This window comes from Colossoma macropomum, unplaced genomic scaffold (assembly GCF_904425465.1).
Source record: "Colossoma macropomum unplaced genomic scaffold, Colossoma_macropomum, whole genome shotgun sequence".
NCBI classification, from domain to species: domain Eukaryota; kingdom Metazoa; phylum Chordata; class Actinopteri; order Characiformes; family Serrasalmidae; genus Colossoma; species Colossoma macropomum.
The window spans coordinates 8,261,808-8,333,896 of NW_023494805.1; the positions used below are offsets into that span (position 1 = coordinate 8,261,808).

At 38.5% G+C, this 72,089-nt stretch overlaps 3 protein-coding genes across 3 annotated transcripts in view; all 3 read left to right on the forward strand.

Annotated features, from left to right (window-relative positions):
- Positions 1-23,164: 23,164 nt before the first annotated feature.
- foxq1a (forkhead box Q1a) lies at positions 23,165-25,558 on the forward strand. Its single transcript, XM_036597520.1, has one exon. It carries the CDS (start codon positions 24,144-24,146, stop codon positions 25,014-25,016), a length of 873 nt encoding a protein of 290 aa, XP_036453413.1. The 5' UTR covers positions 23,165-24,143; the 3' UTR covers positions 25,017-25,558.
- A 6,758-nt stretch (positions 25,559-32,316) lies between these two features.
- foxf2a (forkhead box F2a) lies at positions 32,317-36,349 on the forward strand. The gene is made up of 2 exons (XM_036597519.1): positions 32,317-33,346; positions 35,485-36,349. Exons 1-2 carry the CDS (start codon positions 32,392-32,394, stop codon positions 35,661-35,663), a joined length of 1,134 nt encoding a protein of 377 aa, XP_036453412.1. The 5' UTR covers positions 32,317-32,391; the 3' UTR covers positions 35,664-36,349.
- Positions 36,350-71,236: 34,887 nt separating this feature from the next.
- foxc1a (forkhead box C1a) overlaps positions 71,237-72,089 on the forward strand; it is a 2,484-nt gene continuing 1,631 nt past the window's right edge. The window contains exon 1 of the mRNA XM_036597701.1: positions 71,237-72,089. This exon is cut by the window's right edge and continues 1,631 nt beyond it. Coding sequence (XP_036453594.1) covers positions 71,544-72,089 — 546 coding nt within the window. The 5' untranslated portion in view covers positions 71,237-71,543.

Below are 72,089 nucleotides of genomic sequence, written 5' to 3' on the forward strand. Positions count from 1 at the left end.
TTTGATTGAGCTAATTCTTTATTATCATAGATTCTGACAGCATAAGGCTTAAGTCAGGCTATGTGTTGAGTGACTTTGGACTAATAAAGGCTAAATCTTTGCTTTACATCAAACCCACACGCACCCTTATCTAGCAAGGCAACCATCACCTGGATTTTAGAGCACAATGCACTGAACTCCATGCATCTCTTCACCTGTAGGTAACCTTGCTCTAACGTTATTTTAATTGATGGTCTTAATGCATTCTTCTCCCATCTGTTTTGGCAGGCTGTATACTATATCCCCAAGGTGAGGAGACCTCAAAACCAAAATAGAAACCTTCAGCACGCCAGAACCTGCTCCTTCCACCAACTGTGCTTTCTAGCGCTCATATCAAAGGGCATGAAGGAACTCGAACTTTTGTTTACTGACATCTACAGATTCAGTGTCGGGTATTAAAAAGCCACTGTTGCGCTGTCATGAAAAGGTAAAACTGTGAAGTGCAACACGGAAGAAAAGTAGTTGTGTTTGGCAGATTATTGAGGGATAATTGGCGGCTTGCTGGCGTTTAGACTTGTGGCACTCAGTCAAAGCCCTGGGGGGACCCCTCCATAGCACAAAACACTTTCCCTATTTTCTCTGCTCCAGTACCTTCAAGGGCCTCAAACGTACCTTTAGTCAGGGACCATAATTGTACCATAACCCATTGAAAGTATATTTTCTAAGTTGTATTGACTTCACACACCCCGTCTCGTCTCCAGGCTTTTTATTTTACTGTTGTCCTTCAAAACATGAGGTTATGAAAAGGTACAAATATGAAAATTTTCCCTGGGAAAACTTAATTGGACTTTAAAACCACTGTTGTACCTTTGAGGGCACATTTACATTGTTTGTACCTTCGTGAACAAAAAATGTACCTGCACAGAACCTTTATTTCTAACAGCGTATGTCTAAACGTAAACACCTACTCATTCAACGTTTCTTCTGAAGGGTATTCATAGTGAGTTTTTCCACCATTTCTGAGTTTGTACACCAAATCTAGGCTTTACAATAGATTTTTGTAAGGATTGAATTGCATTCATCCAGAAGAACAATAGTGAGGTCATGTACTGATATTGGACGATTAGTTATTCTAAAAGGTATTGGATGGAGCTCCAATTCCACTGCTCCACAGCCCAATGCTGGGAGGGGCTTTAAACCCCTCTAGCCAGTGCTTGGCATTGGGTATGGTGAGCCTAGGGTTGAGCAGCAGCTCCAGAGGGTTCAATTCTATTGGTAATGCTTTTCTAAGGAGATTATACACGCTAATTCAACAATGAGTGAACTTTAAAGTACCTGAATTCCCCAATTAGATGGGTTGTCTGGATATTTTTGGACACATCGTGTAAATGTACAACTAATAGCTTGTAATATATTTTAATTCCATTACATCTTGGCATGAGTAGAGCAGGGCAAACCCAAGACAGAGCCCTTAAGAAAGGATTGGAGAGCCAGTGGTTTGGATAACACCAGCAAGACAACTATACAAATGTCCAAATGTTTAGATTATATTAGTTACTCATTACACTGTGTACTGTAACGCACCTGTAGCACTTTGACAAACTTCAAATAAGATATTTCGTGAGAATAGATACGGAAAGACTTCGTAAGAGTCAAGTTGAAAAACAACCATAGAGACTTTTTCCATTGTGAAGGCCATCATTATCTCAATGATACATTTCTTTCACAGTATAAAGGGCCTCAATAGGTATGGAAAAAGTAACAGTCAAACAAAAATAAAATGCTTTCTAATGACTATACTTATTTCAGTGATGAAATATACAAAGGGTAATGTATTACAGAGTAAGAGTAAACCAAGGTCTGGTACAAAAGTACCACAAAAAAAGAAGGTATGTCTGGAATTTCTTTGGGATTCCACACATGTTCTCATTGGAGTGTTGTAGTCGGCCCCCTGCTCTAGCGTCTGCGAAGGAGGTTGATTATCTTTCTTAACGCTCGCCTCAAAAAGACGTAATCTCCAGCGAAAACATCTTAAACATCAAAATATTTATCAGCCACCTCGCACGCACAGCCTCCTCCCCTGTGTGTTTGTTAAGGCAGACAGAGATTAAGCCGAATGCCTGAGGAGTGTGCGCTTCAGGTAAAAGCTCCAGGTAGACGAAGCTATTTTGAGACGGTTGAAGGTAATTATCTACGACAGTTTACATTATTCAGATTCCTCGGGAGGCAGCGCACTGAGTGTTCTTGAACGGCGTCAGATATTTTGCGATTTTTCAAGCTGTCAAAAGAAAAACAGCTTATCTTAACTATTCTAAACGTGTGCGTGTGTGTATGTGTGTGCGCGTCTGCTTTTGTCACCGCTTGTAGCCGTAAATGGATGACATTTTTGTCAAGAAAAGAAAAACACGCCGCCCATGTCAGGATATAGCCGAGAGCAGTTCACCTTACAAATTCTGCTTCACTCTAAAAGGGCAAAGGCCTCGCCCAAAAGAAAGAAAAGAAAACGATTGTACTGAAGCGCTGTGTAACTGACAGTGGTAAGCCAGCTAACCACTTTTGCATACTTAGCCTAAAGAAAATTACTGAGCAAAAGTCAGAGACCACCCTTCATTTACTTACTTTCCCAGTTAAACCTGAAATTGAGTACATTATTCATCTTTCAGTAGATATTTCTGAGGAGATTAGATATAAAATAATGCATATAAGGAAGTAGAAAGTCAAAGGAAATTAAAGGAAAAAGCAGGAGTTTCTAAAACTGGAGCTCAAAAAAATTATTCAAGATAAAGAGAAAACAAGATCTGGTAGTCCAACGAATCTGCCACCATCAGATACACAGTATTTTCATCTTTGAGAGAGAGAGGAGAAAATCAAGCTGCTTCAGATCTGAAAACATCCACAGGTGTTTCTGTCCATCCTGCCACTCTGAAAAGCCACCCCAGCACTATGGGTCTGAAAGAATGTGTAGCTGTCAAGAAGCCACACTGAGAAAAGGAAATAGAAACTTTTGGTGCTCTCAGAACAACAGACTGACCACCCCAGTGCCCAGATCTCAACAACACTGAACATGTTTGAGATTATTTGGATGGTGAGAGGCAGAAAAGACAACCAACTTCTAAGACTGAACTTTAGAGATGTGAAAAAATATCCCTGCAGATTTCTTTGAAAAACTGAAATTGATTTTCCTGAAGAGAATGGAAGCTGTAATAAAGGCAAAAAGACAAAACAGTCACACTAAATACTGAAAAATCTGATATTATATTTAGTTGTTGAGGCTTCTGGGTAATTCACTGTTGAATCCAAACCTACCTCTAAAATTGCACTTGTGAAAATAATACTTCATTTTCTTTTTACATTTTTTTATGTTCTTTAAGTTGTGTTACTTAGATTTTGAGTTTATGACTTTTAATAATTTTAAATGTCTCTACCAAAACACAAAGGGTTTTTGTCCTTATTTTAGAGACTGCATCCCTGCACCTCATGGCCACATGGTGAACAGTTACATCCCATTATTTTGAAGTTATTTTGTCCCAAAGTCTGAAAATCAGCATGCAGTGTTAAGAATTGTCACCTCTGAAACACAAATTTTCTGTAATTACATAAACATTTTTTGTGTTTTAATAAAAATACCATGCGTTTGTGTGTATACAGCTGTTCAACGCTGTGTTTGCTAGTCATGTATAGGCTAATGTTTTTGAGTTCTGCTCGAAATTAGCTCAAATTTGTCACTAGTGAAACAGTCACTACTGAAACATTTGGTCAGGTCATCATTGTTTTGATACTGACAAAAGCAATGTTCAATCATTTATTGTAAAAAAAAATAAATAAATAAATAAATAAATAAATAAACATAATTGAGGTATAGGGTCAATCAAAGTAAAAGGATTTTAGTCTAAAGTCCAAGTCAGTTCAAAGTCCGAAATGGAATTTTAACCAATTTGGTAACATGATCCATATATATAATGTAAAAATGATGTTAATACAAAAACAACCTTTCAAGTGAAAAATAATGGATAATAAACAAAAACCAACAAAACTGCAAAGAACCCTGGGAAACCCCACTCCAAATTCTTTTTCAGTTTGTTCCGCTCACAAAAATGAGTACACTTGAATTTTCAACCACATGCAACAAACATCCTGTCTGGATTAAGTGATAACTTATTGCAAAAAAAGTAATTATACGCGGATTATTTAAGTAGAAGGAATCTTGGAGCAGTGATGGTAAGCAGCCATTCTACACCCCTACTGGAGCTGGATTAGTTTTACCTGTGCTGTAATTTAAACAATTACTGATGAGATCTGTGATTTTAATCCAGTATGAATCTGGAACGTCTGTAGTTCTTACAAATCTGTAATATTTCTGAAGTGAATTAACTTCTATAATTTGCTGATTTCAGAGCTCCCTCTGTCATAGTAATCCTGTTTGAATCGACTTCAGAGTAATAAAACAACAAAATAGAAAAGAAATAAATAAAAATAGAAAATAGTACCTCACAGCTTGATTTGACCCAGTTCCTTCATCCTCAAGTTAATGACCAGACTATTGAAATTCACAAGAATTCAGTGTATATTGCTTCCCGTACACTCTGATTATGCACCATCATTTTGAATTCTGCTTGATAACTGGATCACACTGGAATGAGATATAAAGTCTCCTCCTTTGTCCAGTGTCCTTTTTTTGTTTTGTTTTTTTTTGGGGTTTTTTTTGGCACCATATTTAAAATTTAGCCACATAACTTCTTGTTATTGTTCGGAAGTGTGGCGCCTGTTGCACGATGCAAAGGTAAACATCTATGCAATCATATTTTGATTTAGGCTATTTGGAGTAATTTGGGGAAATGACATAAATTCTTTATCTCATACAAATTGCCAGTCAAATCATGCCCAAATCATATTATCAGATGTCCTGTAAATCTAGCTTGAATGGGGCTTATGAAAAAGCAATTAAGCACGTCTCAAGTAATAGCATGTTGATGAGGTGAATAATAATAACAATAATAATTTTTGCTTTGCTATTAATTTCAAAACAAGATTCATTTCTTAAAAAAAAAGGAGTTAAAAAGCAATCTCTGCAAAGTCATGATATCAGAAATGTTATGAATGGTTAAAGTTTGTTAGCTCTTGGGTGGAGCTAGTATTTGTTACTTTTTTTAAACAGCCTGTCTCTAATGTTTACCTTATATGTACCATTCAGAGTGGGACAATCATACCAGCATATGACTGATCTCGAGCGAAAACCAAAGCGCTTCCATAAAGCTTCACCGGCCAACCTGCCCCACCTCTCCGCCTGATTGATCTTGCGTCAACCATAGATTACATGAGATTACAAAAGTCAGCTGTTTATCCAAGTGCAGTTTCATCAAAGGCCTTCTGATTACACACGGGGCCTCCACTGCATGTTGTTTGACTTTTGTGTTTCACTGGACTGTTCTGTTTTATCATTGGTTTTGTCATTGGAAGCTCCATTAAAGCATTATGGCAAAGATCCAAAAGACCAGTGACAAAAGCCCAGGCCAGGCCTTGCTATCACACATCCTCTGTTTGCTTGGGGACTGAACACTGTTTAACCCCCGTCCTGAGAGGTTATGTTTTCCTTAAACTAACAGATCATATGTAGATCCACTGAGTCAACGTTATACTCCTGAGCTTTTTAAAAGGTTATTTTGTATGAGCTGGGCTGGGAATACAAACAGTGACCGTGAGAGCAATTTTTTGGGGTCATTTGAGAAGTACTGCGGCTATAAAGGTATTACACCTGTGCTGGCCGCTGAAAGCTACACACCTGTTTATGATTTTAGCACTAATCTTGTGATGACCTTTGGCTTGATAGGAAAGTAGGTCATGATACAAAAACCTCAAGAACTCTATGATGTGATTTGAAACTATACGTCGACCAAGTGACAGTAATTGTTTATCTTATGTTTATCTGATATGTATGCATTATGAAGCAAAAGGCAGAGACCACTTTTGTTTATTTTATTTCCTATTAAAAAGGGTATTAAGTGCAAGTCCGTAGTAGTTATTAAGAAAAAGTTAATAAATACAATATATCAGTATTTAATTTGTCGACTGTTTACATTAGTGTACCTACTGCTTCTACTCTTCCATCCTTCCAGTTTTAAAGCCAACCAGTCACAGCTGCATTCTACAAACAAAAGCTTCCCAAAGGATTTATTGACATTATGTTTCCCTTCAAATAGACACATTCACACAAGCAACTACCCAAACTCACCTCAGCTGCCTTCAAATTTCTTTCTGAAGTGCATCTTAAATGGCTAAAGGAAGTAGTTCTGGGAAGATTAGGTATAAGATGCCTAAAGATGGAGAAAGTTAAAGGAGAAAAAGTGAAAAAACGGAAGATCAAAAAATTATTAAGAGATAAACAGAAAATAGGGCTCCTAACAACCATGAAAGACCTGGTAGACCTCCAAAACTAAACCCATTAGATAAACAGTACTGAAAGCTGTTATCTTTAAGAGATTGGAGAACATCAAGCTCTGCTCTTGTCCCAAAAACAATTACATTCTTCTGTCCATCATTCTAATGAGAGTAGACAACTCTACACTCTTGTTATTATATAAATTGTTATAATGTGGATTATGAGAAGCACAAAATGCAATCAACTTCTAAGACTGAACTTTGGAGGTGTTTACAATTAGCATAGACACACAGACACACACACACACATTATATATATATATATATATATATATATATATATATATATATATATATATATATATATATATGTGTGTGTGTGTGTGTGTGTGTGTGTGTTGGGGTGGTGGTGGTGGTGGGGGGGTCAAAGCAGGGCACAAGCAGGTATACCTAGTCAGTCACTTTTAGAGAATTTGAAAATGGCAGCTGTCTTGAATGAACCAAGAGAAATGCTCCAAAATTAGTTGTAAACTCTTGTTCCATTGACATCCATTCAAATTCAAGAATTGTCCTTCTCATGTAGACGTACCATTTTGGAGATACAAGGTTTTGTCATGAAAGCAATGATATGTAATGCTTGTGTCCTACATGTATTGTACATTTGTACTACCATTCAATTGTTTGGAATCACTATTTTCATTAATATGAACCCAACCATGTTATGATACTATGCCATATCTACGCTATTATATTTTGGTCCATGACTGTGAAATGAAACATTTTTAATGGTTTTGTCCCACAAATTCTCAACCGAGCCCATTGTAAACTGTGTAAAATACTGAACAGATCACAGACTCCGTATGAGGGCTTGGCAGACAGTAGGTGAGAGTGAGAACAGGCCATAAATCTTTCTCTCCAGTACTGCTCTAAATACATGCGGTACCCTCCCTCTCTCCCTTCAGCAAAGAGAGAGAAGCTCATGATCGCCCCTATCCTCACAGTTGTTTACGTTTGGGCCTGCTGGTTGCGCACTCCAAATTACTGGAAACAATTTGATCCTGGAAAGCCATGCGTAAACACATAGGGGAGAAATTAGAGGGCGCACATGTCTGTAGCTCCGCTGCTTCGTTCTGATTTACAGCAGAACCTGGTCCGTACAGCTCCCTGCCACAGACCACACTATGTGCCCTGTTTATTTGGTTAGGGTGGCCGAGAGCGAGGGGGCTTCAGGCCAGCTTTTCATGGAGGAATACCCATCCTGTCTTACTCTGGTTAAGGAAAATAGCTCTCTTCCTCTGATTTGAGGCCACAGTCAGCCAGTGTCAGACTAATGGGGGTTTATGAGGCACTTGCAAAGGAATGAGCACTGTGTTTGTCTCCGAGATAACAAATCTAGAGCATCTGTTGTCTTACAGTAAAAATGGCAAGTTTGGTAAGTGTTTTTTACTGAAAAGTGAGGTCAATTTTGTCAAATTATTATTCACAAAATCAAATAAATGGGAAATCCTGAACAAAACAAAAAGCCAAAAAAGGGGATTAAAACAGTTCAGAGAGGAACTACTTTTGGTTAAATAAAGAACTTTTCAAAGGATGTTTCTTTAAAAACCGTCTTTGTCAATAAGTGAGAAGAACTTTTATAAAACCCAAGGAACTTTCTAGTATAAAAGATCCATAGGAATTAAATGCTTATCCTAGAAGCAGCCAAGAACCATTTAGGAACCTTATTTTTAAGAGTGCATTATACATACGGACTCGGTGTTACTGATAGAAACCGATTAGAAGAGGCTGAGTTTTATTTGGGGTCTTTGTTGTCAAGGAGATATTTAGACTGTGAATATGCAACTGACGAGCCTCAAATTATACCAGGGACTATCCAAAGAGCAGAACAGTTAATCCTCTTAACAATCATTCAGTCATAAACTTGCAATAAGAGTCCTGAGCACATTGACTCCTGGCCTATATTATGGCTTCTAATGTCTTTTAGATGTCTCATATAAAGAACAGTATTGTATTGTAAAAATTTCATGGCCCAACCATTCAAATTTTTCCATTGTCTGCTCATAACTTGTAACGTCAAACACGCTCAAATTGCCAAAACATAAACAAAAACAAACAAATAATATTACGTTTACAATTTTGTTTGTGCAATGTGGAATTTTGTGGCTCCACTTCAGGGGCCTGTCTTATACAGTAAAATGTGGTTCATCAGATCTACCTAACAGAATTACTTCATATGGTAACAAGCAATTGAACTAGTTTTATTCAACTTAAAAAAAAAACTACATTGACTGAACAAATCGTCCATTCGTTGTATTTATTTGGGTTGAATAAAACTAGTTCAATTGCTTGTTACCACATGAAGTAGGTTTTTAGGTAGATCTGATCAGCAACTTTTTACAGTGTACAAAGCAGGACTTGTTGCTTAGCCAGCTAGCTTTAAGCTTAGTTTGATCCAGATTTGCACAATGGTGGATCAATTTTTACCAGGTTACATTACTGTGCTGCATGTCTAACCTGCTCCAAGTATGGTTAAGTTGAGCATTTTGAGTCATAAACAGCTTGTGGACCAATCAGGGCTGAGCATCTGATTAAACAGGGTCTGGTGAAGGGGGGCCCCTCTGGTTCTATTTTTTTTCATGATGTTTGTGGCATCACTCACATACAGAATATTGCCTGTTTCAGAGGAAACAGATCATACTACAGATATGATGAAGAGCAATTCTTGCTCAAATAAGCACTAATAAATAATGGCAGTTAGGAACCCTACATTGAACAAAGTGGGTTCCACAGAGACAGGGTCCCTGACTAAATTTCAGCTTCATGAAACCTAACAAATGAAAATGAGGTTAACTTGTTTTATTAACACAGTTAACCCCTTAACATACCAGCCCTATTACATGCTAAGGTTTATTATTCATTAACTACAGGGACCTCAAAGCAAACTAATGGAGCTTTTCTTAGGTTATAGAAGTGTGTAATAACACTTTGGGCCCGATGGCTTGGGGATTAACTTACTGCACTACTGTTACAGCTAACTTACTTACAACTTTCTCTGGTAATCCAAGTTTAGATATTCTATGATTTATCATCATGCAAGTGCACATGAAGATGTGATATTCATGATGAACAGCCAGCTGCATGAAACATATAAAGCCGGGTGTTTTTTTTTAAAGAAAAGACAAAGAAATCGATGTAAATATGTAGAAAGTAAAGCATTTATAACATTAAAAAAGCAGTGCTGTTGCCACTGCCACTGCATTAGTGCTTATTGGAGTAATAAATGCTTCATATTCTTAATATCTATGTCATATGATTTGCTTCCTTTGCTAAATAACTGATATTCATCACATGATTAACACCAGAAATGTGATGAAGAAAAAAACAAAAGCCACTGGATTGGTCCAAGAGCTATTTATCTGAAAACTCAAACTTAATTGGCTCTGGAGCAGGTTAGGCATGCATCATAACTTACCATGGCAATGTATCCTGGTTAAATACAATCATAGAGAAAACCCAGGGTTAGAAGAAACTCAGCTCAGTGTTGGCTAAGCCATAAATCCTGCTTTGTGAGACCCATTGGGCCTCATTCACCAACCATTCCTAAGAAGAAATTTCTTCTTAAAAACCCACTTACACAGTTTTTTTATGAAGATTCTGACATTCACCAGTGTTTTCTTATTTGAGATTTGTTCTTAGGTAAGAACAGAATCTACACACAGTCAAGAGCACAAAGGTGTGAACAATTCTGTGGATTTGGAGCACATCATAAATATGACATAACCTTTTTCTTAGCACCTTTCTCAAGAAAACATTTAAGAAAAAAACTTAGGGATGATATTGGTGAATGAGGCCCATTGCTCCTATAAACAAAATACCTTGCAGCGCTAAAAAAAGTAAGCAAGCTGAGCACTGAAAACAAAGTATATATGAATCATTTTTGAGTTCATTTACATTAATCTGAGTGAGTAAAATGTTCAACCAAAAATTAAACAACAGCATGAGTTCTGTTCAAACATTTCAACCAATCCTAAATTTTGCATTTGTATTGATTTAGCTAAGACAGAAATTGGAGTAGGACCATTGCGTAATATCTGTAACTGTAAGTGTCTGGCTTACCTGCACGTATGGGGAATTCCTTTACAGTTAATGCGCGGTTTAGTATGAAAGCCTCAGTGGAGTTTGAGCCTCTGGCGATGGACTGAGAGCAGTCTGACGTATTCATAAATCTCAACAAGTCAAACATGACACGAAGGCTAAAATGGCAGCTCAGCTGCACTTGCTCTCAACCTGACTAGACAAAACAAACAACTTCACTCATACTTAAGATAGCTGAGGACAGTGTTTGCTCAGTTTGGGTTATTTTTGTGAAGGCTGTTTGCTTTACAACAATGATCACAAAAGTGAGGGGATTGAGACGTGTTGGTCTCAAGCCCAACCAGTGTCATTTAACCTATGATTAGCTTAATCCCCTGTGATTCATTATCTGTAACCTAATGGCATTAATATTTTGGAAGTAGCCTGAGTGAAATCCTTTGGAAAGAAATATTAGATTTTCCATTCCTTACATGTTCAGCGGTCCAGAATGTATCCACTATTGTGTGCTTTTCTCTTTCATATGTGTCACACCCTGAGGTGACCAACTGTTTTTTCAAAACCTTTGAAAACAATAAGTAGTTCAAACACCTCCGTTCCATTGTAGGAGGTCATTCAACATCAGTGGCTTGGATCTATATTTATCAGAAGCCTCAGAATAAAAGAGTGATGACCAGCACTCTTTAAATAAGGGTACCAAAAGGCTTCTTTACAGTGAAAAAAAAAAAAAACTTTAAATCCATGGTTCTTCAAAAACATCATTAAAACCATTCAATTAAAGGTTAAAGTGGTTCTTAGGTCCATAGCTACAAACCTTAGCACCTTTATTTTCAAATGTGATGGACAGTTTTTCTCCATCTTCTCATTAAGACTGAAAAAGACCACATTTGCAATTTGTCAGAATCATACCGCTTGTGTAGGACAAGCGGTATGATTCTGACAAATTGCAAATGTAGACTTGCGCCTCTAAGCAGTACAACATAATAGCAATGTCCAATTATTATCAAGCGACCAATTACTTTTAATATCACTACCATAATTCTGTCATCATTCCAATTTATTTCTTGCAGGCTATCAGAACAGCGAAGGTAAAAGAGGAAGAGGATGGCCAGCAACAAGATGGATGGAGACAATCAGATGAATCATAAACAAGCCATTAATAACCCTAAAGACTCAAAGAGAGGACTGGATATTCTGAAGAAACACTATCCATATGATCTCCAGGAGTCAGAACTGACTTGGTAGCAATAATAATCAGATTAGCAGATATTTTCAATTTTAATCTGAATTAATATTAATCAGTTTATGCATTGACATCACACATCACATACTGAAATTGAAGGCTACACAATTATCCACCTGTTGCAATATTTAATTTAGCTTAAAAGTCTACTTCTAGTTTTGGGATGGGGTCTTAAATATATATATATATATGATGTTAAGCCAGTATATTTGATTTTTCATCTAATAAAGCACAACGGTTACTCAGTAGCTTGTTATTGTGTTTCATGTTTCCTTTCTTTTTTGATTTATATGATTTGAGTTTGAGTTATTTTATGAAGTAAAGTATAATGACAGCCATAGACAATTTTGATTTCACCAGGATATTTTTCTTTTTTCCAATTCATGTTTTATTAAGACACTTTTTGCATGCAAATCTCACAATTATTACTACAATGTCTGATTTCATCATAATATCATTTCTTCTACTGATAAGCCAAATAGTGAACCGGCAAATTGCATACAATCTTATTCTGCCCATGTCTTCTCTTTTCCTTACTTTTGATGGGTTATGCTTGACTTATTTTATCAGGTAAAGTATTTAAACACAGTGGCAGGTAATTTTGCATCTAACAAATCATCTATTTTTAGCCGTCATGCTTCCTTTCAGCCTCTTTCTGCCCCTCAGTGAGTGAAGTGTCTATGCAATGTTCATGCAGTCACTGTGGTTGGGAAACCTACACAGCAGCATGGTGCCTGGGCCACACCTCAAGGGCAATCCAAACAACACATGAGACCTGTGAGAGGAGGAGAATACAAACATAACATCTGAGCCTTCATCATTGTGCTGTGGGATTACGCAAAGCTGCAGTCAACACGCAGCACTTCAAAAACACTGACTTCACCCCAGATTCAGTGTCACTGCTGGTGAAAACAGATTACCTGCTGAATCCCCTCTCATTACACACAAACACTCATACAGGACTGTTTTTATACAATAGCAGGATGTGGGGCATATACATGTAGTGCATAGGTCATATAATAATAATAATAATAATAATAATAATAATAATAATAATAATATCTCCAAAATAGTAATTTTACAAGGGAAGGCAAAACATGAACTGAATTTTTAAAGCTATTCATGCTATTTATTTTTATGCTATTTATCTATTTGGTCCACTAGGCAATTAATGTTAAGGTCAAATGCTGTGCCCAAGTGATGAATGTGGTTTTGATATGGCAGGAATACTATAAATAAATATATATATACAACCATTTATGGCATTTGACAGACGCTCTTATCCAGAGCGACTTACAATTTGATCATTTTACACACGCAGGTGAAGGTAGTGTTAGGAGTTTAGCCCAAGGACTCATATTGGTATAGTGTAGGGTGCTTGTCCAGGCAGGGATTGAACCCCAATCTAGAAGGCAGAGGTGTTATCCACTAAACTATACCATTTCCAGAACCCCATTTCCAGAAAACTTGGGATGCTGTGCAGACTGTAAATAAAAATATGTAAACCATATTTTTAAAGGTAAATAGTACAAAGCCAACATATTGAATGTTGAAATTGAGAAATTTTCTTGTTTTTTGAAAAATATATGCCCATTTTGAATTTGATGCCAACAACACATTCCAAAGAAGTTGGGACGGGGACGCTTACCACTGTGCTTCATCACCTCTTCTTTTAACAAACTTTGTAAGTGTTTGGTACCTGAGGAGACCAATTGCTGTAGCTTTGAAAATGTTTTTTCCATTCTTGTTTGATATAGGATTTCAGCCGCTCAACAGTTCAGGGTCTCCTTTGTCATATTTTTCATTTCATAATGCACCAAATGTTATCAGTGGGTGACAAGTCTGGACTGCAGGCAGGTCAGTTTAGCACCAGGACTCTTTTAATATGGAGCAATGCTGTTGTAATACATGCAGAATGTGGTTTTACATTGTTTTCCTGAAATAAGCAAGACCCTCCCTGGAAAAGACGTCATCTAGATGGCAGCATATGTTGCCAAAACATTTTTATATTGTTCAGCATTAATGGTGCCTTCACAGATGTGCATGGCACCCACACCATGTGCACTAATGCACCCCTATACCACCATGAATACTTGCTTTTGAACTGTGCACTGATAACAAGCTGAGTGGTCTACAGCCCAGAAGACACAGTGTCCATGATTTCCAAAAAGAATTTCAAATGTTGATTTGTCAGACCACAGGACACTTTTTCCTCTTCCCCTCAGTCCATTTTAAATGAGCTCAGGCCCAGAGAAGGTGGCAGCATTTCTGGATCCTGTTTATGTATGATTTTTTCTTTGCGTTTTAGAGTTTTACCCTGCATTTGTGGATGCAGCGATAAACTGAAAATGCCAGCTGTCTTTTACATTGTTTTAAAATTTCATGTTGAATAGACCAATAGAAATGCACCAACATTATTTGGACCATCTTGTTCCAGTGACTTCCATTCAAATTCAAGAATGTTTTTTCCTACTCATGTAGAGTTAACAGTTTTGGGGACATCATACATATGTAATTCTCTCTCTCTCTCTCTCTCTCTCTCTCTGTATATATATATATATATATATATATATATATATATATATATATATAAGAGAGAGAGAGAGAGAGAGAGAGAGACCCTGTGATGGACTGGCGACCTGTCCAGGGTGTATCCTGCCTTCCGCCCAATGACAGCTGAGATAGGCTCCAGCACCCCACCGCGACCCAGAAGGATAAGCGGTTTAGATGATGTATGTATGTATGTATGTACATATAAAGAAAAACATCAGTGTCACTGCAGTGCTCAGAATGACCCACCACCTGATCATTGGAAAACAGGGCGAAAGGGGGCTAACAAATTATTCAGAGAACCAGATGGACTACAGTCTGTAATTGTAAAACCTATAGGGTAAGTGGAGCTGATACAATGAACAATGAGTACAGAAACAAGAAGGTGTATTCAATGAAATGGTCAGTTGGTGTATATATATATATATATATATATATATACATATATATATATATATATATATATATATATAAGTATCTATATGTAATAATAATATGTCCCATGAGTGTTATATATTTGTACATATCAATATGTAATAAAAATCTTATCCTTAAACCCAATCATATACATTACCCCTGTGACTAAACAGAGAGTTTGATCTGTCGAGTAAAACTGGAAACATGTATCTCATTTTTCAAGGTAGGACATTATGTCTTTGTTGTTTTTGTGTGGTTTTCCAAAGTCAGATCATTTTTGCCCAGAAAATGTATATATATTAAAAAAAAAAACAAAAAAAAAAACAAAACCTTGATATACAGGTGTACTTTAACAGTAACCTGAATGAACTCTAAGTGTCATATTTTCACACTGTAACAAATTACCCGTGAGAGTGCTGATCTGGAATCAGTCCTTTTCTTTTTATATCTTACAGAAAGCACTCACATGTACCTGTGAAGATATGTTTTATATCTGATCCGGCGCTCGTGAACTTTACATGACACCACAACCATTTATATGCTAATGCAAAAAAATGCAGGACAGACCTATCAGATCATTCCTAATGCTACGACTTAGCGAGCCGTTAATTACCAATGTGCTGTTTATTAGTCTTGGCACCTGTACTGGTCTCTGCCCACATGAGTAAGAATGCTGTCTGTCAGAAGGCAAGAATGCAGACATGGCTTTACAATGGGAATAGAGACAAGAAGACACCAGTGGCGTGAAGAAAAATGTGATCCTGTTGCCATCAAAGGGTCACGACCTTGTCATGATGAGGGTGTGAGATGTTTGTGTGTGCGTGTGTGCGCTAAGAAGAAAGAGAAAGTTCAACCGGCGAATACCACATGCAGAATCAAATTCCTTCAAAGGTTTCTCAGGAACAGCCCTGAAGAGAACTGACCTGAAGACAAATACTTTTTGACACCATGACTATGCAAAATACTGGAGCTGCCACATAGGCGGAACCTTAAATTTAGAGTAGTGGTTCCTTATCCCGGTCCAGGAGTACACCTGCCCTCCATAGTTTTAGTGCTTTCTCCGCTCACAGACTCAAAACTAATCTGATAATTAATAAGCTTACATGAATTAACGGCTTAAAACAAGGCTATAATAGAATCAATGGCCAAAGGCTGAAGCACCTGCCCATTGGTTTCGACAATAAGTATGTTTAGAGCAAACAAATGTTTCTTCTTTTCTTAAGTACAATGTTGTGTTCTGTCCAGGTTATCTTCAAACCTTGCAATATTTTTTTCTGTAAAAAATAAATTTCTTTCACTCAATATTACGTTTGGGTATGTAAAAAAATTGCTTTGTTATGGTTTGAATTTGAGTAAAACAGAGGTCACTCTCTAGTTAATTTCCAGTCCTGATGACCATTAAGATCACATTATTTATTTTTCAGTGACAGCAGAAAAAGCAGAAAACAACACAGAACGCTTAACAAGTAAATCCGATGTCAGTTTTTTTTTTTCTATTTATTTTTTTTTAGTGTGTCCACCTTTTGCCTTCATTACAACTTCCATTCTTTTCAGGTGACATAAAAAAGCTGCAGAGACATTTTTCACATCACCAAAGTTCAGTCTTAGACGTTGGTTAAAGTAGTGTTTGTATAAGTGATGCCAATTGCATATTTAGACTTATCAGTCCATAAAAAACCAACTGCTGGATTAGGCAGTTTAAGAAGATGATGATGAGTCTATAAAACAGTACTCCACATCTCAGATCTCCAGTTTCAGTGTTTTAGTGCAAATATTCTTCTTTGTGTCCGTCTCCTTTTCTCAGTGAGGTTCTTCTTGACAGCTACACATCCTTTCAGACCCATAGCGCTGAGTCGTCTTCTCACAGTGGAAGGATGAACTGAAACACCTGTGGATGTTTTCAGATCTGAAGCAGCTTGATTTTCTCCTGTCTCTCAAAGATGAAAGCTTTAAGTGCTGTTTATCTGATGGGGGCAGTTTTGGTGTCTACTAGGTCTTACATATTTTTGGGAGTTTAATTTTTTCTGTAGCTTTAAATTTTTTGCAAACGCTTCCTATGAATCCTTATTCATAATGCACTATAAACACATTAATGAGATGTTATATGGCATACATGACAACAGTGAATGAGCTTATATAATTGCTCTTAAGTAATTATATAATATTATATGCAAAACACTTTATAAAGTAGAAGTGTAGTAAACGTAAAAATCGGGTCACATAATATGTTCATAATAATATCTGATCAGAAGAACATTGTACATGTTAATGTTATAGAGCGTAATGCCAGGTCAGTAAAGGCTTTACGTGAAGTGAAGTTTTTCAGTCACTCAAAAACCACAGGTTTATTACATACTAAGGCTCATTATTCAGTATTTACAGGAACTTCTGGACAAACTGGTTGATCTATTCTTAGATTATAGAAGTGTGTAATAAACCTCCAGAGAGCCCTGGCCATGTAAACTTCTTTTAAATGCTACGGAAATTTCAGTTTCATACATAATACCTTAAAAAGCATTATAAGTGCTCTTTACAGGGTTTAAGTGAAGTGAGATAATCATCGTCAACTGTTAATAAAAGATGTACAACTTATTATTATTATTATTATTATTATTGTTGTTGTTGTTGTTGTTGTTGTTATTATTATTATGGATGTATGCTTGGAACTGCTTTGATGCAGAAAAGCTTGCCGTAGTGTGTTGTAGTAAATTACAACATTCATGTTTATAGTTTTCTTATGGATGGTATAATGCATTATGAAACCTGACATTATGAAGTTGTATAGTCTTGTTTTATAAATTGTTATGCATGTCAGTGTAACTACATATAAGCAATTATACAAGCTTATATCAGGCATTATACGTTGTTATTCATGCCATATAACACCTTATAAATGCATTTAGAAAGCAATATGAATATAGAGTTTATAGGAAGTGCTACCATTTTTTTTTATCATTTTGGAAACTTTTGCTTTTTCACCTATTTTTCTTTGTCTCCTTCCTTATGTAAGTGGATCATCATATCTAATTTCATCAGAAATATCTCCTGAATATGACTAACTTGTACTTGACTGTTGGGTGATCTCAGGCATTTGCTCACTACTGTGTATAAGTATATCATTACATTTAAACAGTAATGCAGCAGAACAATAACTCCAATTCTAACTGTTCATATTCAGAGGTGAGTCATTAATGTTGCACCAAGTCTGTGTTCTGTGGGTGCATTTAAGGCCACTCTTCTCACTGCAGGTGGGTATTTACAGCATTCAGTTTCTGAAAAGGCTGCATTTTTTGGCACGACACTGTTGTGGGTAGGAACGTAATGCCTGTAAGAACAAAAGGACAAGGAACCATGAACAATCTGTGTCCTAGATTGGTTCAAAAAATTCTTTGGACCCAATCGTTTAGATTGTTGCTTTATTGCATCATAATTAATTTGCATAAATTGGACAAATCAGAACTTTACTGTCGCTATGTTTCTTGTGGCTAAATTGCAACACCAAGTTGCCTACCTCCAAAAGAAATGACTGGTCACTTAATAATGTAAAAGCAGGGTGTGGCTTAATGTGTTTTTGACTCTTTACTCTAAACATCACTAGCTATCTTGGTTTTCCAATACAATCAATGTCTTAGATTTGACTCAAAACGTCTCATGACTGCAAATTCATATTAATGCACATCACAAGAAAATGATGTAACACTTTTGATGTTCACAGAATATCTTTCATTTATCAACCTTCATAAAAATTCCAGTGATCTTATACACACGCTTAATCGTTCTTCTTATGAATTCCCCACAGACCAGTTTGGGGGGACTTCCTCTCACACGTTAAGTGGAATTTTGCTGTGTCTGTAATGGGTTTATCTGTGTAAAATCAGAGCTCCTTTGTACAGGCCTTTGAGGTGATATCCTGAGACCACTTGAAATTGTGTGTGGGGGATGCTTGTAACATGTTTCTTTTGATGTGGGTGCCTCTCTTTGTCACTTATATATCCTTGTGCATTATCTATATGCTCTTTATAGTATAGGTGTGAACATGCAGCCCTGGAAGAGCACAGGGCTGTACAATTCAAGATGTGTTCCACTTTAAAAAGCTGATTAATTGTTATCAAGACCCTTTGTTTTCACACGAGATGAAACAGGTTTGTGCTGAAACAAGGCAGTGGAAACGGGAAATTCCACAAGTGGAGCTCACTCCTGCTGTAGAGTGCATTAACTTGTGTCTTTAAGGGTGAACCCCCTCACCTGCTGAAAAGTTTGTTTTGATACAGCTACAAATATTCAAACTGTTCTAAGTTATAAATGAACTAGTAAAACCCAAGTGATTATTAAAAGCATCAGATGGTTGAGATTAATGCTTAGAAGTCATTTCACTTTTATTTTGCTATATAGTTCAAAGATAATTACATAGTTAAGTATTATTACATTGTAATCATGCATTGATTACGTAGTTATTACATATTAGTTGTATTTCTATTCAACTACTTTATTTTCTGACAGGTTCAAAATAGTATGTCTTTCTTTTTTTGGACAGGACATTACAGCCTGTGATTACAAGCAAATTCACAGCAAAAACAATGCAAAATGAGAGTGTATGCACAATAATTACCTGATAAAATTTAAGTAATAATGAAATATCTACTCTTCTATCTAAAAGCACAACTGTTGTATTGGTTAAAACTTTCAAATATGTATTTTCAACATAATTTATATGCTTGTGTTCCTGATTTATGATTGAAAAATCATTCAAATCATATTACATTGAACTAAAGACACTTATGTTGAATTTAATAGATATTTAACTGACTGCCAGTTACAGACAAGGTAAGCAACTACAGAGCACAATCAAATTAGTGTTGCCAAAAGTTCCAATTAAAACCATGTTATAAATCAATTTATAACATGTAACATCATGTTCAAATCCTGCTGCATTACATCGTGTCAGGTTTGCTGGACATCAATCACCCTTTCCCCCAAAAAAACATGTGTTCATATCTATGTGTCTGGGTTGTTAAAAGCAATCCCTGTGAGATAAAATGCCGTGACAGCCTGTGATTACAAGCACACCACATTTGCTGCCTTTCATTGGATCATCAGCAATGACAAAACGTATGCTATTACTCCATACGCTTGTGTCAGACGTTGCTATGATATATCACAGTCATGCTGAGACATGCACATTCTCTCTTATTTCAGACAAAGACTTAAAGCTGCAGTTACTAAGTGTTATTCAGGCTGAGAAACTCCTCATTTCTCAAGAGAGGTAACACAACAGATGTTTTGACCATCTTCATACTGGAGATTCTTTTTGATTCCCATTTTATTTCAGGTTATAGGTACAGTACTGAGGAAGAATCAGTCAAAGTATATTTTATGTATATTGTAAAAAAAAATATGCACCGTATCCTTAATTTTGTATTATATGGTTGAGCTTCTTAAAGTACTCTGAATAAATTCTTTCACATTACCAGAATTTCAAAAACACAACACTGCAAGCCAAAGTGAAACTGAAGATTACAAAACAGCGTTTACAAATTATTTACTCTGACTTATTCACCATGTAACACGCAACTCCCTGACATTGAGCCATATCAAGTGCCTTAACACTTTCTGACCAACTAAATAGTGCAAACAAAGTTGTGTTTTTGCCATTCAGTACATCATAATTAGTCTGAAAAGAGAAATGATCTTACCTGAACTCACCTGAACTCAAAGTAAATGTAAAGTAGAATCTTTCACTGAGGCCTCTACATGTAAACCTTACAAGTGAATTCCACTGAATCTTTACAATCTCTGTATATCGCAATAATTGGGATGGTTGTTTGGTGTGAAATGTTTTAGTGTAGAAAAGAGGTTCAGATTTCTTTACAGTGGTGCTGATAGGAACCAGGGGTCACAATGTCTATAACAAAAATATAGCCATTTTACTTAAAATCTAAAATGACCAGTGAACCTACATGCCTTCTGAGTTTTATTAGTAATGTTGAGGATAGTAAAATAGTGGTCAGTTCAAAAAAATATGTTGGCTTTGGGGATTCTGCCTCTCAATACCATCTCTCCACCATGGCAGATTAAAAAGCCCAAAAAAAACAAAAAAACATACATTTTAGGCTAAAACCTTCTGTCAAAACCATCACAAAACAATGTGTCAGTCATCAAGCAACATATTTGTAATCATTTCATTTGATAACTTTCTTTGAGAGAGCCATACAGTGGCCATACATTTTTCAGACGTCTGGTTCCTATCACAACCACTGTGAGCAACTCTGACTCAGAGAGGTTCTCTAGAATGGCATGTTTCATTTGTTCACATCTTAATCATTTAATCATACAGAAATTAGAAATTGTGCAAACTACTAAATTGATAAAGGAGTCTTGATGAAGCAAGCAATAGTTTCAGAGACAATTCACTTCTTTTCTGGGACACTAAGGAATTTGGACCTTCATCGTAGATGTAAACCTCTGAGCCACTGATGAGTGCCAATTCATATCATATCTTCCAGAACACTTTAAATATTATTACTATAGACTCTTCTGGCATGATTCTTCTCAGAGCTCAGAGGAAAAGCATGTTTAACTGACACTAAACTTACTCAACATTTAGGACTGTGCATACATATTTTGTAGTAACAATAATATTGGTGTCTAATTCACATTTGCACTGAATCTAGACTGGGTTTGAACTTAAAGTGATGGTCCAGCCAGAAACTAAATGTACATATTCTCCCCTTACTGTAAATGTAGTTGACCAGACAAGACATGTCTGGTGTCTGAAGTCTACTTCTTTGGTTTTGCACTGGTGCTGAGGCCAATGTAGATAACAAGTAATGGAAGCTTGTACCCCACCGATTAGCATTGCACAAACTGCATGCCTTAAACACCACACAGTTGCCTGAAAAGGGCCACACTTGTTAAGTAATCTCAGACAGACTTGCTTTTGTGGTTTTTGACACTGCATGACACACTGTTGTCTAAAAAAAGTATCATAGCTAAAAACAGCAGTAAAGGTTTATCCTTCTTGGTTTTTAGTGGAATTTATTTTCATGACAATACATTCAGACATGCGTCAGCCCCCTGATTGAAGGGTTCTTCTTTATTCCACTGTCTCCATCACGATCTCGTTCATCAGTGACGAACCTTTCAGGAGCCAACACCTTGGCGAACACTCAGTTTGTTTTAGATAAGTAGTTGCGTAGAGCTTCAGCATCTACGCATTAGTCTGCTTCTCAAACACCTGTCAGCCGAACATGAGGGACTGACATATGATCTGCTTGCAAAGCACTTCAGAAATGTCATTCGTGCAGAACACATTGGTTGACATTTATTCAGGTCAGCAGAAAAACACATTTTAGATCTCACCTCTATTTCCTGCCTATTAGACATACCAGTGGAATAGCTACTACAGGAGCAGGCTGGGCAAACCCAGGGGCCATGATGACTGGGCCCCTTAAAATTGTTATTGGGCCTCTTAAATAGATACTGACACAGTTGTACACTCATGACATGATTCATAGAAGGATCCAGTTTCTTAACAACATACCCCAGCAGTTAGGTTCCTACACTACACAGACAGCACTGACGTCTATTTATCTCTTATGTATAATGCATTTCCTCCATGGTAACCATTTTCAAACGAATCCTGCGCAAGCTGCAACATGATATGGTCATTATTTATAATTCTAAAATCTTAAATATGCAGTCTCATATAAACATTTAGGCTAACGGTAGATGCTAGTGGGTGAAGTGGCATAGCTTGAGAGCATTTACTTATTTGAGAAACAAGCAAATTCCATTGGCATTTTTTAACTGAATATAATTTTCATATCAGGGCCATGAAAGATCCTTGTTATGCCACTGTTACATGCAATATATTGATTCTCTTTTGGAAAACAACCTTGAATCTTTAGAAAAGCAATGTCAAAATAACAATGAAAAAAATGTTCTTCACTTTCAATGTAAGTTATTTTAGATTTTCTGTTGGTCCATTGTCATGAAAATGTTCAAAATGGTTTAGAAAACTACTAATAAAATAGAGATATGGAGAGAATTTTGATCTGACAGTTAAATATACATACAAAATAAGGCACTAAAATGTTACCCCTCCAGTATATCTCCAGTACCTGTACATGGTTAGAAATAAAGGTTCTGTGCAGGTACATTTTTCATTCAAGGTACAAACAGTATAAATGCACCCTCAAAGGTACAACAGTGGTTTTAAGGTCCAATTGTGAATGTTAAATAGGTTTTTCTTAGTGACAAAGTACATATTTGTACCATTTCATAACCTTACGTTATGACCCTAGTCACAAGAGAGGTACTGGCCCAGTGACAGTTTGATATCTTTTTTTTTTTTTCTGAGAGTATAGTTAGAAAACATTATAGTACATCTCTGATTTAATTATTTTATTTTATTTTAGTTCATTTTTACTTACATGCAGACTATAAACCTTTTTGATATATTTTTCTGTTTTAAACGTTAGACTATGTAAATGTACCAACATGGGAAAGTGAATGGGGTGTACTTAGACCACCATGTTGTACCTTTGAAGGTACACGGACCTTAGATGTAGCTTAGCAGACCTAAGGTTTATTCCTGACAGTGTATGTAATAAATAAACAGATAGACAGTATTACACATATATCCTGGTGGCAGGTGTTTGAGAACCAAATGACCTAAGTCCTATGCTGCTTCTTATCTAAAACAAACTTTGTATATTTACCTCAGCCTTGGGAAGGCTTCTGTAAAAGGCTAAAAGTCATTCTTCTATATAAATATAAAATTAACAAAGACTAACATGTACAGATGCACTTATACAAACTCATATATACGAATGAATGTGTTCGTGGTTACATAAATCTTTCCAAAACTCCAAACTCATCTCGAACACAAAACATCTGCTGCACTGATAAACAAAGAATGTCTGGTAAACGCACGCCACCTGGTTGCCTGACGTGAAATTCTTTAGCGAAGGTGTGCACACGCGCTCAGGTAAAACCCACATACGTACACACACGAGCGTACAGGTAAGGCGCACAGGTGGTCCGCCCAGTGGACGAAAATGGCAACAGAAGCGAGAGAAACAAACAAATTTTGCATGCAATGAGTCTGATCCTGGCTATAAAGGTTTTTTTTTTGTTTGTTTGAACTCTTGACTGTCTTGTCTCTGGCTGCTGAAGGTCGGTATTGAAGGTTGAGGTTGAGGTTGAGGCGCCGCCCCCGTAGGCAGGTCTGGAGGTGTGTGCTACACTATATGAGCGCGCGGCCGTGCGTTACAGCCGCAGATCAGACGAGAGTGGAGACGGTGCCACTGTTTCTCACGCACCATCTGTGTTTACAGCGCTTTGAGAGAGAAAAAAAGGAGTCTCGGATGCGCTTCTGTTGGTGGACTTTGGAAAAACTGGACAAACTCCTTGGGGACCTTTGCGCTGCTTCGTTCGGCGACTTAGCGACGTTTTGCAGCGGCCGGTAAGCGGCGCACCATAAGAGATGAAGCTCCAGCTGCTGGGCGGCGCGCGTCCCTGTGCGCCTTCACCGCTTTCCGCCGAGGACGAGCTAGGCTCGGATGGAGACTGCGTTGCGCACAGCCCTGCGCCACCGACATCCGTTATCAGCCCCGCAGGGGTTACGGGAGCCATGGGTTCCTCCAGCGGCGGCGGCACGGGTGCGCGCACGGACTCCAAAGGCAAACCGTACACGCGCAGACCCAAACCGCCGTACTCGTACATCGCCTTGATCGCGATGGCCATCCGGGACTCGAGCTCCGGCCGCCTCACGCTGGCCGAGATCAATGACTACCTCATGCGGAAGTTTCCCTTCTTCCGCGGCAGCTACACGGGTTGGCGCAACTCTGTGCGCCACAACCTGTCGCTCAATGACTGCTTCCTCAAAGTGCTGCGGGACCCCTCGCGCCCGTGGGGCAAGGACAACTACTGGATGCTCAACCCCCACAGCGAGTACACGTTCGCGGACGGCGTGTTCCGGCGCAGGAGGAAGCGCATCGGCAAGAAGAAGCAGGACGAGGAGGATGAGGACGAGCAGGAGGTCTCGAGGCGAGGAGGAAGAGCAGGAGGTGCAGAATCCCTCGTGCAAATGGCTCCAAACAGCTCGGGCTCCAAGTTCTCCAGCTCCTTCGCCATCGACAGCATCCTCAGCACGCCTTTTAGAAGCGAAGAGAAGCGGCAGCAGCAGCAGCAGCAACAGCAGCTGCGAAGGGACTTTTACTACTTCTCTTCCTCGCCCTCCTCCCTTCTTCTCCTTCCTCCTCCTCATCTTCCTCCTCCTCCTCTTCCTCTCGGCTCGGTCGCGACCACCGGAGGGGGCTACCACCACCCGTTTCAAATAGACTACCTGCTGGCGTGACGGGTGGAGGAGGAGGAAGCCCCCCTGTTTGTTTTTAATGGGGGAGGCTGGACATGATGGCACTTTATAACACGCACTGGACGTTTGCAGCAAACATTTCGTCGTTTCAACATCCCGTTGCCTTGGAAACTTTGGGTTAAGGGTTTGGGGGGTTGGGGGCGGCCTTGGGGGGTTATAAGGGATGGACTGTATGATGATGGAGGGATGGAGTGATGGAATGTACGCACAAAGAGTAAATACTTATTTGCTAATGTATTTATGACGGCCTTTCTTTTCTACATAACTCTATGTCAATATAGAGTTTGTATGTTTTGTTGCTGAAAACGGACTGTTTGCCTTTAGCTGTTGTTTATCGCCTTGTCTTTGATACGAAACAATACGACTGACAGACACCACTGGTCAGCTACACGGTACAGGTGACAGGTGAGGAGTGGCCATCTCACCTGCTCGTGATGGAACTGGACAGCACTGTAAATTTCTACTGAAAGAATGCATGCATTTTTTTTATAGGCTACTGAATAATAAAATTTATTTCAACTGCACTGAGCACTTCGTGTTTGATTTCTTCATGAGGGGTGACATTGTGAAATGCTGACGTGAGTCGACAGCCATTAAAGGAAAAGGCGTGCAGGTCATAAAGATGATTCAGGTTATTATACAGTAAAAAATAAACAGTGATATGAAACACAAGACCACGTTTACCACCATCATAAAACTCAAAAAGGCCATGAACTAACTGTCTGGACGTTAAATAGGTCACGTTCTGGAAGCAATATAAAATAAACAAAACAAAGAGTAGTGTTTTGAATATGATTTTATTATTATTATTATTAAATTCCTACCACTGAAACATTAAAAAAAACGAACAGAAAATTCTTGCAAGTTTGTTAAATTTATCTTAATTTTATAGATGCACCTGACAGAAAAACTACACTCTGACAAAATAAGGTCAGGTCAATTTAACTTTACAGTTCATTATGTTTAGTTATCAATTTGAAGACATGAAAGACATGATTTTAAGTTGCTCTGATTTAAATTTCTTTTTTTAACAGTGTTGACCAATGTGGACTGGTGTTTGAAAAACAGGCGGGGCTGGTTGGACTGTCCAAGATTCTAAATATTAGTTAGAGTTAACGAGTGGGAATTTTCAGTTTTACAGGATGGAAAATTGTCAACTTTTACTTTTTATCTTTTCAAATAAAATGTAGGGCTAACCAAAGTATCCACATCTTGCTTTTTAATTCATGACCTAAAAGACAAATCCATAGCGCAGTTCTTCAAAATTAAAGCTTAATTAGTCACTTTAAAAGTCTTTCATTTTCGGGTGTCACCAGTTCAGATGTGTCACTTCTCTATCGTATCCGTGTTGACGCACAGGTGAAGCCCAGTCATACAGCTGCTAATAAACCTGATTCGCTCCTGTTTTCTCCGTCAAATTCTGTTTCATGTTTGCAGATTGGTTTATGACCTTCTTTATGTCCGCTGCATTGGGAGGCTCTGAACTCACCTGTGCATCGAACAGAAGAGTATTATATATCCAAAACATGGCAAACGAGCCTTTGTAAATAAATAAATAAATAAATAAATAAATAAATAAGTTTTAACCTGAAGGTTTGTATCAGGCTCAATACATTATAAAATAAACAAAGAAAAAAGTTTTAAATTCACATTGGTTTAACGCAGTTGTGACGATGAAAGAAAGAAAGAAAGAAAGAAAGAAAAGAAAGAAAGAAAAAAAGAAAGAAAGAAAGAAAGAGAGAAAGAAACCAGTATAAACAAACTGCCATAGCCATGCTTGTTGTTGTTCGAAGCAATTACATTAAATAAGAGTAAAAATATGAAACAACAAAGGTTTTTTTTAAAAATTAAACAATAAAGGGGAACATCTTAATATTTTAGTATGCAGTAACAACAAAAACCCTTTCGAAAATGCATTTATCAATTCATCGTTTGCCACAAAAAAGTGCAACTGGACAAAACAAATTATTAATTCAGAAATTCAATAATAATAATATTCACCTTGCTGTTAATGAGTATCATCACACACGTCTGCAGAGCTTTGCCCATAAACTCTTATAGTAGATGGTCTCAGTTCTCAGAGCTGTATAGAGTAGCTTAAATGAGGGGTGTCAAACTCATGTTGGGTAACAATAAAAACAGTTTAGTAGGCCAACAATACAACAGCTTTCACAAATGTGTTTGTCTTGACGTCATTTATCTGAAAGGTACATTCTGAATAAACAGGATTTGCACACGTCAAAATATGCTGCACACACCAGCGCATAAATATGTATCTTCAAACGGAATGTTAATGATGAAATCGCAGATCTGAGCACTGCACAGTCTTCACTGATCTGACTAGTTTATTAAGGTGTCAGCAAAGTCAGCAGCTGTGAACAGCTAGCTTAGTTAACGAAGTGACCTTAAAGGGGAAACTTTTTTCATGCCTGTTTAATTAAATACTAAAGTCATTCAGAATGGTTTGGTGTGAAATGCTCCGTTCTAGAGACACCTACATAGTCAGAGTGGTGCTGGTGATAGGAACCAGACGTGCCCCTCTAAAGCGTATTCACAAGGTTAGTAGCATTAATATGCTGCCTGATGTCTGAGACATTGTTTTATGACAGTTTTAAGAAGGTGTTGACCTAAAATGTATTGATTTTTCAAATACATTCATGTTAGAAAGGTACATGCAGGGTGTCGTAAGGCAAAATAGTCCCCAATGACAACTTCTTCATCCCCTATTTTACCATCATCACAGATGTTGGTGGTTTTGGATAGAAAATAAAATGGCTCTATTTGTGTTGTAGTCATTGTGACCCCTGGTTCCTATCAGCACCACTGTAAAGAAATCTGAGTCTGTAAGTTCCTTTACAATGAATCATTTCACATTGAACCACCCTGAATGACTTTGTTTACATCTCAATGAATTCATTATGTAACAGTGTATAGAAATTGGTCGAATCCTCTCTTTAACATTGATCAAGGTTATATCGTTTGACATTAAATTGAAATGAATGTTATGCTGAAATGAAATTAGCTTAACTTAGCGATTTAATAGTTTCGTCATTGAGCTGTGAGTTTGCACTTCTACACAGTTTAATCCGAATTTTCTGCTTTAGGAGTAAAACCAGCTCCACCTTCCAGATAGTCAGGGCAGAGGGCGTCAGGCATTAAACTTTCTTCACTAACACCTTTCCACCATGTTTGTTGGATTTTGCCATAAGTTTTTTTTATTTATTTATTTATTTTTTCATTCATTTATCAGAATAAGTAGCGCGTGGATGGGCTTGCAAAGCAGTAACGGGTTGAGCGGCGCGTCAATCATCATTCTGCAAGCGATCAATTACTATAAGATGATTTTAATGTAGAACGCGGAGTGTGAATTTTTATACGATAAATAAATAAAAACAAATAAATAAATAAATAAATAAATAAATAAATAAATAAACAAAATAAATAATTCAGTTTAGAACTGAAGTTGAACTTCTTAGTACATCAAGCATCTTCTAGAACTGGAGATTGTTAGAGATATTATGATCTTTATGTTCTATAATAAAATACCACTTTAACTAACCAACCAACCAACCAACTAAACAAACAAATAGTGAATTCTATTTAGAACTGAAGCCAAACGTCTTAGTACATCAAGCATCTACTAGAACTGGAGATTGTTGGAGATATTATAATCTTTATGTTCTAAAATAAAATACATTTGACCAAGCCATCAACCACCAACCAAGTCAATAAATAAATAAATAAATAAATAAATAAATAAATGCAAAACCTAAAAAAACCTATAAATGCAAAACCAAAACAAAAGGTGTGAAAGCAGTCCATAGTCTGAACCAACGCAACCACACCAATAAATAAATAAATAAATAATTCTGAATGTATAAATAAAAATAAAAATAAACATGGCCAAATGAATGGCTAAAATGTAAAAAAGGAACCAAATAAAAAACAGTAATTTCCTCACAAATATACAAATACGTATACTAATATGAAATTTGCCAAAAATAGTACAAATCCGTCCAAACTTTTCATGAAATTGAGAAAACTTGACCATTACAGCTTGTATTCTAGGCCATTAGGTAAAGAAAAACCTTGTTTTTCACACTTTCTCCGCAAACTTGATTTTTAACGAAATATCGAATCAAAGAAGGCCTTTGACATGTCTCAATTTGACGTGATGCTTCATAATGTCTCAGTCAGTGCTGAAATGGAACTGAGTATGAGTGTTATTTGCAGCTGAAGACTCATAAACGCCACCTCCCACCCCCCACCCCCACCTCTGCTGACCGTCTGTGGCAGAAAGCGCTGTACATATGATTATAGTGAATGAAGCCTGGGTTGCATAATCGACGCACAGGTGAGCGCTCAGGATGAAAGAGACAATGCTGCAGCCTACAGGTAACACTGCAGACATGCCTTTCTACAGCAATGTAAATACACGATGAACTTCCAGCCTATATTTATTATTTATCAAATAATGATAGAGGAAAAAAATCCAGAACCCTCTTCTCATCCTGAAGATAAGGCCCACGATTCAATGCGAGTAATATAACCCTTTATATGGCCTAATACCTGCTTTATTTTTTTATTTTTCATGCATATTTTCATATTTTATTTGACACTGGTTAACATGCATTTATAGATGCAACATGTGTATCTCATGTTCTTGTTCAGTTATAACCAACATGTTTTTATTTTAATAGTAAAAGCCATCTAACATATATTTGAGATTAAAAATCTATATGTGTGAACATTTAATGACAAATTGAACACGAGGGAGAAATGGTCCACATTTTGGATTTCGTTAATTTTGTTATTAGTATCTTGAGCCCACCTTAGTTAGGAACGTTTATTAATTATTTCAGAAATACAAATCAGAAGTTATATTCTTCATTCATAACGGGCTGTTGCAGTGTAAGACATTTGCAGGTGTTTTGCACTTTAAATGCTATAACTAATCCTAAAATGTCATTATTAAAGTTATTAGACTATCTGTTTATTTATTTCTCTTCTATAAACAACAGTCTGGGGGGCGTCATTCACAGGCGCCTCTAGAAATGCAATGTTGTTTTTTTTTTTTTTCCCCTTCTACTCTCCATCGACTTTTCCCTGAGAGCGGACACAGACGTATTTGGCTATTCACTATTTATGTTTTCTGCCTAGAAATACAAATATCCGCCTCGAGTCACGGGCAGAAAGTAAAAGCAGCAGCTCTGCATCAGGAGGCCAAAGCGCATGCGCAAAGGCGCAAAGACGCAAAAGGAAAAAAAGTCAAATTTTAACTAAAAGTAGAATGTGTGTGTGAATGTGAGGGGCTTCACTAAAAATAGCCTAAGAGTCCAGCAGCTTTTGCTCTAACAATGTGATCCCACTTCGTGCGCGTACGGAGTTAAACTTTCAAAGTCTTTCCAGTGTTTCTTTTGCACCGAGCGAAGCTTCCTGAGCGCAGCGGGGAGATTCAGTTTTGATGTCGCCGGAAATTCGGTGGATATGATGCTCTTTACCTTTTATTGTTGTGAAGCAGAGGTTGATTTTATCTCCACATCCTTTTAGGGCTTGCGTTTTGATAAGGGCCTTTGAAATCGGAGCTGCTGCTGCGTGGTTTACGCATTCAGATCTTTTACGAGCCTCTGCTGACCACCATGCACTTGTTTCACCGCTGTCTGGACGTAACGTGACCAGACATTGCGCACGGCCTTACCTAATAACTATGCACGTTCTGAATACTTCTACTCATTTAGTACATCCTTGTATTTGAGCTCAATGTTGTCCATTTAAACAGCCGCAATAAGACCTCAGACTTGTTGTAGCACAATAGAGGTGGGCTGGACAGTTATGATGACCTTAACACATAAAATAACTCAAATTATAATTAAAACTATAGAAAACGTAAAAGTAGCCGTTGTTACATGTTGGCACAATGTTATGTCTATGTTATTACAGTATGTTCTTTTTAGTTATTTCTTATGAGCGATTTAGGCATCCAAAGGGTGCTTTTCTCACTATACATCTCAACAATGTTGTGATATTTATGTTCTTCATGTGGGTTGGGAATAATAATAATAATAATAATAATAATAATAATAATAATAATAATAATAATAATGCATTCTTCTTGCTGTTCTTCTTTTTGTTTTTATTATTATTAGTTTGTGTTGCCTCGATTGGACCCCCATAGCTAATTAAGCCCACTTTCCACTATTAATTAGCTGAGCTCTCCAGGGTGGAGGATCTCGGCCCGGGACAGTAAACTGAAACTGCACTGTGTGTGGTATCGCAGGCGGCTGATGGAAAAAGCCTGTTTCCACTCATGTCAAAGCCATTTATCCAGAACAGCCCTTTACAAGCATGTACACACAGCGAAAGACCCCCTCCAACGCCCGCCCTCCCCCCTCCCCCCTCAATCCATGCGTACTCTCTGAAGAGGATGCTCGAGCAAAACCGCCCTTAACTCAAATTCCGGATTACGTTCTGTTCTCATGAACCTCTTCACAGTTTATGCCTATCTATCCGGGACACTCTGAGCTCCTGATGAGAAACAGGAGGAGACCAATCGCAGCTCTCAGCCTCCTCCATCCAGCACCATCTTCAGCTCCAGCGCTGTGGCGTGTGGCGCTGTTGACTGAAACGTCCAACCTGGGGCTTTTGACAAATGGCCTTATTGCGTGTATGAGGGCGGTATGTATGTGGAGGTGGGGCAGGAGGGGCAGTAGGGGTAAGACTCTGCACAAACTCTCTGCTGGACTGATGGCTGGACGTGGGCCAGTCTTGGAAAAAAAGGGGGGCTGGGTCTACGCAGTCCATGGCGATTTCTTGGAGGGATTTAGTGAGGATCTAGATGGGAGGAAGGGAGGAGGGGAGGGGGGCAAGAGAGAGATTTACGAACTGATAGGTGGTCGCGTTTTGTTTGGCCGCGCGGCTGCGCGCAGAAGAGGGTCCCGCAGCAGTGAGTTTCCTCCTCTCTTTAAGGACTTGCTTAGTCCTCGCCATGGCCACCAAGACAGCAAGGACGAGTGGCAGTCTAGGGGACACGTAGTTGGAGCTACAGCGGATCCAAACTGGGCGCATAAATTCACCCGTTACGCACCGTTTTCTGCGCATTGACCTCGCTAGCAACAACACACAGCTTTAAGAGACATTTTGGACATACGAGGTGCGTCCAGATTTTGGCTTAAATCAGCATTTTTTGCGTTTTAACGCAACTATTAAAAACTGCTTTGAAGATACTTTTGGAGATACGACCGAGAATAATTGGATTCGTAAAGAAAGAATCCCAACTTCAGAGCGATTGGAAATCAGGTCATTTCCTTCTATTTTTGAGGTTCTCTGTTTGTTTGTCTACATACTGGATCACGCAGCGATGACCACCGAGACGTCCCAGCAACAGCTGGATCCACCGCCTCCTCTCCGCTCGAGTCCCGTGTCAACCGGATCGCTTCACTCGGCGCTCCAGAGCTCGACGGCGGCAGGGACGACGGCCGGCGCCAAAGCCAAAAAGTCCAACTCGGGCATGAGGCGTCCGGAGAAGCCGCCGTACTCCTACATCGCCCTGATCGTGATGGCCATCCAGAGCTCGCCCACCAAAAGGCTCACGCTCAGCGAGATCTACCAGTTCCTGCAGGCGAGGTTTCCCTTCTTCAGGGGCTCCTACCAAGGCTGGAAGAACTCGGTGCGCCACAACCTGTCCTTGAACGAGTGCTTCATCAAGCTACCCAAAGGCTTGGGCAGACCGGGCAAGGGCCACTACTGGACCATCGACCCGGGCAGCGAGTTCATGTTCGAGGAGGGCTCGTTCCGCCGCAGACCGCGCGGCTTCCGCAGGAAGTGCCAGGCCCTGAAGCCGGCCATGTACCGCGTGATGAACGGCATCGGTTTCGGTGCCCCAGTGCTGCCCCAGAACTTCGACTTCCAGTCGCCGCCCGCCTGCCACGCCAACGGCTACGGCCTGGACGCCATGGCCAACGGCTATGGCTTGGACGCGATGGCCACCGGAGCGCCGCACCACGTGTCTCACGTGTCGCCCGGCCCGGGATCCGCATACATGACGGCATGCCAGGTGACTCCAGGAGGAGAGTACGGCCCAGCGGACAGCAGCAGCAGCCCACTGCATTCCTCCACGACCGTGGCAGGGGCTCTGGAGTGCCCCTCCGCGCACTGGGCTTCGACCGGCGTGGCCCCCTACATCAAACAGCAGCAGCTGGCCTCCAGTAGCAGCAGCAGCCCGACCTCCTCCGCGCTGCACTCCGGCATGTCCACCTATTCACTGGAGCAGAGCTATCTGCACCACAGCGGCAGGGACTCGACCGATATAGCAGGTAATTCGCCACTATCTATAGCTTAAAAATAACTGCTTTACATGCAGATTTCATTATTGATCTTTTGTGGATTATAGTTTTGGAAGCTTCCATAGTCCATTATAGGTCCCGATATAGATTGTAATATTTTGGTGCGTATTTGCAGTATCTATTGCAATAACCCGCAAAATAAATAAATAAATAAATAAAATAATAATAAATAAAGAAATAAATAAAGCGTCCCAAGCGTCACGGCAAATGTTACATTTTCACCTAATGCATTTTTTTTAATACAACGTAGTTTTGATGTTCACAAATTAACATTTATAAATGTTGTCTGGTTGCACTGAATTCTAATAACAATAATAACTATTCTCACAAATAACGATCGCCTAGACAATTGTATGTTGCCCCCCCAACATTTACACATTAGAAAGACCAAAATAAAAAGAATGGTGACTAGTCACGAGGGGGGAAATGGTCACCAATTTTTGGACAAAGCCATCTCCAGAAAGCACATCTGCATCGGTCAGAACAGACGTTTTTGCCCCCAGATTAAAAACATTTCTTGCTAGACTTGACACAAATGTAAACAATCGTCTATATTTTACCGTGTTCTCTTCAGATGGCAAAGCCACGCCAGCCTATTTAATTTAACAGACTGTCGCTCGGTTTAGATCACAAATGAAAGGCCACATTGTTCATAACCTCCAAGACAGGCTAATTACAAAAGAGCTAACTTGGCGAATGTTTTCATTTAAGACCACCATGCACTTCTCTAACATGTAGCAACACAAGATACATCTCAGAACCACTCTACATTTAACTCGCGTTATGTTTCTAATGCTAATCTTGGAAAACAACAGGCCCAGGCCACAGAGAGCCGCAGGCTTGTGAAAATGTCTCGAGATGAAAATATACACAGCTGCAATTCCGAGGATTTTTTCCAATCCATATAAAAGCGTTTCAGACAGTACAACATTTATCTGCATTGATTTTAAAACCACGCAACTACAGCATATACAACAACTAACCTAATATTTGTACTAATGTAAACAAAGTTGTATGTATGCAGTGATAATATTCCTGAAACACCATTAAATAGGAAAAACTCTGAAGAACTCTATGGGAGTTTTTGAGAACAGCGTTCCTCTCATCGTTTCTTAACCCCAACCTTCAGGGTTAAGAAAACACCGTTGTCTTTGCCAGCAGATTGGGGATGAAAACCTAACACCAGGGAAGGCTGAAGAGGATTTTGGGGAGGCTCCCGGAGGCTTAGTGTCCTGTTAAACTTAATGTGAGGGCCGTTTTTAACTATTTAGACACGCAGGCGGTCGTCTGGGCCTTCTTCTGAGGTCTTAATGCCAAATAAGAACTGCCAATCACCTGGAATGGTTGTTTTTGTCGAATGCGAGGTCTTGTAATGCCCTACCATGCAGCGTGAAAACTAAACACACCGAGCACTGAACCATCACATCTGGTGCAGGTCTCCTACATGGGCCAACATGGCCTCTGTGGATCATTTGTGTGGAAAGCCCACCAGAGCAAAGGCAAAGTGAAAGTGAGGTGGAACTTAGAGATCTACTCTAAAGAGTTCAGAAGCTTAAGCACGTGTTAAATTCATATTAGACCTTGGATTAAGATATAATATGAAAATGAAGTGGGTAAATTGAAGATGAATTAGACGTGTTAAGTGTCTAATATTCTGGTGAATATACTCGATACAAACTGCGGTAATAAACTGCGCGTCTGCTGTTAATTAAGAGGCTATATTCTGGTAACCTGATTGGTGAACAGATTTACATATATGCTAATCGACTGCTGGGTACGTCTTAATAATTGGTCAACACACCTAACTGGAATATCATTTCAAAAAAACAAATATACTTTTAAAAATAAAGGCTCCTATGGTTCTAGATTAAACAATAAACTGGTAAAGCCTTTCTCTAAAAGGCCCTTTTATTTATAAAGACGACTATACTATTAAATCTATTGAAGGGTTCTTTCGGAACCCACACGTGGTTCTTCCATGTTATCGCTCCCATAGACCCCAATTGGCCATTTTATTGTTAAGCCTGCTGAGATCTCAGGTTTATTCCATTTGCCAATGAATAAGAAAATATTCGAATTCTTAACTGTGATTCTGCCTTGGCTTGCAGTGGGAATACCTCGCTATCAGACGCATTCTTCTCCAGTCTGCGACAGAAAAGACTTTGTGTTGAACTTTAATGGCATCGCTTCTTTTCATCCGACCGCCGGCGGCTCCTACTACCACCATCATCATCATCAGCTTCATCACCAGGGCGTCTGTCAGGACGTGAAGCCGTGTGTGATGTAGGACGGGGAGGGAAAGCCAGAAATCGGCCACAGAAAGTGGACTGAGTGTTGGAGCAGGTCTGGTTTGCATTTCTTGGCCTTTTGAAGCCTCCGTTTGAGGGACATGTCGAAGATGCCTCCATTTCCAACAGACTGAGGACACTCGTCTCAGAGTATAAGTTATACAAAGTGATGGAGTAGGCAAAACATGGGCCTGTGTTTTGGATTTTAATACTTTATAGCAATGCACTCTTTCTGGACGGTTCTGTGGTTTCTACGCATAGACAAATTACCACTTGGGAGCAACGCTTAGATATAATGGAGGCGGGAGGGGTAGTTTAGAGCACATCAACAACCCACTTTTGATCAGCTCATTTATATTACGTTCACTCTAGAAAAAAATAAATAAATAACAAACTTTTGATGACCTGGTTGCCTCAACAGCAGAACAGCTACTGTAAATTTACAGATCTTAATGTTATCTGAGTCAAACTGGGCAGTTTAATTCGACTTGATAAAAGAGGGGAAGCTTGCGATTAACAAAAAATCCGATTTTTTACAGTGATATGAAATGATCACACGTCTCATTTCTGGTATGAAAAAGGTTTTATCAATAAGAGTGAAGCTGAGAAAGTGAAATAAGGGACGTTAAAAGAGTAAAACGGATGGATATAAAGCTCCCATACTGCATATAAAAAATACCCAAAAGAAAATCAGAAATTCAGAAAAATAATCAGAAATTCAGCAGGTCTTTAGTTGGGCAATGCAACCATACGTTCACCACAAAAAACAAAGGAGCTTATTTGCATGCAGTCCACCAAACTGAGATTAGTGTCTCCTATGATTGCTCTCTCACTTCTGAAATGATGCTTCTTGGAAAACAGTTATTAGCAATCTTTTTTTTTTCCTTTTCCATTGATAACCATTAGCCACAGCAGCCGTCCTTTCCACTCTTTCTACAGGGTATGACTGTGTATGTTGTTTATTTTCTTTCATTTCCAAATGTAAGACAGAAAAAATGCATAAGGCAATTGTAACAGATAATTACTGACTGCACTTATTTTATTCCAACAGCGCAGCGAAGTCATGCAGGTGTTTCCCGTTCACACCGCTGATTCTCCCGCGCGGTTGAAAAAAATGCATTTATGTACAGTTCAATAAAGTCTATATATTCTCAAAGGAAATGCATGCACGCGCTTTTATTTTTTGGATATTTCTCAGTTGGGATAATTTGGGTTCTATTTGGGGATGAGTAGCAGTGGATCCCTTCAGTCTTAACAAATAAAATGCTAACATGTTGAAAATTGGATATGAATGAGCGGATTACAGGTACAACAAAAAGAGGCTTAATTTATCACATTTTCTCGCCGTCCGTCAATTTTACTTAGATAAAGTAGTTGAAAACAACTGATTTATTAATAAAACACCTTTAAATGCCGTATTTACCAATTTACTATCATTGGCTCTGTTATGAGGTCAATGGAGGCGGATGTATTCTGAAGTGTTTACAAACAACGCAATAAAGAAGCAAAACGAACAGATTTTAAGACTAGATGTTGGCTCGCCAGCGTCCATGGATGTTTTTTGCTGAATCTGATGCTCTTTCAGTGTTTTATACTGTTAGCTGAATTTTGCTTTAAACCCGCTCTAACAGGCTATTCACGCGCGTGCATATTACAAGAACATTTAGCAGAAATGGCAAAGCACGCTTTCATGATAGCAATACATAACAACAACAACAACAACAACAACAACAACAACAACAACAAAACAGCAATGATAATAATAATAATAATAATAATAATAATAATACCATAATTTAGCCTATTTGGGAACCAAGCTGTTGAAAACAGATAATCAGATATATCCCAGCTACCCTACACTGAAACTGTACGACATCATTATTACATACTTAATATGTCTAAATCATTCTTATCTGCAATACAGATAATAAACAGTCTTTTTTAAGCTATAATGTATATTGCAGTATTATATTTATACGTACAAATATTCACCAGGCAACTGCATATTATTATTTTGGATCGGCCAGCTTAACAATCAATCAACTAAATGACTAAATAAATAAATAAACATTTCATTTTAGACAAATTGAGGTACTAAGCATGTTGTTAAGCTACACTTTCAGAAAAAAAACTAAACTAAACTGTCACTGAGGTGGTCTCCCTTTTGTCACAGGTACATTTTTCATTCGTCAAGGTGCAAACAACATGAATGTTCCCTCAAAGGTACAACAGTGGGTTTAAGGTCTAATTGTGAACCTTGAATAATGTTTTTCCAGGTGAAAACTATATATATATATATATATATATATATATATATATATATATATATATATATATTGCATTATATATTAAAGTTGTATTAACACCACCCGCTCTGTCTCCTTTTCAGCCTGAATGAAAAGGTATAAATACGCAACTTTGCCCCGAAAAAAAAAATAAAACAAAATAAAAATTATAATAAGGTACACAGGTGTTGTACGTTCAGGGTACATTCACATTGTTTCTACCTTGATGAATGAGGAACGTACCTGCACAGCACCTTTTTTCCTGACAGTGCGCGCTGATGCCATGTCAGTTATTAAAAAAGACATTTCAGTTTTGAAACGTTCTCAATGAGGAGTCTTCAGGGAGTCATCGTTAAAATGATCCATAAACAGACCTTAATATCGTTAATTCCGGCGACATATTTAATTAGTATTCGCGTGAGATTTATATTAGCAATCTAGCATTGTTTCCCCAAACGAGGCGAAGAATGGGATTTGTTCATAGACAGTGTGATCGGAGCTCTACTGAGCTGAGCCTGTGAACTGTAGGACTGACTACCTTAAACTCTTACACGGGGCGATGTCTCCATCTACCGCAAAAACACTGTTAAAATCACTCTTCACTGGTCTTCATATAACGGCACGCAGCCACACTCTGAGGCTGATTGGTCAAGCTTAAGAATTTAGCCAAGAAGAGGAAGTAGTTTTAGCATTTTTCACGTAAATGAAAATGTAGCACAATACACTTCAAATACTGCAAACAGAAAGAAAATACTGCAGAATAAATTTGATCAGATCACAAAGGACTTTCTATTTTGCTGTTTAATCAAAAGCCAAATCAATTATTATTATTATTATTATTATTATTATTATTATTACTACTACTACTACTACTACTTCTACTACATCTCTTAAAAAAAAGAAAAGTCTGAAAATACAAATGCAGAATTTGGGCTCTCTTGGAAAAATAACCTTTTGTTTATTGGAAAAAAAATGCGAACCTGTCCTCTACAGAGAACACACTCCTGCACGTTTTAGTACACAATTACTGTTGATTTAAATTTAATCAAATTGTTTAAAACTATTTCTCTCAGCAGTAGGTGTATTTATTTATTTATTTATTTATTTATTTATTTATTTATTTATTTCGGTAGAAACATAAGTTGGTCTTTTTAACTGATTAATAAGAACCAAGTTTAGACCAGATTTGTCTTAGATGCCCTACATCATATCTGTTTAATTTCATTGCCAGCGCTCACTGATGACTGGTCACTGATTAAACTTAACGTATCTTTGATTAGCCAACTTAGGTGCTGGATGATAACTACAATTACTGGCCTTCCACAAAGAGAGGCTTGGAAATGGTTAAGTGAAAACAGTCAGTCATACATATAATCACTACTTATTAATATTTCAATTTATTCCAAATTAAATAATGAAATAAACGCTTTCTGCTCAGATTAATGCCTAAAACATTGCACAATATATCCAGTTTCCTGGATCTACTAGTACCTAGTACATAAATAAGCCTACATCATATTGCTGTATTCAGGCATTTACCAGCTAATCATTAAGTCAGGATGTAATGCGTTTAATCTACTAATCAACTATAGTGAATACCAAATGTGTGATTTTTTTTCTGAGCTTATGGACTTTTCTGCTCATCCCCTTCACCTTGGAGAGAACAAGGCTTTCAATCTCCACTCACATCACCTTCCAGCACAAAAATGTGAAAAGGATCTACTCCAAAGCTCTTTATCCTCTCTCCTGCTCAGTCTGACTCGTCAGAGCTGTCTACATCCAGCTCCAACTGAACAGTCTGGGATACTTCAGAAAATGACCTATTTTTAAGTCGGCTGCGGTCATCATCTTAGCCCTGTGTATAAAATCTACATGAATTACACATTTTTTCCAAAAACAAAGGTTACTTCAGTGCAACCCATACAAAAACGGTTACGTTCTCATCATAGATAAGTGACAAAGGAACATTACTTCCTATAGCTGCCGCTAAAAGAGCCCCCTGGTTTCTTAGCATATCTAAGAATAAGTAAAGGCTTTTATCAGGTAAATCACTGTTTGTAACAAAACTTTAAATGAATAATATTTCATTTTTTAAAACAATAACAGTATTATTATTATTATTATTATTATTATTATTATTATTATTATTATTATTATTAAATAATGAAATCAAATTGTTTTAGGACTGGATTAGCCTGATTCAAACTGGCCTACCAAAAATCGACAGGAGCTCACATACTGCCATCTACTGGTAGAAAGTGTTTTTACAAGCATGAGACAGCTAGAGGCCAGTTTCTAAAACAAATATTCAGGGGAGTAGCACCGAATCTTGGGCCATGGGGACAGTAGTGTGCCCAGCTCCCCCCTTCCCTCCACAAGAAAATAAGGAAGGAAATAATAAAAAGGAAAAATAAAAGGAAAAAAAAGTATTTATTTGTTTATTATGGTGTATTTCTTTACTTGGTTGGTTGGTTGGTATTATTTAAGGGGTAAACAGCTAACAATACAGTAAGTGTGCTTTAAATCAATTTTAATTTAATACATTTAATTTGTAATTTAATACATTACAAGTTACTATAATTTCATAAATGTAATACATATTTTTGATAAAATAAAGATAAAGATGTGGGTTTGGTCTTCCATATACTTTAATTCTCAACTTTTTCATTTTTGGAAATGAATAAAAATCAGCACCAGGAGATTGAGAGAGTGTGTGAATGAATTCAGAGGCTCTTCAGCAAGACCTTGGGCTTGTTTGAGATGAACTGCGCCTCGTCTCGGCCATTGGTTAGAGTAGCCCATTTCAGTTGGAGGGCAAGTCGAGAAGAGAACTATGAAGCTATCTGAAATGTTAAAAAGAACTAAATTAGAAATGTGCCTCTTACAATAAACACAAACATGACAGAAGAGGCAGCACTGGGTATTCCACAAAGCAGGATCTCTGATTTAGCCAGATCAGCTCAAAGTTGAGGACTGTCCAATTAGAGTGTCTCTTAGGTCATTTCTTACTGGACAGGCCTGACTTTAGGCTTAAGATGTCTGGTGAAACTAAGAATCCTGCTTCATGAAATGCACCCCAGGAATGATAATGAGACAAGAGAGTTTTTAAAGGAATGCTGCCTTTCAGAGCTTTTCAGCTCTTACTGAAAAGACTACAGCTGAAAAAGACTACTGCTTAAAAAAAGACTACAGCCTGTCTGAACAGGAAGTGCTCAGACAGCTGAAAGTGGCAGAGAAATGTGACTTCATGGGTGATGGTTCTGATAGAAAAACAACAACAACAACAACAACAACAACAACAACAACAACACTACTACTACTACTACTACTACTACTACTACTACTACTACTATGCACACACACACACACACATACATTTTCTAAACCGCTTATCCTTCTGGGCAGCAGGGGGTGCTGGAGCCTATTCCAGTGGTCATCGGGCAGAAGGCGGGATACACCCTGGGCAGGTTGCCACACCATCGCAGGGCAGACACTCAGGCATATACATTCACACATACACTCACACCTAGAGGCACCACTATTACTACTACTACTACTACTACTACTACACTAACTACCAATAATAATAATAATAATAATAATAATAATAATAATAATAATAATGAGAAGAAGAAGAAGAAGAAGAAGAAGAAGAAGAAGAAGTAGAAGAAAAAGAAGAATTCTTACCAGTGTGTTATGGGAGGTCAGGGAAGCCAAACGACCACAAGCTGAAATTAGAATTTGCCTGACCTTTGCACAGAGAGTTGGTGGGAACATAGTTAGTAGCAGCTAAAACTGTCCTTCATCCAAAGTGTAGGCTCAGTATGCTCATTTTGTTTGAGCATGACGTAACCTCATGTCATTAGCATCTGTATGCATTTCCAGTGTTTCATGAATGTTATGTAATTCTGACAGCTTCTGACTAAAGATCTTTTCACTGACTGGCTAACCAGTACCAGACCAGCATAAAGGAGTATAAACTCTTCAATCTGAATGGCCATTGTACTGGACTTTTTCCCCCAAGTATTCCAGCTCCAGAAGCAGGTACATCACCACACTCACTTTAATGCGTTTCTAAAGAGCTCACTCTCAGTGTTGGTTGGTTATTTAATGGATTTTTTTTTTTTATCGTTGTAAACAAAAACAAACAAGGAAGTTGGCAAGACAGAAGCTCAGTGCCTCCAATGCCAAATTATACATTGTTTCTAAATTATCCTGTATTTATTTTTCAGAAATGGTTTTGTAAGCATGCCCTTCTAGTAGGTCCCATTTGTAAAAGGTAAAAATAGTAGATATTTATTTTTACATACATAAACTTTAATGACTAGTAATCTGGATGTTTGGACTCTGTGTATTAAATTATGCTATAATTAGTATAATAGACTTACATATTACAACACAAGCATCCTTCTGTTTTTAGGTAGAATGTTATATTTAGGAGTGACATTTGATGATATTCTATAAGTTTAGATATAATGGTTTTTTTTTTTTTTTTAGTGATTTCAGTGGATTTCACATTCCATTATAATGGACAATTAGAAGTACAAGATTGACATGAAATCTACAAGTTTTTGAAAAATGCACTTATTTTTTTATTATGAGGATAACAGACCCAAACCAAAAATCTGAAACATTTCCTCTTTTTCAGAAATGTTATTTCTTTCTATGATTTTCATCAATGAGCTCAATCTTTCCACCCATTTGTTCATTTTAGATATAGTAATGTAAATCAATGTATATGCTTTATGTTACAAAACTCTTTCTTTACTATTGTGATATGAAAACTATGTGATTTTTTATGTTATTTTTCAGTATTTTAGTAGCCTTGCAGAAGCCCCAGTAGTTCCAACACTTAAAAGTCAGGAAAAGTTCTGTGCTTGCTTTGTGTCTTGTTGTGTTGGTGATGATAAATATGTAATTTCTGTAAAGCTCTTTTATTTATGCACCAAATATCTACTTTCCTGGACACTGAATAATATATCGGAAAAATAAATAAATAACTAAATAAAATGAAATAATATAATAATCACATAAAATTCAACCAAGGAGGATAAACTTTTTTTTTTTTTTTTTTCTTTTTTCAGAAGGATGAAACAGAGGTTGACTGTTCCTTTTCCTTTACGGGGAGATAGCACAGTACTAAAAATTCCTGGGTGTGAGTTATTTTTAATGTTCCACTTATTCACTTGTTATCTAAACAGCTTATACTCTGGATTGTGGGGGTGCTGGAGCCTATACCAGTGCTCATTGAGTGGAAGACAGGAAACACCCTGGACAGGTAATCAGTCCATGTAGTAGTCCATTGTACTGACCCAGCCTTCCCTGATGTCAATAAAGCACTTACCTCCATCAGCAAATGATTTAATTCTTCATTTGAAATGTGTTGTTTTTCATGGCTGTGGTTAAAATGAACAGTAAGGCTAAATATATGTTATGACATGGGCCATGTATGGGTCACATGCAGTTCCAGTGCCAACAGTGGGTTAGTAGTGCCATATGTTTGTCAGAAATGGCCAGATTTTCATGGTGCCTTTTGGGACAATCCAAAAGACAAGCTTGCTATACAGAGTCACTTTGGAGATCCATCAATGTTCTCAACTGTACCTTTGTTTAGAGTGGTCAAGTGTCTCCAAATGATATGTGGTTCTCTAACATGTTGTATGTTACATAGCAAAATTCCATAGCTGTAAGGGTACAGCTTGTGCTGTCGGCCACCAGCAGAGGGCGACAATGACAAAACGCTATTAGCCCGAGGAACTCCAGTTCCCAGAAGCCCATGGGCTAATCAGTGACAACCAGACACACCTGTAGACCTCTGCATTTAAGGCTGTGGCAAACAGCAGTCAGTGTCACACCTTTGTAGAGGGCTGACTGGTATGGTACATTAGTGTTTGTCAAGAAAAGAAAATGAGAGGAATGAAAAGAGGGTTAAAAAGAGAAACAGCCCCTGAAGAAAAAGAGAGAAATGAAAAGAGGAGAAAAGAAAAGAGGGTTAAAAAGAGAAGCTCCCAAAAGCAAGAAGAGAAAGGGAAAAGGGGAGTTCATTTCATTTCTAAAAACCTTGTCTTCTAATTACTTCTTATTTCATTTTGAGGCCTGCCTTTGTTTGAGTATGCTGCCTTGGCTGAGACCTGCCTTTGTTTGAGTATGCTGCCTCGACCCCTGTTTTTCCACCCCTGAATCTTAGGGGTGTTATTCCACCTTTTGCCTGCACCTCCCCCACTCTGCTTTACTCCATGCTTCTGTACTGTCACCCCAAAAGTGCCCAAGCATTACAAAGCTCCCACTCACACCAATTATAGAAATTGCATTTGAATAATAATAATTAAAATCTTATACCTTTCATTTATTCTTGGCCCACTTAAACCATAGTTTATGGGTTTTACTCTCTGCAATTGGGTCCACCCCCACCACCCCATTACAGTTACTAATTTAATTACAAAAAAAAAAAAGCAATAGAAGTTGGCAAGGGGAATTTTCTGAAGATCTGATCTTGCTCCCACCTTGCAGCTAATGCTAGGACTCTTATTCTGTCACTGGTAAATTCCTGCTGACCATTTGTGATGCCCATGAGTTGCATGCACCTATATACAATTTCTGATAAGTTAACAGACCTTACATTAAGCCAAAATTTATTTTTTTTCATGCCCCTGGAAATTTGCCTGTTGTTATAAGTGCAGTGCCTGAGACACTCATCCCTAAATCATCTCACTGGTTTCTTGAATCTTAAAAAAGGCACTACAAAGGGTTCTTTACATCACCAAGGAAATATTTCTGGCTCCCAAAAAAAAAAGGTTCTTAAAGAACCTTGTAATGTAAACACTTATCAACCTTAGAATCTCTACTTGTGTAGATTCTCTAAAGAACCATCCACTGAAATATATAATATATATATAAAGCAAGCGTGGGGAGCTCTAGTCCTGGAGGGCCAGATTCTTGCACTTAGATGATTTTGCTCAAGCACATCTGACTTTACTCATCAGTTAATTACCAGATTTAGTTAGTATGCTAGAGGGAACTCACCAAACTGTGCTGCACTCTGGCCTTCAACTCCCCACCCCTGATCTAAAGGGTTCTTGGTTCTCAGCAGTGAAAAATGCAGGTTTTATGAAACATCAAGGACACTACAGACATTGTGACCAAGTGGTCTTAGAGGACAAATGGGTGAACTTTGGAATGTGTCAGATGGCAATAGATAAGGTTTGCTGGTGGGTGCTTACTTGGTGACTACAGGTATTCAGTCTGTAATGAGAAATTCTGTCACCCCCACACCCCCCCTCCTCCTGCCCGACACTGATCACCTGTCACATCAATGACAAACTTGTCGCCCCTCAGTGAAATTTCTGGATTTGAATAGTGAATGTTACTCATGTGAAGTGTGTATATTGAAATAGTTCAACGAGTGCTGCTGCATAATATTAAATTAGCTAAACTTACTGGACATTTTAATGGTACTTCTAAATGAAACCTCTTCTGTGCTTAATTTCTCAAGCAATTGGTTTAATTTTCAAACATATCTTCAATAGCTTTAGAATGGTAGGTGCAAAAGGCTAGTATGAGTAAATTATCATTGTTCTCAACCAAGAAAGTCAGGTACTACTTTGTTTTTGTTCAAAATTGGTGTAGAACATGTTGATTTCTGTGTACTCTACTCCCTATGAAAGCCAAGTGATTTGTCTGCAAATTTCACCAGTGGTGATCATGGGGGGGGTCCAAGCATGCTGTGCCTTAGGGTGCCAGTATAGGCAGCAGAGAACACAAATGGCAGTAAGTTTATAGAATGGCCTCTATAATTGTTGAGGATGGACCAAATTTCATACACACTAACATTAGTATGGATAAACAATGTTTCAAAATACCTGGAAAGCAATACAGTTTTTGACATCATTTGAATTACCATAGTTGTTGAACTCAATGAACTGAATCTTTCTACAATATTCATCTTTCAAGGGTCCCCAGTCCTGGAGAGCTTTCAGAGTTTAGCTCCAGCTCTTGTAAAACACACCTGATTCAATAAATAGATGCCTTCAAAGGCATCTGAAAAAATCTGAAGAGCTCTTTAGAATTTGAAGGCATTTATTTGGCCCCTGGACAGGAAATGTGGCCCCCCTTATGGTCCCACCTAAAAAATAAAATACAAATCCTAGAATCCAGTGTTTTCTGTGCTACTTTTGTTTCCTAAAGAAATTGACAGAGCTTACACCTTCTCATTTGGCCTTGATTAAATAACTTTGTTCTGAGAAAAATAGTTATGCATGTGCTGTTCCATTTTTTTTTCCTTTTTTTTTTAACCTTCTACAGCAGATGATTTTCATTCTTTGTTTGAAAGTGGCCGTCCTCATGCAGACTCAGTTCACTTTTGTCATGAACGGAAATGGAATTTATGCTTTAACACGATGAAAAGTGCTATGAAAATACGAACACCAATCTAGGCCATGACATTCTAAATTTCTATACTGTTGCAGAGAAGTTGTTCAAACTCTGTGATAACTAACAATGGACTGTTAACTTTAACTGGCAAATGAGATGAGTAATAGTATATGTGGGTAAAACTTGTGAGGATACACTTGATGCTTGTCTGGACTTAAACAGAAACCATTCCTAAGTCGACTTAACAACTTCTCTGTTGCGTAGGACTTCCACTGTTGCGCAGTGCCACCAGGCTCACAGAGTGGAGGCTAGCATGTGCTTCTTTCTGATAGAAGTGACCCAGATCTGTTTTGCCACATGTGAACCAAAGAAGCTTTTTTATAATGTAGGCCACTTTTGGCACACATGCAGTTTGCCAGTGCCGACTACGACCCAGCAGTGCCATATCTTTGTCAGAAGTGGCCCACATCTGCATACTATTTGGCTACTCTCTGATGAAGTGAAGAAGCAGAAACATGCACTTTTCTCAAAATTAGAAACAGACTTTCACAAATGCTGAAAGAATGAGAAATGGCAGGTGATGGCATGTAAAATTAAAGCAGTGGGGCATGACAAGTGTGGAGGACATAGGCAATAAGGACTTCTCCAATGTCACCAAACACAAGGCTGTAGCACTATGAAGGGAGCAAAGAAAGACTGGTTTGATGTTAATAGCACCAGTCTTCCTTTGCTCACTCATGAAGAGAAAGTTTATGGCAGTCTTAGACTCTGAGGCACTGGAGGGGGTTCCCTGGGCACCATAGATGTCAGACATCCCATTCATTTGGCTCTACATGAGAACTTGGCCCTAGTACATCAGCCTAGTGAATCATCTGTATTGTTTGGTTTAATAAGCGGATCTTTAAAATTTGGAGGGATTAAGTCTCATACAGGCATAGCCAGAACCTGATGTGACAAATTAACAAACTAGATCCTCCATAGGAAATGAAGAGTTTTGTTTTAAACTGGTAAATTGAGTAAAACCATGCAGCTACAGCCTAAAGAATGATGACGTGTTCAGCTCAGTTCACAATTTCTCACTTCTGTCAACCGGCAAGAAAGTTTTTAGTTGCATGCAAAAGGCGCAGTAAGAGTGCATTTTCTCAAACTGCACAACATCCACTTCACCAGTAGATGTCACCCAGGTGTTCATTGCATGAAGCCTTGAGTAACCAACCAATTTTCAATACAATGGTTTTGAAAATGTTTAGGAATGGGTTTCCCAAAAGCATGTTAGCATAAAGATGATTCTTCAGTGGTAGAGCATGCATAATACAGAGCTTTCTCTCTGTTAAGATGATCTTAGAATTAAGATTCTTTTTTTTTTTCCCTGAGCTTGTTTTGCTCTCACTAGTAATGCACACAGGTATTTGAGATAATGAGTGGACAGAGGCAGTGTGTTCCAGCAGGTGATATGAAACACTGCTTCTCTTGTATATTGCAGTGGCCCATTGAAGACGAGCAGGAGCAAAACATTATATATTACATTCTTGTGAAACGTCTCCTTCACAAATCTAAGGAAAACTTTCCAACCTACTCTAAACATGCAATACATAAATAGTAATCAAGACTACACAAAAGCTGAAGTAGGGGCAAAAACTAAGGTAACTAAGGTAGGCCAACCCCTGAAAAAACAACCAAACATTATCCCTTCCTCCACCAAATTTTACAGTTGGCACAATGCAGTCAGGCAGGTAATGTTCTCCTGCCATTCGCCAAACCCAGACTCGTCCATCAGACTGACAGATTGAGAAATGTGATTCATCACTCCACAGAATGTTTCCACTGCTACAGAGTCCAGTGCTTGTGTGCTTTTACGCCACCTCTCATCCTATGACAGTGCCATGTTTAAAGTAAATGAGCTCTTCTGTATGACCCTTTCTACTGCCAGTGTTAGCCATGCAGTCTTCAAGGATAATGTGCTTAATTTTATCCACCTTTTTGAAATAACTGTGGCTGAAACACCTGAAATTAATAATTAGGAGGAGTGTCCCAATACTTTTGTCCATATAGTGTATGTGTGCCTTGAACACTTCACACAATGGCTGCATTACAGAGAACCCTAGTTGAATCATAGAGATGAATAAACTACTCGAGTAGTTTATTTTAACATGTTCATTTCATGCACATTGCCTCCCCCAAGGCCAGATTCTTGAGTTGCTTGTGGTGTGGTTTTTTTTTATTTATTTTTTATTATTATTATTATTTTTTATACATCACAAAACAAAACTGTGCTCTGAACCCTGCAGTGCAGCTGTTTACTGACACCTTTTTGAAGTGCTAGAAGGTCTGAGTGTCAGCTGAACAGCCATCAGTAGAGCAGTCATGTGTTCCCTTGTCAGAGGCCAACACAATGACCTTTCCAAGAACACCAAAACAGATCCAGCTCTCCAAAGAAATGTCCTGGGAGAAAAAAAAAATAAAACCCTAGAATTACAGGAATGATCATTGCCACCTTGATTCCCATTACAAGACCAGCTACAAATGTGCATAACGGCTACCCTGTCATCAACATTTTAAGACATCTGTGAGTGTCAGGGGGGTCCTTAGTGACATTGTGTCACTGAAGGGTAACCATTGTGGGGACAGTGGTTACGCTTTGAGGCAAGATACAAAGATTCCCACCCACAGACATGCACCATTGTGGAGAGGGCAGTTTGTGTCTGGAAGCAACAGTTTTGCTGCAGAAGCAAGCCCAGTTGTGGCCTGAAGCTAAAATTAAACAAATTCTGAGCTGTTATAGACAAAACACTGCTCCACAATTTGTGTTACCACCTAAGTTGCCTGAGGAGAGTGAAACTAAGCTTTGGGAAAGGAACCCAAGAGCTACATTTCACTGATGCTAAACAGCAGTGGTGAAAGTGATTGAGGTGAGGGGACAAAACCTCAGATCCTGTGATAAAGAACGAAGCCCAGTCTTTGAGAGGATGTAGGGTTCTGCTATTTTTGAGTTTGCTGAATGGCATGGTTTATTATCCTAAGTTAGCAATCTAGTAGAGTCTCCAACACTGCATGGTAGGGATGTGCATCTCCATCACTGAGGCTGATGCGGTACACATCTCGATGCCTTGCCAACATCTGAAGCAAATACTAATGTGATATGATTCACCAGTATGCAGTACAATGCGATGCAAAATATATTGCTATGCAGTTCAATATGGTAGAGTTTGATTTTATTTTAGTTCTTTTTAAACAGACAACAAATCATAAATTCACTAAAGTGCCTGTTATACTTCATACATTTGTTTCTCTAGTACTGCTACTCAGCAAGTGTCTCGTTTATGCTGTTTCTTGTTGACCAAAAAGCACTTGGTCTTTTCACAAACAAGCCTTTTCACAAGGCCCAAAATAACACAAAAATAAGCCTAAATAAGATAAAATAAAACCTGGCCTGGACTTTACCTTTTAAACCAGTCTCCTTTCCTGTTCTCTGTCCCCAGTTACACTTTCAGAACACCTCGCACATTTAACAGTTAAACAATTAAGGATACTCAGGACTAACAATGAAGTGTAGCGCAATGTGCCATAGCTACTGCCAGCAGACAGATGTGATTGACACTTTCAGTAGGTAGGCTAACTCAGCAGTCGCAAAAAGCAGCAGTGTTGTACTTATGTTGTGCAAACCTGTGTTACTGAATAGCTCAGCATATTTTCCAAATGACTTGCGTCTTGTCATTGTTCCTTCTCTCTTAAAGTCTGATTTGTAGCAATGTGCTGCTCTTCCTCCTTCATGATAATGCCTTCGACTTGTGCAAGATTTGTCCAAGAGCCTTGAAGAGAATTGGCCGCTAACAGCAGCTGAGAGGAGAGTGTGCTTAAGAAGCAATGTGGAGAGGAGGAATCAGTCTGGGCTGAATATAAAATTTTTGGTCACAAATTACTGGTGTTATTTCTATGTAATAAAGGCATAGGGCTATTCACTAATAATTGTATATGAATAAATGAGAATTTACAGATGCAAAGATGTTAAACGATGCATCTAGAGTTCATCACGAATTGTATTCATTGCATACATTTTACTAAACTTACTATTATCTTTAACCACTGGAGTCAAATTGAACCCATTTAATGTCTTTAAGTAAATGATTGACAACTTTGGGTCATATTTAATGATTTTTCCTAATTTAATGGGGACAACTGGGTAAATGTAAAATCAACATGTTTTTAATTTCCTGCACACATTTTGTATGCAATGGTGTTATTTGGGGTCAATTTGACCTCAAGGCTGTTTTAGCTGTAATTTAAAACATAAATTGCAACATTTTACAAATATTTCTGATGATATTGAGGTCCCTATTACATGCAGTTTTATAATCTTCAAAAAACTTCCCTCTGGTTTACGGTTCTTACCCAACAACCATACCTGCAACATACCTTACCTAGCATTACCATATCTACAGAAGTGTGAGAACCACTGATAGTTCACAAACAATTGGGGGAGAGAAACATTTTTCCCACCAGAGCTTTATTTCCCAGAGGTTTAAATTGCTGAGCTGAAATTGATCAAATGTATTAGCAAATTTGAACACAATAGGAGGATTATTTGGGGTAATTGCATCAGGAAAATTTATACCAGCACAATGCTGCAAAAAATTACTCTTACCATGCCTACTGCATGGATGTTGGAATCTATCTAGTAAAAGACTGAGAGAACACTTAGCAACTAAAGTTTATCAGGTGTAATACTGGGTGAGAAGGAGATGAAGCAGAATGTGTACGAGTTGGTTTTATTAGAGTCCAAGGTAAACCAGGAAAACCATCCAGGAAACAGGACACCAGGAAAACAAACAAGAAATGAAACAGAACTAAGGAGCAAAACTAAAACTAACATTTCACCAAAACTATAACCGATCTGAGAACAACCCACAACAAACATACAATGCCAAGCAAAGACACAAGGGGTATATATACACTGAGAACACAGGAAACACTGGGGAGTAATTACAGGGCAGGGTCTAAACGCACACACCTAAAAGACACAGGTGAGGGGTGTGACAAAAGGGCGGAGCTGGAAACCAAAACAAAGGCACATGGCAGATGTAAACAAAAGCACATGGCAGGGGAAAGCAAGGAAACAAAGGCAGGATGTTACATCAGGCTTTATAGCCACACAAATCTCATGAGAAGACATGAATGTGGAGGCAATCCTGTAGCAAAAAAGGCTGTTATAGGAGTTACACTGATGAGCCTATACATAATGAATAAAGTTGGACATAACTTTCTTAATGTAGTTGTGAATGCTGCAATTTCAGCAATTCAGGAAATGTTCCTGGAAATTTGGTAGAAAATTCAAGGCGCTCAGATTACTCGGATTACTAAAATATGTCATCTGAGGAGATGAACCAATTAGAATCACCTAGAAATGTTAATATCTAAACTGCTAACAATCATCCATGGAAAGCAGCCCACAGAGAATTCTCTGAATCTATGGATCACTCTTGGGTTTGTGGTCATCATTTCAGTAAGAGTGGAAGAAAAGAGCTAAAAGAGCTAAATCCCAAGACTTACCTGAGATGCATTGTGACCAGACTGCCTCTGCAGCGATCTTGTGGCTGACAGCATGGCTGCTGGGTAAATAGCCTATGATTTTAAAACCTTGTGTGTGCAATATTTTCTGGTTTTATGGTTCATTGTTTTGTTTATTTTAAAGTTTAGGGGCAACAAAAACAACTTGCCCTCTTGTGAATGCAATCTACTACTGCACTTTACAATCTGCAAAAACTTTTGATCTAACTAATATCTATCACTTATCATCATTATTATTTTTATTATAGATTGGACAACTAAAGACAACCATCTGCGTTTACCAGTTACCAGTGATTGATACTCAGACCTGTGGATCATAGGGAGTGGGACCTTTTGCTGATTGACTTTCCAGTTTCAGAAATTCAGAGCCTTGGCTCCTCAACCAAAGCACCGCCCAAGGCCAACTTCTCTCTATTCTGTAACAATTTTTGAAATCAACTATTGAAATCTCAGAATGAATCACCACAAGCTATATGCCCAAGAAAAGGTCCCAAGTGCTTTCACTCCTCACACCTAATTTGGAAATCCTCCTAGCATATTCACATATCCCACAACACCCCCTTACTTTCAGACAACCTTGTGACATTTTCTTACCTTTTGCTGACTCAGATATTTTCTAGTTGTTCTCCCACCTTAAAAGTTTACCAGCAGCTGTAAATGCCTTTAAGAAACGTGTCACCACATCTCCTTCTGGTACAGCAAATCACCATCAGTCAATGCTGAAAATGAATCCAGAGAAATGTAGCAGGTCCTCACCCTCACGACTACCCGTAACCTCAGACATCCTGCTTGATTACCTGCAAACACTCCATGCCTGATTATTTCTAGTTCACCAAGTGCTCCATCCTTGCAAATCTAGGGCTGGATTCACAAAGCTTCTCTGAGTAGGCATGCTGATCTAGGATACAATTTCTCTTAAGTTTAGATTTGATTAGATTCAACTTTATTGTCATTGTGCAGAGTACAGGTACAGAGCATGCAATGAAATGCTGTTAGCATCTAACCAGAAGGGCAAAATATAATATTATTTACATATAAAGTTCAGAAGGACTTTTTATATGTATATAGTGGTAAAAAAAAATATAGATAAGCAGGTATAAATATAATATACATATATACAGAGTGAGTGGAGAGCACACTATGAGGTAGTACATCCTGTGAGAGCCGCATATGTAAAGTATGCAGAGTAAAGTTGTGCAGTAATTGTTGGTGCAAATATTAATTGTGCGGTAATAGACTGTGCAAATATGAATAGTGCAATAATACTAGGATATAAAATACAATACAATACAGTGCAATGAGTGCAAAGATGCAGTTAAAGTGGAGGTGTGGAGTTCAGGTTCACAGCCTCAGGGTAGAAGCTCTTCCTGAGCCTGCTAGTGCAGAAACGGAGGCTCCTGTAACGCCTGTCAGATGGGAGGAGGGTAAGTTTGGGCAGTGTTCACCACCCGCTGGAGCACTTTGCGGTCAGATGCGGAGCAGTTGCTGAATCACACTGAGATGCAGTTTGTGAGTATGCTCTCTATGGTACCGCGGTAAAAGTTCACCAGTATCCCGGGACATTACTGGCAGGAACAGATCCTAGATCAGCACTCCCACTCTGGGAAGCTTCATGAATACAGGTCCTGAAATTTGTCCTCAACATGGATACATTGACCTTTGATAGGTCAAGATGGATCAGCTTGATAAGACCACCCCTCACTGTTCAGACTAAAATCTTTTCTCAGCCTAGATGAACGTGTGGTGCACCTTCTCCAACTGAGACATGCCCAGTTGTTGCTAAGTAGGTCCTTCCTTCACGACAGCAATGCCATATTTAGCCTCAAAAGGCACTCCCTGGGATTTCTGAGAAACAGCAGGATATGCTGATGCAGACTGTTAAATTAAAACTAAAATGTTGCCATAAAAACTGAAAACCAAAGTAAAAACAATTCTCTAAGGAACTAGCAATTGAAAGGTTCCCTAAGGAACCAAAAGTGGTTCTTCTATGGCATCATTATGCACAGAACCCTTCTTGTGACATTGGTAAAACTAACACACATGAAATGTTCTTGGACATGTTGTTAAAATTACAGTGGCATGACGGAAATCTAAAGATTCTGGTCACATTGTGTGGAAGAATAACCCATAAAAAGAAATTTTACTTTGAAGTTATGTGCTCATTGTAGATGTTGTCTTGGTTATTTACCAAAATACATTCTGACTGATTTACTAAAGTCTTTATTTAGTCTTAATTTAGTCTTATGTTGGCCTAATATCTGTAGTCAAGGTCATGATAAAAGGTGAAGAAAAAAGGCCCCACAGAATCTCATCTGGTAATAGCAGGGAATGATTATCTCCTTTATTATGAGTCTGTGAATTTGTTTGTGAATAAAAGCTTTTGTGGGCAAGCCATTTTTAACTTAACCAAGAACAGGTGCATTCAAAGAATACAAATTAAGTGTAATTAAGTATATTAACATGAGGCAGCTGTGTCAAAAAATACAAAAAGGAATGGATGCAAGATAGATTTTAATATAGAGACTCAACCTAGATTAAAATCATGTGGAAGTAAAGTGGAGGAAGAATATGTAAGGGCTAATAAGGTCCTCCCAGAAAGCTGTATTCTGCTGGACATCTTTCAAATCAGTCTGCCTGTAAGAAATTTAGAAAGGCCTACACATGCCTAAACTGTGAGCAGATGTAGGCCTGACTGAGAGGTCACAGAAGAACTTAAATTGGCTTTTGATCTCTTGAACCCCTTGAAATAATCATGGGGTTGTAAGATGTTGTCAGGCCATTGATTTGAAACTCACTTAACCATGCAATAGAAACCAGTTGTTTCCACAAAAAAAAAATCTAAATGTGGTCGTTATAATGTTAATAAAGAGAGGTAAACACCTGCTTGATTGGAGTACTTACAGGCCACTAGTGTACTTCAGATGTAAAACCTCTGGCAAATGTTCTGGCTTTTAGACTTGAGCAATGTATGAACACAAATACAAACTCTTTGGAACTTTCACAGGGTGGATTTTCAAGTGGTCCATCTGGTGTTTTGATGTTTACTTCAATAATGTTATAAGAGCCATTCAGAACACTTGTTGACAGGTACATCTCCATGGTCTGCATTCTCACAGGGAGGATGGCTGATTTGTTGACCAATTTGAATATTTAGGCATTAAACTGAACACATCTGGGCTTCAGTCAAAGGAATGTGTACTATGTGAACTATAAAATCCAGATTTTAATAATTTGACTTTCAATAACAAAAACTTAAACCCCATGAAGGCTTGGCTTTTCCTGACTTCAAGCTATGTAATTTGGCCTTCTAATATAGATTTAAGTTTACACTGAATCTAAATGTATAACTAAAATAAATGAAAATCCTGAGCAGGTTATAGGATCTTATGTTTTAAGGGCTTATGATAGACAAAGAAATTACATGTAGGGCATTATATAAATTACCTTAATTTATCTCTTGCATAATAATACTCTAAACATAGCCAATGGGCTGTCGGTGGCACAGTTCCTGGTCCTTGTCCAGCATTCAAAGTTCTTCACTTTTTTGTCAGAAGCTAATAATGATTTGATCAGTAAAAAGGACTTAATGGCAATGCACACTAAGGCCCAATTCTTCTTTTTACCCCTACCCTGTGTTTTTGAGGATCACCCTAACCCCTTGGAACTGAGTGGTTGAAATCTTGCCTTATGAAATGGGACCCTTAAATAACCCACATTGCTTCATTAACAGGCTACTAGTGGTGCTCTGTAGGTGACCCGGCCCATCTTCAGTGATAGCAGAGGAGGGTAAAGTTCAGCTCCTCACTGCTGGGCTTTAGTTATGTTTAGGGCATCATATGCTTTCAAAGGGGGTATAAGACAATTATTTATTATCGCCCACCGCTAATTCTTTGGTAATATGAAGCTGAGGTCAGCTATTCGCCAGCTTCTTGTTCAAATTTTCCACCTTAAATGGTGCAGCAGTTACATTCCAGCATGTCAGAACTGCTGAACTATTTAAGAGGGGGATGGGAAAGTTAGCTAGCTAGCTATCGAGACATAAGCATGCTATTAGCAATTTTTTTTATGCTTGTTATGAAGAAAATGACCAAAAACATTGAAACAACATTAAACTAAGGAAATACAATGGTTATCGTAATTATTTAAAGGAGCAAATTCTCACATTTGTGTGCTTCTTTGGTCGCTTGTTCAGCCATCTTGCCAGTTTTTCTTTTTTATTTTTCTCTCATAACACTCTGTTTGGAGGGCAATGTAGCCCTAACACCTGCCCTACCCCTATCTCAACAAAAATTAGAACACCCTAACCCTAGATGTGAACGCGCAAAACAGAAAGCTAAGGGCTAAGTGGTAGGGGTGAGGGGTGAAGGGTGAAATGTGATTGGGCCTAATACACTATATTTGTGTGCTATTTTTTTTAATCTGTACCCCAAAAGATACTCAATAGAATTAGTAAGAATGTTTTTCTGGTGTCACTCAGTTTGTGATTATTGAGGCTGGAGCGTTATCACCACTGCTCCCGCCTCCACCCAGCCCTACCCCGTTTCTCCTCTTTAGCCTCCTCCTGTTGGCCAATAAAAGTAAATGCAATAGAAAGTTGCCACAAAGCCGCAATTCAAGCAAGAGTTCTGCCCTGGCATGAAACAGAAGTCTGAATCCAGCCCATACGACTGTGAGGCCTGAGCAGACCCGAATGGTTCTGCTAAATTGGAAACTCGACCCAAACCCACCCCAAACCCACTCTTGTGCACTCACTTGACAAGCTCTTTATTTTGTCCATATTAGCATATTTTTTTTTCAAATTAAACTGAATCTACAACATAAAATCAGTCATGAGAAAATAAATCTGAGTTTGATCAGAAAATTGTACATGAAAAATTGGCCCAATTTAGTCAGCAAACCTATAATTCCAGCAGCGGAAGAGTGACCCTCCTCAGAACTAGACCAGGTTAATGCAAAATTGTCACTTTTTCATTATTACAACATATAGGTTGTGCATTAATGTCACTTGCACATGCTCAAAAAGAAGTCTAGCTCAATGTTTAGGTCCCAAAAGCAAAATCATCATTACCCTGATGAAGATATGACAATAGTAGATTGTGTGCAGTTACACATGTCCACCAGAGAGGTCTCCAAATCCTCAAATCTTACAGTGTAGTTTTAAGGTATGTAAACACACTGTAAAAAAAAAAAAAAATCACTAAATTTTGGGCAAATTTAAAAAATACAGTTGGCTCAACATTCTCATGATGGTTCAGTTGACTCAACAACTTAAACTGTGTTCATGATCTCATAGCAGACACGCTGCCAGTCTGACAATTTCAAGTTTTACATAAGGTGCACATGTGTGGTCAAGTACCTGCCTTTGTCTGCTTAAAAGCAATTTGCTAAACCATTTATTTCGTCCTGTTTGTTTGAAGTTGAACGTCTGATTTAACCGGTTCATTTTCGTGCTGGGGAGGGGGCTGCTATTGGGTGTACCAACTTCTAAAATGAAAAGTACCCCATTTAAAAAAAATTCAAAGTGATCGTGTCATTTTCGATCCATTTTTAATAAACTTGTTGTTGTTGTTGTTGTTGTTGTTGTTGTTGTTGTTGCTATATAGCTAAGTTAAGTGCAAACTTGTCTAACACTGGCAGACCAGTAGCGCTGCTGGGAGACCAGTTCGATTCCAGATCATTTATGTTAACCTATGATGAATAAAGGCTCAAATACATGGAGTGAATAATGTTGGAGTGACAAATCAGAAACTCCCCAGGTTCTGAGATGTGTGGGGTCATTAGATTGCTGGATGGCTTCACACACCACAGACCATGTTTGGTACTTTCCTCACATGAGTTTAGAGGATAAAAACAGAAATCTGAGATAGCGCTGTTGAGTGAATGGTGCTGGAGTTACAGTTAAAACAGTAGGCTGCTTAGTTGAACTGTGCTTTGTTTGGTAACTAGCTGCTAAGTGATTTTACATGCTTAAATCCCCATTGTACAATAAACAACCACATTTCTAAACATTCATTTTATTAAAGTCCTCTTTCAGTGTGTTTTTTTCACTCTACAACTAGGCTTCCTGTTTACCCACCACATTTGTAGCTAATCTAATAAATATTATAATTTCTATTTTTACTTACGAATGTTCAGAATGTTTTTTTTTAATTATTATTATTACTTATTGAGTTATTTATGAAAGTCATTGCATTTTAATGGAAATTATAGAAAAAGAAACTAATAAGGTAAAAAAAGATAAACATGAACTAATGAAAGCAAAGTTCCAGATTGACAATGTACTTCAAAGTATCATAAGTAAAAATACTTTAGGTCATTGCATTATTTTGATGAATACTTTCTGATAAGGAGGCCTGTGTAGCTGCAGACAGAGTTAACTGTTCAGTTCAGTCTGAAGCCACACAATTCTTCTTAAAGTATTAATCACATTTGTTCTATAAGAAATTAAACCATTATTACTTCTGATACTTAAGCAATTTAAAAGCAAATACTCAAGTAGAAATGTTAACTGAGCACTGTTACTCAAGTTAACACCATGAGTGTTTCTGCCTTTACTCTATTAAGTAACGCTTGTCTTAACAAATGTGTACGTTGTCCACCCTGCTCCTCGCTGATCACCTAAGCCGCTGGAAGCAGCATCTTTACTAGATTTGAGAGGCTTCAATGCTTATACAAATGCAGCCAGTCAACATAAATGTGCCTGTATCTGTTTAAGTTGTTGAACTTATTTGGCAAAAGGTTTAAAAAACTGTTTTGTCGTGCTACGTCCATCCATCTGCTGCTTCTGGTTCTTGACTGATCAGGGCTTGCAGTTCATCCTAGGTATTTTCATTTACAGTATTGTTTGTAGTATTGCAATTTGTGATTTAATACATATTTCTCTACCTATTTTTCTCACAACACATTGTCAATAATATGTATTTTTACATGTATTTAAAACGGTGACATGCCTACCTTGTTGGTCCACCTTGTAGACGTAAAGTTAAAGACAATAGCTCATCCATTGCTGCACAGTTTGTGTTGGTCATCCTGTAGTCCTTTGAGTCGTCAGTTTCTGAACGATGCTCTGCTTCAGGCTAGCTCAAGGCTACTCCTTGTTAGCTGCTAGGCCCACATTGTTTACTAATAGACCCCTTGAAGCTCGCTACAATAACAGACATAGAACTTAACACCTCCCTTCAAAATAAGAGTCTACAGCAAAATAAACCCAAAATTAACATGCAAATATTCTAAACTAGATAGAACGCTGTCCCCTATTATTTCTTAACTGAACAGAACTAGGGCCCCCTCAAATTTCTATAGTACAAAGATTTTTTGGCAGTACCACAACAAAGCGTGATAATGTTTTTGTAACATCTTTTTGTATGCCTTTTCATTTTAGGTTTGGGTTATTCAGGCCTTTTTCAGGCCTATTCAGGCATTTAGCATATTATGATCCCAAATTATGTGCCACCATGTTTACAACTATTGGAAGTTGAAATTACATAGATCATTCATCAGCTTGAACTTGCAGAAGCTGAAGATGCTACAGAGACAATAATTGAAATAATTGAAAATTTTACTCAACATCTTTAATGTATGTCTAATTTTTTTCTGCCTAATTTAGCTATCCAGTGTCAATCAGAAATGTATATGTCTGTGTGTGCCCTGTGATGGACTGGTGACCTGTCCGGGGTGTTTCCTGCCTTCTGCCTAATGAGCACTGGGATAGGCTCCTGTGACCCATGGGATGGGTGGATTAGAAAGTGTGTGTGTGTGTGTGTGTGTGTGTGTGTGTGTGTGTGTGTGAATCAGAAGAGGATGGGTTCCCCTGTTCTGTAAAATGTATATAGATAGATAGATAGAGAAGGCGAATTTTACTGTGTTTTTTCTTTTGGAAGGTAGCTGACTGACCACTTAATAAAGCAAGTGGCCAAAATTCCTTCAGTTACCAACCAAATCTACAGAAATGATCACAGAAACCTAATTCCAGTTAACATGCAGTGTTTTCCCTTGTTTTGTTTGTTTCTTGGCCAACTGTGAGGCAAACCTGACCACTTGTAAGATCAGTTTCTGGTGAGCCCCATCAATCTGCGCAGCCCAGTAAGTTCTTGGGCATCATTTGCAATGCCCAGTCCAACTTGATAAATGAGGCATTTCCTAAAGAAAGATCTTGGGCCAGGCACAGGAGGACATCTTGTGTATATATTTTTTGTGTATAGGAGTGAAGAACCCCTTGCCAGCTATTACTTCCTTTTTATTCAGCTCCTGACATTATACAAACATTCATCAGTACTTGATTATGTGGTTCCGATGCATTACAAGCTGAAACAGAACAAAAACTCAAATTTTTCATGAAATTTCCCAACAACCAGTTACATAGTTCATTACTGCCACTATTACTGCAGTGTGAACCAGCCATGAGGATGATTCCCTTTTTCTTTTATACCCATCATACATATTTCTCTTACATATTTTCCACAGTTCAACAGGTTATCTTCTATTGCTTCCAGCTCTTAGCCAAATTCACATTCCCCCATTGGGTGATTCCGTGTAATTTGTAATGACACATTTCATCTCATATACTGTGTTTTTCTAAATGCATTTTATACCTATCCATTAGTTTTCCTGCTTCAACCTTTCTCTGGATTCTCATTGCCTTTCTTTCATGTTCTACATCTCCTGCCAAAATTAGATTAGAAATAAGAGTGCCAGGCCCATTTCTGGAGATCGACCACAATACCAGAGTTCACTTCCAACACATCTGGCTCTACTGAAGTGCCTGATTAACTGCATCAGGTGCATTAGATTAGGGCTAGAACTAAACTCTACAGGGCTGTAGATCCAGAAGCAAGGCTGAATAGCTATGGATCACAATTTGCCATGCTACTCTTATTGCTTCTCCTAATTCCAAATGCACTGTCTACATACTTAAAGATGGTTATTGAAGTGTTCTTTAGTAAAGGCCATTGCATGTTTAAATGGTTCTTTGCATTGTGAAATTGTTCTTCAGATTGATGGAGAATGTGTTGTATATGGTTCTACATAGAACATTTTGAAAATGGTTCTAGGTAGCACCAAAAATGGTTCAACTATTGTTACAATGTCAAGCTGGAACCATACACAACACATTCTCCATCTATCTGCAGAACAATTTCACCATGCAAACAACCATTTAAGCATGAAATTGTTCTACATCGAGCTTGTGGTTTTAAATAGAACCATTGCCTTTACTAAAGAACACTTAAAACCCTATGTCTTAAGTATGTACCTCATGAAATGTTCCACTCTTTTATCCTCCACATGAGCAGGACACCCACATGGTAAACTTAAATTAGTTGACTTTTAAATATTATGTAAACTTACTGCCTCAAAGAAATTAAGTAAAGTTACTTAACAGGTTCAAACTTAAATAACTTTATATTTGAGTTATAGTTAGTTCTGCAGCAAGTAAGTTCAACAGTTTTAAGTGGTTACAACTGTGCTGGCAATACGCTTCTTTTTCCAAGTTCTGCTCACTCTTGAATTAGTTAGGTTAACTTGAATCCAATACTCTTCCTTATGTAATGTGTCAGCATCAATTAAAACAACTCAATTATATTAAATGAATGTCCAAAAATAACAATTTGCAAAGAGAATGATATTTATACATTAGATATATAAGAGTTAATTACAGAAAACAACAAAAGTGGTAAGAATGCAGGGAAGCATTTTGGGCAAAAGACTCTTCAGTCTGTAGGAGTTATCCAAATTAACTGATCTTTACTATATTTCTCTAAGTTACTAAGGATAAGGCAAGAAATAAAGTATCACTAGATTTATATTAGTAATTTTACCAAGTAAAGTAAGCCAAAGAACATTAAGTTCAATTGTTTGGTTTAACAGTGCATGTAAAGTTCACTTCTGCGACTATACATGAAATGAACCAGAAGATGGCAGCAGAAGCATGTATTTAGAGCACATACGTGTGGTGTAGTATTGTATTATATTATGGACACAGTTCTGCTTGCTCTGCTTTATTCAGGCAGAGTGCACACATGTACATGTAAACAGTATGTACCTTCGGATTCTTCAAAAGGCTTCCATGGCAGCACTTACATGTACCAGCTGACACATTCCATAAAGAACTGGCTGATTTTATTGCTCATAGTAGTAGCAGAAACACATCTTACTTTGCCCACTGACTCAAGAAGAAAAGGAAGCATCTGGGGCTTCTGGAGGGGCCTCTCATCAAAGGATTTGGCATGTTTTATAAGCTCCCAGCTGATCTGCAGTACTTCACTTCAGTGCTGCTCACACAGGAAGGCCCAATCCTGGTTATGGAGATCTACCACCCAGGAGAGTTCAGATCCAACACACATGGCTCTCGTATTCAGATGCTTCGAAAATGCCTTCATTGCCTGGATCAGGTGTGTTAGATTAAGGCTGGAGCCAAACTTTGCAGGGTGATGGACCTCCAGGACCAGAATAGGGCCACCCTGTGCAAGTACTACTGGAGTCATTAACTACCATTTTTAAAAGCGTCCATTTTATTAGCAAATACCTGTAAGCAGTTTCCAGCTGCTTCAGATACAGAAAGAATATCTTCATAAAAGTTATGGGCCCCGACAAACATCAGCTATGGCTGTGGTCACCAACCTTCTTCTTGGAGATCTACTTGCCTGCAGAGTTCCAACCTGCATCTAACATGCTGCCCCTCTTCATACCTAACACTAATGCATCTGATCAAGATCCAATGTGGCAGATTGTGGTTGGAACTAGACCAGGGGTGCCCAATATTCCACCCAGGAGAGCTCAGATATAACACTGGCTCTTATATTCAGGCCCTGAAGGCCTTTATTACCTGGATCAGGTGTGTTGGATTAGTGTTGGAGCTAAACTGTGCAATGTGGTAGATCTCCAGGACCAGGACTGGGAACTTTTGGACTAGATTTTGGAGGAATTTGGATCTCTAGTACCAGAGTTGGTGACCACTAAACTATGGGGTGCCAGGACAAAACAATAATGCCATTGTTCCTAAAACTGAAATAGTTTCTGTTATGTGCGCAACACAGTCATCATTTTTCATGCTATTTTTTTCTTCCTTTTTCCTCTCACATACCACTTATACAAACCTTCCTCATTTCAATACAACCACAGGCTAAGCGCCAACTGAACCGACAGCCCCCAGAGGGCAGAGCACTGCACATAATGAGGGTTTATAATGCCTGGCTAACTTTCAGCAGATGACCACACACTAATGAGCCCAACCCAAAGAACATTTTCACCCCCTCTGATCTAGCAGAACTAATCCTAGGATTCTATCATAGATAAAGATGCCTTCTCTTACCTGTTTTACATGTCTTTCAGCACGTTTATTCCTCTGATTGTGTTGCTAATAAAGCTTGAAAAGCAACATGAATAAAAAGCTACAGAAATGTCAGCCTGGGGATGCTGAGGATGTTTCCCCAACACATTTTGACCCCTTAAAATCACAGGCTTATTACATACTAAGGCTCATTATTCAGTAACTACATGGACTACAATGCAAATTAGCTGAGATGTTCTTAGGTTATAGAAGTGTGTAGTAAAACCTTCAGCCCGGGTCATTTAAAGGGTTAAAAGCAAACAATGCTGGGAAGGTTCTGGTGTATCTGGCGTGACCGAAACCTGACTATTAGTGGCACCTACAGGACCTTGCAGATGAAGACCATCTTCTCTACCCCTTCTTCTGCATATAACCTGCTTCTACCTGATTGTAATGACCAGACTAGTAAGTTGGGACAGATGTGTTTAATAGTGATGGAAAACATATTCAAATGCCATACATAAATAAAAGCCAAGACCAAAAATACAATATGTTCTCAAAATACTGTCAAAATCAACAGTAAAATGCTGTCATTTCAAATACATTAAGATTACGCAAAGCAGTAAGAGCTTCCCTTAAAGGAATAGGCTATTAGAAACATGATATTATATGCTTTCTCTGAAAAATGAATGAATGGCTGTTTGTCAGTATGCAGTGGTTATTCCATCCATTTTCTCAGCAGCTGGCAATCTAGAAGATGGATCTGGCCAGATGGATTTTCTTTTTTCTTTTCTTTTTTTATTGCTGGAGCAAAGATTCTACGGGCAAATAGCAGTGTGATCTGGGTCTCAGTCTTTTAAAATTGGGCAACCAAAAGGTTTCAGGGGTCTTAATATGTGAATGAAAATATATATTTTTGGTTCAGAAATGTAGCGAAGTAAAAGCAAAAGTCTGGACAAATCTTTATAACCTACTCGAGTACATATCCCAGAAAAAACAACTGCACTGTGTAGAATAAGGAAGTAGTGTTTCTGCTTAATTGCTCTTCACTCCTGGTAATTAATCAGCATTTAAGGCTATAATGAAGTAATGTGGTTAAAATCAGGCTTGCAGCCTGCACACACAATCACACTCACTCTAATTTCAAAACCTGACGCAGCTTTATCAGAACAGTGTGAGCTGCAAATGAACAAAATAGTTCGGTTCTTCTCTTTCATATATTTGCTTGATTTTGTCATAGTAGTTCTGCTTTTAGCTATTATCCTGAGTAGACATGTGGGTTAATGATATGCACTCATTAATACATTTCAGTGATCAATTCCAGCTCAGGTTAATTTGTCCCACCTTCTACAGCTCATCTGAGCTAATGTTAGCCATTACCTGAATGACATCATAATTGAACTCTAACAGTAAGAGCTGTTCTTTATCTTTGGGGTAGTTGAAGCTGAATGGAGTAACAGCAACCAGACAACCTGAAGCTGTGTTCACTCTAACAGCCAACTACTTATATCTAAGCTAAAGCTTAGCGTTTAGATAGGTCCAGGTGGATGGATGAGAACTGTTCAGATGCACACAAAGCAACTAGATTGTACTATTAAACAGAGCTCTTACTCAGTTTCTTCAGTGCACATAAATAGCTACAATATTCAAACACATTTCAGATAATCACAACTGCTTTCTGCTCAGCTTCTCAACATGAGTGTAGACCTACATTGTAGACCTACATTTGCAAGTGTTTTATTAGATATAATTGATCTTTACAGTCATATTTAAGCATCAACAGCAAGCAAAAAGCACAGCTTTATGGAATGTGATGAATTAAATCTGGAGCTTCTTGGATGTGTGAAGAATAAAAACTTTTTTTTTTAATCTTTTTCACTTTCTTACGTTGCTTTCGGTTTAGACAGATCTATGTGCATCCTTTAGAGTGAAATAAGCCTACACTGCTGTGTTGCCTGATCTGTCTACTGAAAAATGTCCTACATCAGAGAAGCTAATTGTGAAATCTAGACAGACAGTATGACGTGGTCAGTGGGGGACAGCTGTAATGCAGTGTTACCATTGCATTGCGGTAAATTACAATGTCAGATACAAGCCCAGAATTACAGGATGCAGAATGCCATTTAGAGCAATTGAAGTACAAATTCAGAGATAGATAGATAGATAGATACTTTATTGTTCCTGAAGGAAATTTAGCAGCCAGTAGCAATCACACAGTAAAGTAATAATTAGGGTGAAAAAATATAAAAGAACATATATATATATATATATATATATATATATATATATAATATAATATAAAATCCTATCTACAGGCATATATACAAATAGAAAAATACAAAAATCTGCAATAAATCTGGAAGATCTATAACCTGAGATGAAAAAGGTAGTGCAATAACGACTGTCCAAGGAGGCGCAGGTAACGGCATATAATGACAATACTGAATAAATGTGTGCATATATTGGTACTGAAATAAAGTGTCTAGGTGTGGAGTGTCCAGATGTGCAAGATGCGCGATAGGGGGTACAGAAAGTGCAATATGTACAGTAAGGTGTCAATATGTGCAGATGGATAAAATAAACCTATGATTTATTGATGAACCTATGATGAACCTATGACTCATTGAAAAAGATGATGTGATAGTTTTGTTTGAATGATGTATAGATATGTATAATTTTTCTTACATATTTCAAAAGGAATCTATGGCCACTAACATAAGTATTTCAAAGAAATTTTAATAACAATAAAACGTTTAATAATTGTACCAACCTCCGTATTAAGTATCTGCTCTTTTTATCCAAAAGAACTGATGTAACATTACTGGGATGGAAATGGGGATGATTAGCTAAAAGTTTAATAGTAAAACATGAACAGTTGGCCTTTTATTGGATTATTTATTTATGATTATAATAATGCTCATTGAACTAAACTGCTTATTATTTAATATTGTGAACACAGAGGCCCAGTTCAATGGTTACAGTTAGAAAACTGCACTATTATTCTTCACAACTCACCCAATCACAGCAATCAGTGTAGAGCAAATATAAAGCAGAACTAAAATTAGGACTCAGACTGAACTGTGATACTCTAATTTGTGTTCTAAGGAGTGAACTTTGTGTGAACCATCTACTACGTCCCCTGTGCATTTCCTCAATACATTTGGTATAAACAGTTTACACCATGGGTGCCCAGTCCTGCCCTGTGAGATCAACTGCTCTGGAAAGCACAGCCTCAGTCTAATATACTTCACCTTCCATTCTGCTCCTGATGACCTCAATGAGTTTCTTTCAGGTGAGATATAGAATTAAATATAATGTGGTGGTAGATCTTCAGGGAAAGAACTGAGGACCCCTGGTCTACAAGCCAGCATGATTCAAGCTATGTTACAGACTGTTCAGCCACAAAGTTTTGATGTCTAGGCAGAAACAACATTAGAGGTGAATTCTGATTTTTCAGCATAATTAAACCATTGAGATGTAAACAAAATCATTCTGTGCTGGGTCTTCCTAAAACACCTTCTTAAATGATTCTTAAATGGGAAAGCCAGCATCGCTTTGATGCTTTTTCTACCAATTTACATGATTTTCACACTAAGATTCTTTAGGACACTGGATTTAATGTGAGATGATTCAATGCAAAGAAACTTTCAGTTTCTTTACATCGGTGGTGAGGCAGGCGTCTTAGTCATCAGGCCACATAATGATTTTATGTAAAATGTTTCTATAAGGAAGCGTTCAGAAGCACTAAACACTTTGGACGTCTGGTTCCTATCACCACCACTGTGAACAATTCTGACTCAAACCACTCTGAATGACTGTTTGCATATTAACATTTTAGTTATATAGAAATAAAAAGTGCCACCTTTAGAAGTGAGAGAGCCCTTTTTTCCATGGGTGTCAACAATCTGGGAACAATATTGTTCTGACTGTGTGGCTTATTATGGATTTCTGAGCATTCATAAGATATATATTTGTTTCCATTGTAATGGTTTAATTATGCCAGTTCATTTGCTTGGCTCATTTTAGCTTTCCTTGGTTGTCAGTTTTGGTATCTAAGTTATGTCTAAAGCAATATCTAATTGTCTTCTGACAAATATGAAAGATAAATTAGCAAACCATCAAGAACACTCCCCTTATGCTCCATCCGAGTTTGACCCCTGGAGGGACACTAGCCTTTATTAACTTGCGCTTGCCACTGGTTGAGTCCCTGTTTCCATTCTTACGGGTAGATTAGCACTTCACTGGCTCACAGGAAGTTCAGCATAGGAACTTTTGGAAAGTCTGTATACTTCAGAAGTCCAGAATGTAGACTATCAGACAAGCAATGTACATGGTGGTGAGTTTAAAAGTGTACATTTTTCATTGTGAAAAGTAATTACATTAATATTAATACATGAAATCGCATGCAATGGCATTCCTCAAGCGTTGTTCGTATTTACTAGCCTTCAAACGAACCACTAGGGGGCAGCAACGTCTAATGAGTGAACTGTCATTCTGTGTGCTGTTGCTGCTGGTCTATTGGAGTTGAGAAATGAAAGATTCAGTCATATGGCTCTCAGGACTACGTGCAGTTGGGTTCAGAGAATTATATATCATCAGGTTTTCTATCATGTGTGTAATGTGTATTATATTCCAGAGAGACTTAACTTAGTGACTACATTTCTTTTGTGCAGATGTATATTCTTTGTATATTAATAAATATAAACAACTACGTACATAAATAACAAAACAATGAATCTTTAGATTAACCAATAATTGACCAAAGGCGAAAGCCACTGCACTGCAAAAATGTCCAGATTTAATCATTACTATGTATTTTTTATGTTTAAGTATATTTTCTTAGTACGAATTTGGCTACATCTGTTTGTTTACTGCATTTCAAACAGCCTTACAGACAGTTCATTTTTTTAACAGACAGCCTTTAAGGATTCCTAACTGCAGACCATCCTGAATGTTCCTTAGTAAGGCGGAGTGGATGAAAGGAAGCAGGAGCAATAGTGGTAGCCTATGAGGCGAAGTGTTTTTTGACCTCGTGGGTCAGGTGTGGTCGAAAGAGGGAGCTCAGATCACGTGAAGCCAGGGCTGTAGGTGGTCTCTTTTTCATTTTGGTCTCTCGAATCGCTACCACGGTCAGGCAGCAGACATGAACTCCCTCCGCGTCCTCTTTTCTGTTGGCATTTAGCCTCACATACTGCAGCTTTACAACTCCCAAAAATGATTTTGAGATGCACTTCTTTAGCTGGGAAACGAGCCACTCCTGAAACGCGTTCATTCAGTTTTTGCGGAGCTAAACTATTTAAAGTTATTTATTTAGAGTCAGTGTGTGCAGCGCATTGTTGTACTGACGCATTGTTTCGTGTGAATGGAGGAATATTTTGACCAGCATCTTCATAAATGTGCAGCAGGAAACTAGAAGAATAACAAACACAATTATTGGTGAATGGACTATTAGCGTGTACGACAGTAATAAGAGTTTTAACGTTTTCAGATATAAACGAAAACAGTGAGAAATTAAATAAATCAGCGTCGCAGTTTTTCTTGGTTTTTGTTTGATGAGCGCTCAGAGCAACAACTTAGATCAAACTCTAATCTCTTAGCTGATAGTGATGTTTAGTCTCGCCACTGTAAACAACGGGTGATAATGATCATAACGGGTTTTATAGTCATACAGGCCCCCCATTCAAATACATAAATAAATAAATACATAAATAAAGTGCTCCCCTCGATTGGAAACATGATGGATTCGAAGAATTAAAGAAAGTTACTTTTTAATTTTCACTTCATGAAACTGATTCAGTCGTTTTAACCTTCATTCACGGGCTACTGAAAAATAAGCAGTAAATGTTGTTGTGTTGTTGTTGTTGTTTGTTAATATTATTATATTATTGTTATTGTTATTGTTATTGTTGTTGTTGTTATTATTATTATTATTATTATTATTATTGGCGTCCAAACCTAGAGCATAGAACTGTCAATTGTCCTGAGAAGAATAATACATATTCTAGCTTTTGATATTATATATATTATATATAGTATATTGATATATATATATATATATATATATTATAATGCGTGATTATAATTATTTCTACACGTATAAATATCCAGCCAGGGCTCTTTTGCAGAACACTGTTGAAGTTTCTTGGTGTAGTAAACGCGATAAGTTGCTGTAGGTTGCACTGGGCGGAATGGAGATGATGAGGCTGGACGAGACTGGACGGGGCTGGGCTGAGAGCCGTGTCCTGTACAAACAGCCCCGGGCAGAAGGAAAAAGTTCATGCCCGGGTCCCTGCAAGGAGAAACCAGGCGAGCCCTCACTCCCTCCATCTCCATCAGAGAGAGCAGCGGGGGCATTAGGGCCAGATAGCGTGACCGCAGCTTCGCCTCCCGCTGCCCCTCACAGGCCTCCGAACGGGCCGCTCCGGTGGGGCTGTTTCTGCTCTCAGATAAGACACAGATAAACCGTAATTGGTTCCATTATGTTCGCTACTTATGAACGCGTTTTTCTTTCTCTTCTTCTTCTTTTTCTTTTCTTTAAATGCTGATTTACATGAAGTTCATTCCTCTGAATATGAATTTTATATGAGCATATACATAGGGCTTACATTTCCTACGTTCCCTTTAATAATAATAATAATAATAATAATAATAATAATAATAATAATAATGTGTCTAAATATATTGTGTCCTAAAAAAATAAATACAACACAGACGCGTTGAATGTTAACTGAAACGTTTACTGCGTTCGGCCTAAATCAAAAAATGACAAAACACTGCGCAAAAAGCAAATAATCAAATAAAAACATTTGAATCTTTTTTTTAATACGTTTACGGTGGCGTTTCTCAGGATTAAACAGTGCGTCGTGTTTCTTGTTACAGGCCTTTAATTATAGACGCATTTTTAAAATTTCCCACCAAAAATCACTTTCGCAATTTAACCTGCGAATTTCATTTTGCGAGTTTTATTTTACACAGAACTGCGCGTGCAGCAAATCAGACTAAACAGTAATAATATCCACTGATAGCCTAGAAATATCCCGAAATACCCGAATTTCGTGCGCGTGCATCAGTTCAGCTCTGTCTGAAATCTTATTTTGTTGTACTGCTGTTATTGAGCAAATAATAAATGCAGTGATATGAGGTTGGGGGTCGGCGGAGTGGGGGTCCACCGCTCTTCTCACCCCGCTGTCCGGGGTGCGACACATGTTTGGCGTTTGGCTTTTCCCCGTTTGCCCTTCCAGGGGGGTCGTGAGCGTGTGGAGAGGTGTGTGGGGGGGTGCTTTTTAATCTCACTCACACTCGGAAAGCAGCAAACTTTCGCGCCTCTTTCTCCTCCGTCCCTCCGACTGCCCGCTTTAATTCGTGATGAGCTCTGAGCTCTTTCTCACAGCTTTGATGCTTTTTCGACTCACTCACAGCTCCAGCGCTAATAAAGAAGGAACCAAACGCGGGATACTATTACCTATTACAGCCCCCAACACCGCCCCAACGCCCTTCAGTTTACTGCTTATTTAGAAACAGATGTTCTGCTTAATGAGCTGATTCACCAGCGACTGAAACCAGTGCAGCTCATCACAGCGCGGCTGCAAAGAGACACACTGAGGCTTCGCTAATAGTGAGCGCGAGCTCCTCTACTGGTCCACCAATTCACACCAAACAATGCAACATAGATAGATAGATAGATAGATAGATAGATAGATAGATTATAAATCAGCCGAACTGAATATGAAGGCATGAATCGTCATTTTTAAACTGGGATAAACTGCTTAAACTATTTTGTAACAGAACTGAATATGAAAATTATTCATATTGTCATTTTAAAAAAGTCAACTGTTGAGTATTAAACGGTTTGGCTGTATAGTTCCTAATAGGTGTGTGTATAGGCATGTGTGCGCGCGTGTTGGGACGTCCCAACACCTCTGCACCCCCCCGCCCCCCCACCTCCCACTCCTTCAACCGTGTGTGTGGCCAGAAGCGTCTCTCGGCCTCCCATTGGTCGGTTCGGGTGGAGTTTAGCTGGAGCGTGGGGAGGAGCCTCGGCGGCAGCCAAAAAAACAAAAAGTAAAAAGGAGGGGGGAGGAAAAAGAAAAAGAAATGAAGCGCGCACAAAGTCCTGGCGACGCGACGGCTGTGTGGACTTCAGACGTTCAGCCTTTCCCGGCGGAGAGACGCGGCGAGCGCGCTGTGGACCGCGCCGTGGAGTTTCCCTTTACTCTTGCTGCTTCTGTTGGACAAAACTGAAAGCGGGGAAAACAAGCAAAAGAAAAGAGAGAAGGGAAAGAAAAGTGGATACTCGAACTGCCGCGGCTTGGCTTTATTATCACTATTGTTGATTTTGCTTTTGTTATTGTTGTTGTTGTTATTGCTGTTGTCGCTGAGAGAGAGAGAGAGCCATGCAGGCGCGCTACTCTGTCTCCAGCCCGAACTCCCTGGGCGTCGTGCCGTACATCGGCGGCGACCAGACGTACTACCGCGCGGCCGGCGGCGGGGCCTACGCGGGCATGGCGGGTCCCATGAGCGTGTACTCGCACGAACAGTACCCGGCGAGCGTGGCGCGCGCCTACGGGCCTTACGGCGCGGCGGGACCGATGGGCCCGCCTACGATGGGGCCGCCGCCGCCGCAGCCCAAGGACATGGTGAAGCCTCCGTACAGCTACATCGCGTTGATCACCATGGCCATCCAGAACTCTCCGGACAAGAAGATCACGCTGAACGGGATCTACCAGTTCATCATGGAGCGCTTCCCGTTCTACCGAGACAACAAGCAAGGGTGGCAGAACAGCATCCGCCACAACCTGAGCCTGAACGAGTGCTTCGTGAAGGTGCCCCGCGATGACAAGAAGCCGGGCAAGGGCAGCTACTGGACGCTGGACCCGGACTCCTACAACATGTTCGAGAACGGCAGCTTCTTGAGGCGCAGGCGGCGCTTCAAGAAAAAG

Bases quoted from the DNA above. Each gene is read 5' to 3' on its own strand.
- foxq1a (XM_036597520.1), top strand. From the start codon at position 24,144: ATGAAGCTCCAGCTGCTGGGCGGCGCGCGTCCCTGTGCGCCTTCACCG.
- foxf2a (XM_036597519.1), top strand. From the start codon at position 32,392: ATGACCACCGAGACGTCCCAGCAACAGCTGGATCCACCGCCTCCTCTC. The intron at 33,347-35,484 runs GTAATTCGCCAC...CTTGGCTTGCAG, and splicing joins GGACTCGACCGATATAGCAG to TGGGAATACCTCGCTATCAG.